This window comes from Eptesicus fuscus, chromosome 1 (genome assembly GCF_027574615.1).
Source record: "Eptesicus fuscus isolate TK198812 chromosome 1, DD_ASM_mEF_20220401, whole genome shotgun sequence".
Lineage (NCBI taxonomy): Eukaryota > Metazoa > Chordata > Mammalia > Chiroptera > Vespertilionidae > Eptesicus > Eptesicus fuscus.
This window is the reverse complement of record NC_072473.1, coordinates 84,654,512-84,726,600: the sequence shown is the minus strand read 5'-3', so window position 1 is coordinate 84,726,600 and position 72,089 is coordinate 84,654,512.

Genomic DNA, 72,089 nt, shown 5'->3' with positions numbered 1-72,089 from the left:
CATTGATGTTTCTATCTTTCACTACCTCTCCCTTCCTCTCTCTGAAGTCAATTGGAAAAAAAAAAAAAGAATGAATAAACTCACCATAACCTTTTATGTTTCTAAGAGTTAAGAAATCTCATTAAAGAACTTCAGATAGGAAAAAAAAACAAACTCATGAAAATGTGTTTAATATCATTAGTCAAAGGACAATGCAAATAAAAATCATAATGAGATATGACTATACATCTACTAGAATGACTAAAATTAAAAATGTGACTATGCCAAGGGCTGGTGAAGATACAAAGCAGTTGAAACTTCATAAATTACTGGTGGGAATACAAAATAATACAGCCACTTCAGAAACTATTTGACAGTTTCTTATAAATTTACAATACAAAACAGCAATCCCATTCCTAAAAATACAAAAAAAAAAAATCAAACATATGTCCACAAAAGACTAATGCATGAATGTTTATAGAAACTTTAACAATATCTAAAAACTTGAAGAAAATGTCCATCAAGTGGTGATTGAATGGACAAATTGTGATACATCTATTCAATGTGATATGTATTTCAATAAAAAGAGATTGAATATATACAGCAACACAGATTCTAAGTGAAATAAACTGGGCATAAAAGCTATACCATATGATACCAATTGTATGAAATTCTAGAAAAGGAAAACTATAGTGACAGGAAGCAGGTCATTGGTTTCTAGGAGCCAGGCGTGGAAGGAAGGGATTTATTGAAAGAGCACTGAAGGAACATTTCATGGTGACAAAATGTTCTGTATCTTGATTGTGGTGATGGCTAAATGACTGTATATACATATCAATGCTCACAGAATTAGATGCTTAAAATTGGTGAATTTTATTATATGTAAACTAGTAGCCCGTTTGCACGAAGATTCGTGCAATAGACCTTCATTCACCTGGCTGCCTGCACCAGTTTTCTGCCAGCACCTGGGACCCAGGCCTTGGCTGTGGCCACCACCTTCTGCCTTCTTTCAGGGTAGGGGCTTGGCCCCGGGCGGTGGCCTTGGGCTTGGCCGCACCCAACATCCCTGCTACCGATCGCAGGAGCCGACCCCCAGTGGTTTCCTGCGATCGGCGCAGGCTTGCCGCTGGTGCCCAAGGCCGGGAAAGCCTCGGGCGGCTTTCCCGGCCTTGGGCTCGGCGGCACCCCAACGTCCCTGCAATGGTTTCCTGGTGGGCGTGGCTTGGTTGGTGGGCGTGGCTTGGGCATAGCGAAGGTGCAGTCAATTTGCATATTTGTCTATTATAAGGTAAGATTATACCTTATTAAATCTGGTCTAAAAGATACTTTGCCTTGGAGAGTATTTGAGATCTTGTTCCCCAGCATATGTTGTCACTTTGGCTCAAATAAACTCATATAAATTCATTAAAAAATTAAATTAAATTAAATTAAATTTTATAAAAGTAAAAGATGCTTTGCCTTAAAATCGTTCCCTCAGCAGCCAGCCATAATGCTTGAAAAGACTTAGCATTAGTCAATGATAAATTCCTAAAGGCCTCTGCTAAAATGTAAATCATATATCTGGATGATGACATACATTGAGCAGTTAATTTTTTGTCGATTGATATTTAAAATAATTATTAAAGTATAGGTGACTTATAATATTATATCAATTTTAGCTGTGCAACATAGTGAGTCGACATTTATATACTTTACAATGTGATCAGCACACTAAGTCTAGTAACCATGTCACTGTGAAAATTTAGTACGATATTATTGACTATATTCTCTGTCTGTACACTATATCCCCCTGGTTTATTTATTTTATAACTAGAAGTTTGTATCTCTTATTCCCCTTCACCTTTTTTTTCCACCCATGCCTCCACCCTTCCTCTCTGGAAACCATCAGTTTATTCTCTGTATCTATGAGTCTATTTCTATTTTGGTATTCTTATCAGAACTAGAACAAATAATCATAAAATTTATATGGAATTCCAAAAGATACCAAATAATTGAGTTGCTATTTTCATAAACAATATGTGAATTTGTTTTTCCACCTAGCTTTCAGCAGTGATATATGGGAATGGGACATAAGAGATGCAATCGGTTGAGAAGGAATACACATGAGAAGCCAAGAGCAAAGGTAACGTGTTGGGGTGGGGATATAACGAAGTATTAGGGTCAGTATAGAACATGAGGTAATAGAGGTAGAAAAAAACTAAAGGAGAATGAAAATAGGAAGGAAGATAATTTTGTTGTGTATCTAATTACAAAAGCTTTCCAAATTTAATACTAAAATAACCCCTGAGCAAATATAATTATGACCAGTCACAAGTTTATAGATGATAGAACTGACATACAGAGAGGTGAGATAACTTGTCCAAGATTAAGTGGCCGAGTTGGGATTTGAAAAGACATATATCTCCCAAAATGTGTTCAAAGAACATATGTGTTAAAGTTCTTACCTTATCAATAAGGAGGATCAACAGTTACTATCAAAGATTCACTTTTTGTACTCCAGCACATGCAATTACTTGTTATTTACCTAAGTGACTCATAAGGTTCAAACTGGAAGTGGCAAATCCAATTTACTCTAGTAATTATCTAGATTTGAGATATATAATATTAAGGAGCTGGCTTCTAATGGTTAATTAAACTTAGACAGTTACTGATATGAAGAAAAAGATTGAAAAATACATGGCATAGAAAGACTGAAAATTATACTGTTAGCTCTGGAATTTAATCCAGATCAAAGAAACTTTCCACCACAAACATAAAAAGCCAAAAAAAAAGCACTTTCCTTACAATACGTGGCCTGCCTCAAAGTAATCATTTATTTTTTATCCTTACTGAGTTATAGGAAAAGGTTGTACTTTTCATGAATATCATAAATGGTCTTTAGTATCTTTGATACTCAGAGTTCACTGTCACCATTTCTAGGTAAAAATATGTGATGTTTAATTAACTTTGTTTCCTTTACCTGATTTTTTTTTTTTTTTACTCTTTCAAATTTTACATCTGATTAGACACATGCAATTTTCTTTTTAAAAAAATATATTTTATTGATTCTCACAGAGAGGAAGGGAGAGGGATAGAGAGTTAGAAACATCAATGAGAGGGAATCATTGATCAGCTGCCTCTTGCACACTCCCTACTGGAGATGTGCCCACAACCAAGGTACATGCCCTTGACCGAAATCAAACCTGGGACCCTTCAGTCCGCAGGCTGATACTCTATCCACTGAGCCAAACTGGTTAGGGCAATTTTCTTAAAAAATTCACAGGCCAACAAAAAAATTAAATCAGATGAGCAGTTATATATCTTAAAAATGAGATTATTGCCTTGTAAAAATTTAACACTTTTAAATTATATTGTGAAGCTATGACACAATGAAATTAAGAGAGTTCCCATGACCCTAACCGGTTTGGCTCAGTGGATAGAGCATCAGCCTGCAGACTGAAAGGCCCCAGGTTCAATTCTGGTCAAGGGCATGTACCTTGGTTGTGGACACATCCCCAATAGGAGGTGTGCAGGAGGCAGCTGATCGATGTTTCTAAATCTCTATCCCTCTCTCTTCCTCTCTATAAAAAATCAATAAGATACATCTTTTTTTAAAAAGAGAGTTCCCATAGTACCTTTGATTAAAGATATTAACTACCTCAATATTGACATTGTCATCTTTTAATATTTAAAAATACAGTGCAGTTCATTTCCTGAAAGCCAGACAAATTTCCAGAGAAAACCCCACCTTTGGCTACCTTTAGAAATGTTTAAATTATTTCTCATAATTCCCAGCTGTATTGACATCTATCATTATTTGTTGCCTGGCTACCATCTCAGCATTATCTAGAAAGAAAATTAACTCAATAAGCATATACTATAGGGAAGCTGATTAGTGTACTTCATCAGGAAAAACATGTGGAAGAAACAGACTAGACACTAGCCAAAATCCTAATACACAAACGTCCTAATACACAGAGGCACATACCAGGTATATATTGCTAGGCAAATTATTAATTTCTCTGAGCTTAGTTTTCCAATCAGTGAAATGGCAATGATCAGGTATAGGATTCTTAGAGGAAAATGTATTTTATTTCTAACTCTATCTCCAATCCATGTCCTTGAAACAAGACAAAGAAAAAATAAGGATGGGAAAAATACCTAGAAACTATATTTTCAGTGACTCTAGGAGAAAGAAGAAAACTACAAGGTTCAAAAATATGTACATTCTGCAAAAAGCAGCTGAAACCAGCAAAGCCATATAGAAAGCCCATGAGAAGTCAAAACAGTGGTTGCAGAGAAGAATGAAAATGTAAAGGGTCCTCAAGATGGCAGATTTCAAAAATCATCAGTAAATATACATTTTAAAGGAAAGAGGGACTATAAGTATGATAGAAATACTCCTAATATTAGAAGACTATAATTCATCAGATTAAGTCCAACACACCAAGTAGACATAAAATAAGTGAGGATAGGAGACACCTGAATAACATAATAAATGAGGTAAATCTGCTGATTTACTGAACTCAGCAGTTCAATAATATAATAAAGAGTGTACCATCTTTTCATTTGCCCACAGATGCTTCAGGAAAATTGATCCTATATTTTTTCATAAAAACAACATGCATAAATTCTTAAAGGATATAAATTGGTACAGATATTTTATCATGATATCATAAAATTAAAAAGACTCAGAAAACACAAGATGCCTGTTTCACCTATAAACGGATATGCACACCTCTCTTTTATACAATCCTTAGGTCAAAGGAGATACACAAACAGAATTATAAAATTTTTAGAAAATGTTGAAAACAAAAATACTATATTTAATAATTATGTAATACAGCTAAAATAGATATTAGAGAAAATTCAGAGCTTTAAATATTGTATAAGAAGAATGAAAAGATAGTTCCAAACATTAAAAATAGAAACAAGATAAATAAGGAAAATCTCTTAATGCAATTCATCATAAAAATAAGTTTAGAGAAAAGAATACATGATCATTTGCATAGAAGGTACAAAGGCACTTGACAAAATTCAATACCATTCCTGATTATTTAAAAAAAAAAGAACACTGAATAAAATGGAAATTGATGGTTACTTTCTTACTGTAATTTTGTATGCCACAGTCCAGAAGGCAAGCTTCATCTTTAATGAAGACAGAGTGAAGGCATTCCAACTGAAAACTAAGGCCAGGATGTTCACTGTCACCATGCTTACTGAACACTGTACTAACATCATTATCCAACATAACTAAATCTAACTAGTAAAGAAAATTCGAGATATTAAGTTCAGAATCACGAAGATGAAATTATCATCATTAATGTTTTTGTTTGTATAACAGGAAAAACAAAGAAAATGTATTGCTCACTACCATGAACAATATAAATGAAAGTGAATTAATAAAATCTTCAGACACCTAAAGACTAGTTTGAATGTATAAAATGAAAGAATAATCTAATTTACAATTACAAAAATGATAAATTACCTAAGAAAATAAAATGTATTAAAAGTTGTTAAAGAAAATTCATTTTTAAACACTCCTATAGGACACAAAAGTAGCCATCCATGTGGCTGACATCTGCATGTGCTTGCCATCCTGAGGAGCTGCCACCGGTCCAACAGGCAGCGCACACCAGCCATCCCAGCTGGCAGTGCCACCACTCATCCCAGCGGGCAGCGTGCCAGTGCACCACCACGCCACTCATCACAGGAGCACCAGCCATCCCAGCGGACAGCATGCCACCCCGTTCCAGGGACACCAGCCACCCCAGGGAATAGCGCCTCCACCTCTCCCAGCAGCTAGCACGTGCCAGCCACCCCAGCAGGCAGTACCACCACCCATCCCAGCAGGCAGTGCGCCCCCACACCACTGGTCCTTGAGCCCGCAAGCTGTGCGTCTGCCATCCGTGTGTGTGGCCTGGCTATGTGCTTCATATACACCTAATGCCAGTGGTCTTGACCCAGCATTAGAAGGGTTCAGGAATCTAGAGAAGGCAATGTGTATAAATTAAATAAGAGTCCAGAGACAAAACATAATTTTGGAAGGCATTATAGGGAGTCAGAGAAGACTTAGCTAAAGGAACTAAGTTCTCTTTGTCTCAGGACCCCTTGCTTTTTATTAACACAATTTGTCCTAAGGCAAGGTGGAGATATACACATCAAAGAGTAGGGATAGGTACAGAATCCATTGTCAGATTGACAGAATTTGCCTACGGCTGTTCAGGTGTTTGGCCAGGAGGAGGCAATAACATGTAGATTAAGATGCCCTGAGCTGTCTTGCAGCAAGCAATCATCCTTTTCAGGTTTGGGGAAATGCCTTTAGCCATTCCCAATAGGCGATAACATATGTGATTCAGCTCTTGTTGAGTCCCCAAGTTCCATCAACCTTTCGATGAAACTCTTGCAATTATGACATGCTGGAATTGGCTTCCAGCATACACCCATTTACAGCGGCTGGACCAGTCTTCTTGTCCTAGTACTGAGGAAGGCTACTCCATAATCGCATCAAGCCTGTGGCCTCCTAAACTTTCTATGAAAGCTTGCATAAAAAATAAAAAAAGGAACAAAAATGAAACTAGACCATGAACTTTATACTATGCACAAGAATAAACTCAACATGGATAAAAGACTTAAATGTAAGTCATAAAACCATAAAAATTCTAGAAGAAACCATAGGCAACAAAAACTCAGACTTCTTTCTAGTAGCAATGTTGCTGATACATTTCTTAAGACAAAAACAAATGAAAAAATAAAGAAATGGGACTACATAAAAAAAAAAAAAGCTTCTATACAGCACATCTGATAAGGGTTTAATTTCCAAAATATATAAGGAACTCAAATAGGTTTGAGAGCTAGGGCAGGGTTAAACTATAAGTGTCATCTCCTACATAAGGCCACTCCTTTAAGAAAGGAATATCTGAATGCATAATGCAATACATAGAAATCAACACAATCAAGCAGAATGAAGATAGAAAGGAATATATTCCAAACTAAAGAATGAGATAAAACTTTACAAAAAGACATTAATGAAACAAAGATAATGACTGACTGACTGCACATACAATGGAGGTTCCCATCCTATCTAATAAAAGATTAATATGCAAAAAACCATCACTCCACTACACCCACAAGCCATGCCCACCAGCCAATCAGGAGCGAGTATGCAAATTAACCCAACCAAGATGACTGCAGCCACGGAGTGAGCAGGAGGCTTGGGTTTCTCCAGCAATGGAGTAAGCCAAGCTTTCCGGACACCCTGGTCGGCCCAGGCCCCACTCAAGGCTACAAAGTTTCAATTATAGAAGATAAATAAATCCCAAATACCTGGGCCTCCACTTGGGTTTCTGGGGGGCATGACCGACCTGCAAACCACCACAGGCCCCTCGCCCAGGCCGCCCCACGCCCCAAGGGAACCCCCACCCTGCTCCGTGACATCTTCAGGGCAAACCTGCTGGCCCCCACTTGTGCACCAGGCCTCTATTCTATCTAATAGAAGAGTAATATGGAAATTGACCATCACTCCAACATACAAGATGGCTGCCCTCATTGGTCAAAGATGGCTGCCCCCATGTGGACACAAGATGGCCGCCACAAGATGGCCAGCAGGGGAGGGAAGTTGGGAGGGACCAGGCCTGCAAGGGAGGACAGTTGGGGGCTATCAGGCCAGCAGGGAAGGGCAGTTGCAACGGAGGGCAGTTGTGGGCAATCAAACCTGCAGGGGAGGGCAGTTAGGGGTGACCAGGCCAGCAGAGGAGGGAAGTTGGGGGCAACCAGGCCTGCAGGGAAAGGCAGTTGGGGGGGACCCAGGCTGCACAGGAGGGGAGTTAGGGGTGACCAAGCCTGCAGGGGAAGGCAGTTAGGGGTGACCAGACCTACAGGGGAGGGCAATTAGGGGCAAACAGGCTGGCAGGGGAGCAGTTAGGCATCAATCAGGCTGGCAGGGTCATGGTTAGGGGTGATCAGGCTGGCAGGCAGAAGCAGTTAGGGGCAATTAGGAAGGCAGGCAGGTGAGCAGTTGGGAGCCAGCAGTCCTGGATTTTGAGATGGGTCCCAGATTGGAGAGGGTGCAGGCTGGGCTGAGGGACACCCCCTCCCCCGTGTGCACGAATTTTGTGCACTGGGCCTCTAGTAACAATATAATAGAGCTGGAAAGTTCCTATTGTTTAGTGATGTCATAGCTGTCAAGATGCTGTAGGCAGTTAGACATGAACAGAGCAAGGAAGATAGGCAGATACAAAAGTTCGCCAGGATGGAAAGCCACAGGTGCCTAGCAATGGACAATCAATTGTAGGGTGGGACCTTGCCTCCAGGGAGACTTTTCCTCCCCTAGCATATCCCTGGTCATTTGGCTTGGACCCCTGATCTTTCCTCCCTAGGGATAACATCTAGGCCTCAAGTTGTATTTCAGCTCCATGCCTAGATAAGCAATAAAATCAGACACAGTAACTTCAGGACTAGCTGCATTGAATAATGAACCCCTGCCCTGGTGGCACCAATCAATCAGTGGACAGCACAACCCTGAAAGGACATGCCTGGAAAACTGATGAATATTCTATTAAGATCTTCCCCTGTGACCTCCCCTAAAACCTCCACCCTTAAAACCCTTAGGATAGAGGACCCAGATGCTCTCCCTCCTGAGACCATGCCCATGCCTTTTCCTTCCCAGGCATGTTACCATTAGCTTCCTCACTCCCAAGCTCCAAGGGCTCTTCCTTTACCTCAATAACTTGTTTCCTAAGCCTATTATCTGGAAAGCAAGAAGAAAATCCTCGTCCTTTTTAACAAAGTGGAAAAGAACCAAATTCTAACCCTGTATTAGCTTATTTTTGATTTTTAAATTTATTTACCTAATTAATTTCATTATTCAGGAGAGCACACACTGGACCTTCCTTTTAAGGAGTTTTAAGGACTGCATTTTCTGGAAGATCTCAATAGAATTCATCAGCTCTATGGTGCTACACCAAAATGAGGTTTATTCTCTTCACTTCATTTGTCTTTGGGTGTGGTTGGCAAAGGGAACTCTTTGGATTTCTGAGTAAGTTGATAAGCTATTTACCCTCTGGCTGGAGAGGAACAGTAAAAACCATTTACTCTTAAGTGTCCTTGGTTTATAGAAGATAGGATTTACCAGATAGATACAAACTGGTGTTTTAATATTTTTCTCAGTTTCCTTCCACCGCTTATCCTGGCTTACTGGCCTTGTGTCAGTTACATAACTTCCTTTTAACATTTTTCTTTACAAACCTACAACTTTCACAAAACTTCTATCCATTCAGAAATAACCAACTTTAGAAAAACTCATTTTCCTTTTTCCCCCCTTCAAAATGCCTTAGACTGACTTTTATAAAACACATTTTAAACACACTCTTGCCTAGCTAGTGTTGCTCAGTGGTTGAGCATTGATCTATAAACCAGGAGGTTGTAGACAAAAGGGGCCACATGCTAACGTGACAAGCTCAGGGAAGTCCTGCATGGCAGTCTTGCAAACTCAAAGACCTAAAGTAACCACAAAGAATGGTCTGAAGTTAAACTTTAACTAAAAGCAGTTATGATGGGTAGTCACCTCCTAGGCCATTATCTTCCCTGACAAGGTCAATCCTTACCCTAACTGAGCTTATTATCTTTTTGCATCTACTATAACATATCATTGAAGTGTCAGGGTAACTTATAACTTCCCTTTTTTCTGAACCCCTCAGGACACAACCAAATGTGCCTAAGAGCCAGGACAGAGACCATAAATTCCTTCATTGTTATTGTTATCATGTTAATTGTTTACTGTTAACTATCCTGTATCCACCTAAGTCAGTGGTCTGCAAACAGCAGCTCTAGAGCCACATGCGGCTCTTTGGCCCCTCGCCACTTCTTCAAAATAGACTCGCCCAGGCCGAAAACCGACTTCGGCGCATGGGCCATGAAGTTTCAATTGCACTGTATGTGAGCACCCACACGTGGTATTTTGTGGAAGAGCCACACTCAAGGGGCCAAAGAGCCGCATGTGGCTCCAGAGCCGCGTTTTGCTGACCACTGACCTAAGTAAAAGAAGTATGTGTCTTTAATTTTACCCAATCCCAGAGGTCCCCCCCTCTTGCTTTTTCCCACCTCCCTAGTCTATCACCAATGGATTTCATGTAATCCTCTTACATCTTCTCCTTTGATTGTAATGTATAAAAATATGTGAAAAACCGCCATTCTCCAGAGCATTATCCCAATCCTTTGAGATTCTGCTTCCTGGCAATTGTCGAGAGTTTGGCTCAAATAAAGTCACAAAAATTCTTTATAGGTTTGAATGTTTTTGCCTTAACAAGGTCATGGTTCAATTCTGGGTCTGGGCACATGCCTAGTTTGCAGGCTCAATTCCCAGTGGAGTGCTTGCAAGAGGCAGCCAATCAATGATTCTCTTTAATCATTGATGTTTCTATCTCTCCTTCTCCATTTCTCTCTGAAAACAATAAATATATATTTTAAAAAACACACTCTGTTTCAAGAAACACACCTTCAACAAAGCACATGACATTAAAATCAATCAACAGTTCCAAATCTTTTTCTAGCTTTTTTGTATTAAGAGGCCCAAAGTAGGTAAATTTAAGACTCATTTAGCAATCAATGTTTTTTTTTTAATTTAATAAATATTTATTGTTCAGATTATTACAATTGTTCCTCTTTTCCCCCCATAGCTTCCCTCCACCAGGTTCCTACCCTACACTCTGTCCTTACCTCCCCGCCACTGACCTCATCCATAGATGTACACTTTTTGTCTAGTCTCTTCCCACACCCCCCACTCCCTTTTCCCCCCCCCGAGAATTGTCAGTCCACTCCCTTTCTATGCCCCTGATTCTATTATATTCACCAGTTAATACTGTTCATCAAATTTTTTATTCCCTTGGTTTTTAGATTCACTTGTTGATAGATAAGTATTTCTTCATAATTTTTATCTTTTTCTTCTTCCTCTTCTTAAAGAATACCTTTCAGCATTTCATGTAATTTTGGTTTGGTGGTGATGAACTCCTTTAGCTTTTTCTTATCTGTGAAGCTATTTATCTAACCTTCAATTCTGAATGATAGCTTTGCTGGGTAGAGTAATCTTGGTTGTAGGTTCTTGCTATTCATCACTTTGAATATTTCTTGCCAATCCCTTCTGGCCTGCATAGTTTCTATTGAGAAATCAGCTGACAATTGTATGGGTGCTCCCTTGTAGGTAACTAACTGTTTTTCTCTTGCTGCTTTTAATATTCTCTCTTTGTCTTTTGCTCTTGGCATTTTATTTTTTATTTTATTTTATTTTTTTCCTTCCTTGCTTCCTTTCTTTATTTTTTCCTTTTTTTAAAATTACTTTATTGATTAAGTTATCACATATTTGTCATCAACTCCCTCCCCCTGTTCCCTTCCCAAACCCCCCCACACGCATGCCCCCCTCCCCCTGTTGTCCGTGATCACTGGTTAGGCTCATATGCAAGCACACAAGTCCTTTGGTTGATCTATCTCCCTTGTCACCACCCTCCCCTACCTTCCCTCTGAGGTCTGACAGTCTGATCAATGCTGTTCTTGTTCTTCAGTCTATGTTGTTCATCTTTTCCCCTAGATGAGTGAGCTCATGTGATACTAGGAATACACTTATAGGAACCGAAAATGAGACAAGCAATAATAGTTATGCTGAGAGGCAAATGAATCAGTCTATAGTGAGTTTCTTTCTGGGCCAACAGTTCTTTTGAGTCCCGGTTTCTATGTCCAACAGTTGTTTATGTGTTCATAACAGCAATGATATTTCCATTCTGGATGGTGGACAAATGGTGGTATTGCAGGTCTGACCCTCTCTGGTTTGGTCCTGGGCAACCTGCAGTGACACATATCTGCTGACTGCTAGTATGGCAAGGCATCGTCAGCGTCTTCCATCTCTGGACTGTTTCTCTTCTGACTTCATGGCTGGAGCACTCCTGTCAATTCCTCTCTGTTGCAGGAATCCACATGTCTCTGAGTTGTTTTCTGAAAATATACAAACATATTCTCGACCACAAGTTAATAAAGGAATATTTTCTATAAATTTGACTTGTAATCCTTTTTCATTTTTTTGCCCAAATGATTTTCTTTTGGCTTGTTTTGACACCATGTATGTTTTACCTGGGTGACTTGCTGTTAGCATTACAAATGAAAGTTAATTTCCTAAAGTAAAAATTTTCTAGATGTAATTTATTTGCAGGATATTTTTCCATACATGATGTTCTTCTACTATCCCCCCTTTTTTGATTTAAATATTGGGAGGTTTTTGGAAATTTTATAATGTAGTCTTGATAGCTTTTAAATTTTACTTTTTTGCACTAAAATGTGACTGCTTTAGGTTCATTATATGTTACACAATTTTACCATGAGATGAACTACCAATAAAAATTTTAGTTAAAACTTTAGTAACAGCTTTTTTGTCCAGTACAATTGATTTTTCTAGAGTATTTGCTTATTTTGATTGGCCAATTTAAATTAGTCTGAAAACTTGACTACTATTTTACTGTCAAATTTAATACTCTAACAACCATCTTGTTTTACCCTGTAATTATTAGTGGAGAGGATTATTTGCCTTCTTGAGTAGACCCTGAGTATTCCTGGTGTTAGCCTGGATGTAGATATCCTAGACCCCAGTTCCCCAGATCATGGGTGCAAGACATCTCCATCAAGTCTTGTTGCAGTGAGAGGGCATCTGATGTTGGCCAAGTTTCTGTTACCTGGGTCCTGATTTGAGCTGGGCATGTGAAGCTGAGCAGCCATGGGGGCAGAAGATCTCCTTCAGCAGGGGTGAGGGTTCAGGCCTCTGCAAACATGGGGAGGTGAAGATCTGTGCCCCACCTCTGTTGACCCCCAAGTTCTCTCCTGATGGCCCCTATGTGACTGTGCCTGTCTTAGGTTGTTCCTTCCCTGAGGAATCTTACCCGTCTCTGGCTAACCAGCCATCCTCTGGGGCCAAGCAGGGTGATGTGAGGTTTAGTTCTGTCTCCTTGGTCGCCTATGCCCCCATGGCCTCCACGCCCAGCACCTGCCTTGGGATCCCCTCGCCTGCTGGCAAGGTCCCAGCACTGATCACATATCTTGTGGAACCCCGGTTTCTTCTCTAAGGAGGTCCAGCTCACCCCACTGGGCGAGAGACAGATCCATGGTACCAGCCATCATGAGGTTTCAACCTTGGCATGAACAGAAGCTCAGGCAACAGCTGTGGACAATTGGATTGTGAGAAGCATGTCCCTCTTGGACAAAAGGGCAAGAGGGGCCAATTTAGAATGCTCAGGTGCCTTCCCAGGGGGCCCTCTACTGCTCTTGGCATTTTAATTATGATGTATCTTGGTGTGGTCCTCTTTGGATTGCTTTTGTTTGGGGTTCTCTGCACTTCCTGGACTTGTAAGTCTATTTCTTTCAACAGGTGGGGGAAGTTTTCGGTCAATATTTCTTCAAATAGGTTTTCAGTATCTTGCTCTCTCTCTTCTTCTGATGTTGACACGCTTGAAGTTGTCCCATAGGCTCCTTACACTATCTTCATATTTTTGGATTCTTTTTTCTTTTCTGGAGGAGTATTTTTTGCTTCTTTGTATTCCAAATCTTTGACTTGATTCTTGTGATCCTCTAGTCTGCTTTTAGGTCTCTGTATAATATTTTTTTTATTTCAGACAGTGTATGCTTAATTTCTAGTTGATCCTTTTTCATATCCTCAAGGGTCTTGTTAAATTTATCGGCCTTTTCTAGGAAATTCTTGAAAAACCTTATAACCGTGGTTTTGAACTCTATATCCAGTCTTTTGCTTTCCTCCATTCCCTTCATTTGTGACCTGCCTCTTTGTCTCCGCATTTTAGCTGCTTCCCTGAGTTGATGGAGTGGCTTTGTGTGCTAGGTGTCCTAGGAAGGCCCAGTGGCTCAGCCTCCCCAGTTACCTGAAGTGGACACTCTTGGTGTGCCCCTTTGTGAGCTGTGTGTGCAGTCTTGTTGTAGTTAAGCCTAGATTGCGGTTAGTATCACTGGGGGGAGTTGACCTCCAGGCCAATTGGCTGTGAAGATCAGCTGTGTGTCCGCTGGGAGAGCTTCTGTGCTCAGCTTGGATGGGGCGGAGTCTCACAGTGGAGCAGACAGCCTTGGTTTCCCGTCAGCCCCGCTCTAAGAGGCCCCTGTGTCTCAGTGTCCCAGGACAATGGCTGCACACACCTCTGAGAAAAGGCTGCTCTCGAGTTTGGCCTGGTGCGAGACAGTCCAGTTTCTCCCCAAATGAGTCTGGGTACCCAAAGTGTCACCCGGAACTGGAGTTCAGTGCAGTAGGGAGGTTTTGTTTCCCTCCCAAATGAGAAAGCTAGCCACATGCTTGCTGCCTGCCCTCTCTGCGCGCTGCGAGTAAGCCAGCTGCGTATTCAGCCACCCGCCCTTTCTGCGTGCGCAGGTCTCCGCACCTCTGTCCTCCACAGCTCCTCTGAGTCTCAGTGTCCTTTTCTCTTTCCTTCTAGTTGTAGAATTTCCACTCAGCCAGCTTTCTGGTGGTTCTGGATGATGTCCGCTCTGTATTCTAGTTGCAGTTTTGAAATTGTTCTGTGAGGCAGCAGTATGTGTTTACCAATGCCGCCATCTTGGTTTCTCTAGCAATCAATGTTTAACACCTGAAATAAGTTAATTGATCTTTTCAAATGGCTAAGATTTAGGTGCTTTATTTTCCTTTCAGTAAGGGTTGCCTCCCAGACACTTGCATTTTTTAAAACATGGCCCAGATAAGAGTTCTTGAAGACCAGGTATTTGCATTGCAAAGATCCTAGAACTTTGGTTTGATAAAACCATATATATATACACACACACACAAACATACACACACTCACATACACACTAGTAGCCCAGTGCATGAAATTCGTGCATGGGGTGGGTCCCTCAGCACAGCCTGCATCCTATCCAATTGTAGACCCCTTGGGGGATGTCCGGTTGCAATCAGAAACCACTGGCTCCTAACCGCTCACCTGCCTGCCTGCCTGATTACCTCTAATTGCCCTCTCCTGCTGGCCTGATCTCACCCCCAACTGCCCTCTCCTGCCGGCCTGATCTTGCCCCCAACTGCCTTAAAACCCTCCTCAGCCCCCACCTTAGGTTCTGCCTTCTCAGTTCAACCAGATTAGGTTCTGATTGGTCGGTTTCTATGCCAATCAGTGTCAAAAGCTCTGCCTCCTAGACAGCCATTGGCTCCTCACAGTTCACCCAGATTTGGTTCTGATTGGTAAGTTTCTATGCCAGTTAGTGTCTCTGGGCCTATCTCTGGGCCTGATCAGAGAGCCAGGAATGATCAGAAGCCCCCATGGAGGCCTGGAGAGAAAGAGAGGTGCACTGTTGGCCAGGCCCAGAGAGAAAGAGAGAGGCAAGGGCTGATCAACAGCTGCTACAGAGACTATGGATCAGACCCTGCTTCTCTTTGGATCAGACCCTGCTTCTCTCTCCAGGCCTCTCTCTGGGCCTGATCTATAGCCCCCTCAGCAGTCAGTGCTGGGTTGCCGCACCCGCAATGGCAGCAGCACTGACTGCAGGACTGACTTCTGGTGTTTGCTTAGCCTTCGGTCGTTACGGTCACTGCCTTTTTATATATATAGATAAAACCCTAATATGCAAATAGACTGAATGGCAGAACAAACGAACAACTGAACAACTGGTCACTATGACGTGTGCTGACTACCAGGGGGCACACAGAGAACATGGCAGGCATCTGCTGCAGTGGTATGATGGAGCAGGTGAGTGGGAACACCGGCCCAAGGCAGGTTGCTGGTCGCTGTCATCAGGGTGAGCCTCTGGTGGTTACTGAAAATTCTTTGCTCCTGTACGCCATGGTCCCACTGGGCCCTCGCACCTGCTGCTGGTGCCGGTCCTGCTTGTACCCACTGCTGGTGCCTGGCGCCAGCCCTGATTGTTCAGCACCTTCAATTGGTGCAAGCGGTAGCTTCCAGCCCCACTTGCCTCTCAGGGCTTCTCCACCTCCCCTGCTCCTATGGGATGATTGGGGCCGGCAGCCACTGCTCACACCCACTGTCAGTGATGGCCCCGCTTGCACCTGCTGCTGGCACCAGAGCCGCAGTTCACACCCACTGATGGTGCTAGCCCCACTCACACCTGCTGTTGGCGCCGGCCCCAATCCCTCCACGCCGTCAGCAGGTGTGAGCGGGCCTGGCACCGTCAGCGGGGCTGCCAGCAGACAGGGGACTAGGGGCGGTGGTGGGAGGGGCCGGACAGAGGCACAGAGGATGGGCCAAGACCCGCTCCTTTGCCCACTGCAGCCTCAAAGCCCACAGTTCCTTTCAAGGTGCACAAATTCATGCACTTGGCCCCTAGTATATCTATAAGCATTTTGAGTTGTTTTTTGGGGGAAGATAAAAGGATTTAATGGGTTTTGATATTCTAGAGCCACACTTCTGGCTCTGTAAAACAAGAACAGGTCATTTTTAATATCTTAAGGATTGGCAAATGTTGGCAAAGGACTAACAAATTCATTCATTCATTTTGAAATGTTTGGGTATATTTTTCTTTCAAACTCTATAGCAATTATAGAGAGCTCTGGTTTACAGGTAACATATACCTTAGAGTCATTTCTGAGAGTCATAACAGCTTGCAATTACCCTGGGAGAAAGGTCCCACCCTACAATTGATTGTCTCTTAATTTTGAAGCAGGAAAAGACACATTTTTGAGAATCCTAACAGCTGACTGAAAAGACACACTTCTGATAGTCATCTTGCATGTATGGAAAAGACACATTGGTCTAAGGAGGCTTCATCCTCCATCCACTGGGAATGGGAAAATAGGTCTAGCTGCAGGATAAACTTTATGGTGCCATTAACTGGCCAAACCTCTTCCTTGCCTACATTATAGTGGGGCCAGGCTATATTACAAAGGAAGCTTGAGGTCACTTTTCTCCCAGTTGGCGGGTATGCATCCCAAAGGAGCATCTCGAGGCACTGTGCACTGGTTCCCCATCTGTGGAGACAGATAAATTCCCAACCAAAAGTTAGAGGTGTCCCAGCGAGCCTCTGCGTTATCTTGGGCTGTTATCCTGTGGTCTGAATACCACAGTAGCCCAGGTCCCTTTTCACCCAGGAAAAACCTAGGGCATGGAATTTTACCCTGTGTCCTGAGGGCAGACTTACCAATGATCCTGTGATAGCTATTACGGGGAGGATGGGCTCACTCCACGTAGTCAGGTGGACTCGACTCCATGGAGATATCCTACCATCTAGGTGCCAGCTTGGTGTAGAGTTTTACCCCGTGTCCTGAAGGCAGACTTACCAATGGTTGCAGTGCTGGCTAGGCACTGGAATGATGGATTCATTTTGCTGAGACACACAGACTCCACTCTACATGAAACTAACCTCAAGCGAGGCGTCCCTGCTTGTCTACCTCCAGACTTAGCCAGCCTGGAGGCCCCCTATCATATCTGTGTATACAAGGGGTACCTAATATCTCCATGGCCTTGGACTGAAAACTTGTCCTACAACTCTTGTTTCAAATTGTTCCCCAAAGCACTGGCCCTTTAAGAGGCCTAGGAGAGCAGCCATCCCTCAAAGGGAAGGGAGATTCCCTTTTAAGTTATCCCTGAGGCTCTCATAGAAATTGATTTCAGGAACCAGAGAATATTCCTGGTGACCTATACACCAGAATATTCCTGGTGTATATTAGCTGAGCTGGCCAGACAGAGACAGCACCTCAGGCCCTGAGGGCAAATACTCTTGGCTTTCTCTAAGAAGATTAGAACTGCCTGGTATCCCTTAATTTTGAAGCAAAATGAGTTTAGGCTCTCACTTATCCAGCAAATGGTTTTGTTTAAAACTTCAGAAAGCAATTCCAATTGAAAAGCCAAGGTGAAAAAACAGCCATCTTTTTTTTTCTTCTTCTTCTTTCCTGTCCTTAGTTATCTTGCCAAGTATGTCAAACTCAAAGGCTAACAGGGGCCAAATAAACAAGGTTTCAGTTTATGTGAGCCGAAAAAAAACAAAAGCTTCCCTTTTCATAGAAATGTAGGTTTATTTTGATAGAGACATGCTAAATACAAAGGGCTGAAATAAATGAGTCATCGTTAATGAGTACTTGTTGTGGGTTGCATGCGGCCACAGGCCGCAAGTTTGACATACTTGATCTTGACCCTTATCTATAGCCAAGTGTCTCTCAACCCTTAACCCTTAGCTCCACCTTGAGGATTTTAAAAAGCTCAAAGAAAGTCAGCCTGAACTTAACTCCAGACACAAAGGAAGAAAAAGGGAAGAAAAGAACATCCTCCCTTGGAGCTAGTAACCTGACAGGGAACAGCCGCAGGGAAGGGCCTTGTGCGATTTTACAGTGCTCCTGGGTGCTTGGACATTGTCTTGCAGTGAGACAGGTGCCTAGTGCAAACTTCCCAGGTGCATGACTGACTCATCTTGTCATGGGAGTCTTTTAGCAGTGAGCACTATAATGGCTTTTAAATGCTCAACTCATGCCTGCACAGTGCAGCAATTCACGGAAAGAGAAAGAGATGTAGAGAGGAAAGAGAACATTGTTAGTCATGCCCTTCAAGCCAAAGTTGCCAGGACTGGCTTACCAGTGATGAAATAATCAGAGTCCTGGTACCAAATATGTTGTAGGTGGTGGGAACGGCACCAGGTGTCTGACCCGTGGGGTCAGACTAAACCTGGGTTCAGCCACCTTGGTACTTGGGTTCTGGTTAGGAAAGAATTCAGAGCAAATCCCAAACTGTAAGAGAACATTTATTGGGTAAATTACATACATAGAAAAAGTAATCCCTAGAAGAAATGGGCTTAGCAAACAAGTTCTAGATGTAAAAGGAAGGGCCCTTGGAGCTTGGGAATGAGGAAGCTAATTTTAATGTGCTTGCAGATGGGGAGAGGGAAGGGAAGGAAAGGCATGGGCATGCTCCTGGGAGGAAGAATGCACTGGGTCCTCCATCCTAAGGGTCTTTAGGGCAGATATTTTAGGGAAGGTCCCAGTGAAAGATCTTAATAGAATATTCAGTAGCTTTCCTGGTGTGTAGCTTTCCATTCAGAATTTTGGTCTCCACTGATTGATTAGCTGGCACCAGGTCAAGGGGGTCATTATTCTATGCAGCTGGTCCTGACATCAGCTATGGCTGGTTTTGTTGCTTATCTGGGCCTAGAGCTGAAATAACACTTGAGGACTAGATGTTATCTCTAGGGAGGAAAGGTCAGGGGGTCCAAACCACATAACCGGAATATGCTAGGGGAGGAAAAGTCTCCCTGGGGGCAAGGTCCCATCCTACAATTGATTGTCCATTGCTAGGCACCTGTGGCTTTCCATCCTGGTGACATTTTGTACCTGGCTATCTTCCTTGCTCTGATCATGTCTGTCTAACTACCTACAATAACAGTAAATGACTATGTTACAAGTTTATTATATTACACATTTTGTTGTTATTTTATACTGTACTCTTTCTACTTACTAAAAACAAGTTTGCTATAGGACAGCATGCCACGTTATGAGGCAGCAGCCTCATACATTTTGCGTTTACCACATCTCTTAATTGCATCATTTTCTTTTGTGCTTGATATAATCTTGTGTTCTTTTGTTCATCATGGCCCCTAAGCATACAAAACATGCTGTTAAGAGGCCATGTCAAGCAATTGACCTGGAAATAAAATTAAAAGTGATTAAGGACTACGAAAGTGGAAAAATCAGTGATGGTTATGGCTCACCAGTCAGGCATATCCCATTGCACCATAGCTACAATCGTGAAGAATATGAACGAAGTAACAGAAGCTGTTAAAGGATCTGCTTCCTTGAAAGCAATGAGACTAAATTTCGAGAAGGGCCTATATCAGACATGGAGAAACTTCTAATAAGTTAGATTGAAGCTCACCTTGAAATTAATAAAATAAGACCAACAACCTCCCAAAAAGAACAAAGGATATGATAGTTAATTTTTTAGTGTCAACTTGTCTAGGTCACAGTACCCAGATGTTTGGTCAAACACCATTCTAGATGTCTCTGTGAAGCTATTTTTTACATGATATTGACTTTTAAACCAGCAAACTTTGAGTAAGCCTCATCTAATTCAGGACTTCAAGAGAAAAAGAAAAAGGTTGAAGTCCTCTGAGGAAAAGGAAATTGTGCCTCCTTACTGTCTTTTGTACTTGAGCCACAATATCAACTCCTCTAGAGCTCTAATCAGCTGGCCTAATCTGCAAATTCAGACTTTCCAGCCCCCACAATTTCATGAGCCAATACCTTAAAATCTCTATATAGATATAGATATAGACACACACAAACTTCTTATCATTTATATGGGAAACTCAGACAAATACAAAGGCCATGGGGATATACACTGAGTGGCCAGATTATTATGATCTCTGAACGCATAATAATCTGGCCACTCAATGTATATCCTATATAATAAAAGGCTAATTTGAAAATTCAACCAGAAGTTTGACCAGCAGGCAGGCTGGCCAACCGCCCATGTCCCTTCTCCCTGGCCAGGCTGGCTGGACCCCACCCATGCATGAATTCATGTACCAAGCCTCTAATATGTATGTATGTATATATATACTAGAGGCCCAGTGCATGATTGAATCATGTACGTGTAGGGTCCCCTACACGCTTTCGCTTTCGATCATGGGGAGCTGGGTGCCTGTCCGCTGGTGCACCAGGCGCCGGAGGCTTCTGAAAGGCCTGGTGCCTGAGTGGACAGGCACCCAGCTCCCACGCTTTCCTTTCAATCGCTGGTGCACCAGGCTTGGTGTGGTGGAGGCTTCTGAAAGGCCTGCTGCCTGAGTGGACAGGCACCCAGCTCCCCCGCTTTTGATGGTCCACACGGCAGGACGTCAGCTCGCTGCCCCAGAGGCCCCTTCTGTGCTGCAGCACAGCCATGGCGCAGACGCTGAGCTCGTGCCACTGCTGGCGAAGCAGCTCAGCGTCCCGCCCGCCCAATCAGCTACCCCGGCCACCCCGAGTCCCGCCCCCCCACGCCTCCTGGCCAATCATGGGCATAGCGAAGGTACGGTCAATTTGCATATTTGTCTATTATTAGGTAGGGTACACATACACACACACACACACACACACACACACACACACACACACACATGAGTGGCCAGATTATTATGCGTTCAGAGATCATAATAATCTGGCCACTCAGTAATTCACATACAGAAATGGCTCTTAAATATATAAGAACATGTACCATCACACTCATAAGAGAAATAAAACTATCCAAGATATCATTTTTAACCTCTCAGTTTACAAAACCATCCAAAAGTTTTACAACAGGCACTCTCATAAATTGTTAACAGGATCAGAAAATTTGGTAATATCAAAGTTGCAAATATATTTGATTTTAAGCAATAATCTCACTTCTAGGAATTTTTCATACTACTTTAATTATACCCTACAAAATTAGGTATATTCTAGGTTATTCCTTGCAACATTGTTTACAACATAAGTGACCATCGTTAAATATTATTAAGCTTCTGTAGACACAAAAGACGGACCTTCTCCACATTTTCATAAAAAAAAAAAAATTTTCCCTAAGTGGCAGCCCTGACCAACTTTAAAATCATTTTCCATAAGAATTTTCAGCTGAAAATATTCAAGAACATCTGAATTGTGAGTAATATATTTATTTTTATGATATTCATTGCAAATTGATTTTTTAAATTAAATTCAAAATATCGTGGCATGTGGTAATGGTTTCCATTTTGGACATGTGGCAGTTGACTGGTTAAAAATGAGGAAGTTATCTTTTTACTCAAAAGATCTCGTAAAATAAAGCAAACAAGGACAAAATAATGCAGATAGTGTTCTATATTTTGTGTAAGAAAGAAGGAAATATAAGAATATAGTGTACATATACATTATAAGAATATAGGTGCGTGTGCTTCCTGACCATGTGTGTGCACCCTCCTGCAGGAGTAAAGATGTTTGCCTTGCAAAAAAAAAAAAAAAAGAATATAATATATTACTTTGCATTTATATAAATAAGCATTGGAAGGATTCAAATGAAAGATCTAGATGTGGTTCTTTCCAGAGCATGGGAGTGGTCAGAGATTGTGTGTGTGTGTGTGTGTGTGTGTGTGTGTGTGTGTGTGTGTGTAGAATATAGATTGTCCAAGCAGGACATACATGCATACATTAGTCAGGCAATGCAGGTAAACAGGGCCCCACTGTGGCCTCCTACTATGGGGCCTTCTGCCATAGGTAATCTTAGTTTAGTCATTGGTTTCACAGGGATTTCCTACAAGGACATCAGTTCCCAACAGTTTTGCCTGTCCATGACAATAATTTATCCGCCTCATGGAACAGACTGAGGAATTTCAGAGGAAGGTGGGGGTGGGGAGAGATTAACAGGGGAATTTATTTGCATATATGCATAGCCCATGGACACAGATAATAGTGTGGTCAAGGCCTAGGAGGGGCTGGTGCTGAGTGGAGGGGGTCAATGGGGAAAACAACGAAGGGGACATCTGTAATACTTTCAACAATAAAGATAATAAAACAAGCCAGAGGAAAATCATTTGGGCAAAAATTGAAAAAGGATCCCCAGTCAAATTTATAGAAAATATTCCTTTATTAACTTTTGGTCGAGAATATGTTTGTATATTTTCAGAAAACAACTCCGAGACCATGTGGATTCTAGCAAGAGAAGAATCAACAGGACTACTCCAGCCATGAAGACAGAAGTGAAGCAGTCCAGAGACAGAAGACGCTGATGTGGCCTTCCCATACTAGCAGTTAGCAGCTGTGCATCACTGCAGATTGCCCAGGACCAAACCAGACAGAGTCGGACCTGCATTACCACCAGTTGTCCACCATCCAGAACTAAAATGTCAGTGCTGACATGTACACATAAGGAACTGTTGGACATTGAAATTGGGTCTCAAAAGAACTGTTGGCCCAGAAAGAAACTCACTACAGACCGATTCATTTGCCTGTCACCATAACCATTATTGCTTGTCTCATTTTCGGTTCTTATAAGTGTATTTCTAATAGCACATGATCTCACTCATCTAGGGGAAATAATGAACAACATAGACTGATGAACAAGAACAGACCCAGAAACAAGGAGGCATGGATCAGACTGTCAGGCCTCGGGGGGAGGGTAGGGAAGGGTGGGGATAAAGGGAGAGATCAACCAAAGGACTTGTGTGCAGACATATGAGCGCAACCAGCGGTTAAGGAAAACAGGGGGGTGGGGGCATGTGTGGGGAGGGGGGTGGGATGGAAATGGGGGGACGAGGACAAATATGTGATACCTTAATCAATAAAGAAATTTAAAAAAAAGAGATAAATTTAAAAAAAAACAACAAGAACACAAGTCTGCAGCATGAAGCTTGCGCATGAGGTCACGGCCTTTGTATTTGTAAGACTTCCCTAGAGAAATAATTGGAAATGTGTATGTGTTTATATCTATACTAGAGGCCCAGTGCACGAATTTGTGCACAGGTGGGGTCCAGCCAGCCCAGCCCTGATAAGGGTGGATCGGGGCGGATTGGGGCCAGGCCTGTCAGGAGCAGGAGACAGCGGGAGGTTGGCTGTCTGGCCTGCCCCAATTAGGACCCAATCAGGGCCGGGCTGGCTCGGGGAGGGGCCGAGGGTGGTAGCCACTGGCCTTGTCCCTGATTGGAGTGGGGAGGGGGCCAATCAGGGGTGGAGCTGGCTGGGGGGAGGGGCTGTGGGCAGTGGGCCAGCCAGCCCTCCCCCAAAAAGGGTGGGGGTGCTGATAGGGGGCCAGCAGTTGGGAGGAGGGGCTGTGGGTGGTTGGCTGGCTTCCTCACCCCTGATTGGTGTGGGGGGGGCCAATCAGAGGTGGGGCTGGGTGGGGGGGGTGCAGGAGGTTGGCTGGCCACCCTGCCCTTGATTGGGGTGGGGGGGGCCAAATGGGGGTGGGCCCTGCTGGCCAACCTCTCACAACCCCTCCCCACAGCCAGACCCATCCCCAATTGGGCCAGTTCACTGGCCGGAGTGGGCATCATAGCAACCGGTCATTCCGGTCATTACAGCTTTCTGGTCATTGGCTTTTTATATATATAGATAGAGATTTTTAAGGTATTGGCTCATTCAATTGAGGGGCCTGGAAAGTCTGAATTTGCAGAGTAGGCCAGCAGACTGGAGCTCCAGTAAAAAGGCAATATAGTATGAAGGCACAATTCCCTTTTCCTTAGAGACTTCAGCCTTTTTTGCTCTTGAGCTAGGGATGAGAGTCCAATCTGTCAGGAATGTGTGCAAGGGTCATTATGCTGGTTGTGGCCTTCCCTGACTTGCAGCCTTCTTAGGAACCACAGTGTAGAAGTGCAGTTAGTCTGTGTCAGAAATATAGAGTTTATGAGGTCGGTTTTAGATGGCCTCATCAGAGAATAAGCTCTTTCCCGTGGGCATCTGCAAGTGACCCAGACAGCCCAGCCAGTATCCATAATATCACCTTTTCTGAGATAATAGAGGGGTATCCTAAATCTGTAAAGGCCTAAGAGTCTGGGTTCTGTTCATTGAACCTCTGCCTGTTTTCAGTTCAGCACAGATCTTGAAATAAAAACAGCCCATAGAAAACAGTAAAATGTTGCAGTTTGGAGTCATGTCAGGGAAATTAAGATCTGAGAATTCAGGATTCCAAAAAGCCATTGGCTCTTCTTCAGGAGCAGCAAGGCCCAGATACAATAGGCCCAGATTCTGTGTTCCAAGTCTAAAAGTCAAAGCAAAGCTTCCCTAGGCCAATTTTATCTTATCAGTCTTAGGATTCAAATTGACCCACTTTAAACTATCTTCATCAGGCAAGAAAACCATGTCTATAGGGGTCAGTGATCTAATTTTATAAAAGCTCCATATGAAGATTGCCTCTCTTTTTATCTTGTCTCCTTTTTTCCAGAAACTCCAGAAGGCAAAGAATCATAGGGAAAATCATTACTTACAGAGAATCGTTTTGTTTCCAAAACTCAGTTTAAATTCAAATGCACCCAGAAGCAGGAAAAAGCAAGGAAGTTGTAGCCTACTAAATTGTATATATATGTGTACAGCTTTCCCGTTAACATTAATAAAATTATAAGCATATAACATTTTACATGAACTTTTATCATGTGCCCAGATGCCACAAAATACAAAGCTATTTGTTAAAATCACCCTCTTCCTTTTATCTCCTTGCACGTCTGCTCTGACCTAGCAGCAAATTAGCAATTAAAGGATTAAGGCAGGAGTGTGGTGGCTGCTGCTGCAGCAGTGACAGCAGCCTGGGCTGAAGTGTCATTTTTTCCTCCTCCCATTTATCTAAAGCTTTGTTCCAGCCCTGTGAACTGATTCAACTTTTTTTTTTTTTTTCATCCTACTTGGAGGAGAGAACAAGGCAGCTCTTTAATATTTTTGGTCCACTCACACGTCAACGTTGGGATTTTTGGGTTATATCCCCTACCACTTGAAGAAGAGAAAAATTACAAAATACTTATTGAATTTCCACCATCCAAAGCCCATTTGGGGGAATGTTTGGTTTCCTTTCCTCCCATCTGTAAGAAAAGAAAAACCAAAGGCCTCACACAGGTTAAGGCTTTGCCCAACACTTCAGCTAGCAATGCCAAGGCATTTGGGGGATCCAGGGAAACAACTCTCCTGGGGTTGATACTATCATTTTGAAATTCATAGGTAACTTTTACCTCTCACCAAAGACAGCAGTTCAGCAACTGCTTCATACCACCAAAGGCAAGAAGATTTTGTCATTCCCTTCCCCTCTAACTTTTATTTCCCTGTTAACAATTTAGTCATATTTCAATCAGTCAGTATCATTCTAGTGAATTCCACCCCAGGCACTGTCCCCAAGACAACTACCACATTAATAGATTCAATACAATGACTATGGGACTCAGCATATCGTTTTCGTCATGGCTCAAATGCATTAAAGTGAGGTAGTAAGGTTCCCACAGCCAGATAATAAGGAAAGAAGGCAGAAGATGAGTTGGAGGAAGCCAACTATAAATTTCCTTATTTGCTCTCCTGTGAGTGATCACACAGACCCCTTCACCCAACAATGAAAATGCAGCAATATGTGTGTTTTTTCTACCCAGGTAAACAAACCCAGGGACCAGATTTTTATTGAATGTGGATCACTTTGGTAGTTTCTGCATAGCACATATTAAAATTCTGGATTCCCAAAAGGAAAGCATTTGCACAGTCTAGGTATAATGAACCATACTTATTTAGGGAATTATTTTTATCAGTATAAGGAACTGTTTACCAGTCAAGTCTCAGACACCATACAAGGATGAATATTGAGTTTAACTCCTTTCTTTCCTTCCTTTTTATTTCCCTTTCTCCCCTCCTTCTCTTCCTTCTATTACTCCCTCCCCACCCCTTCTGTTGCCCTGCCCTCACTTCTACTTCCTTCCTTCCTTCCCATATAATTCACATACCATATAATTCAACCATTTAAAGTGTACGATGCAATGATACAGTGATTTTAGTATATTCACAATGCACTACAATCATCACCAACATCAATTTTAGAATATTCTCATAGCCCCCAAAAGAAACCATGCACCCATTAACCAGTCACTACCCATTTCCCACTCCATCAAGCCCTGGCAACCACCTGCTTTCCATTTATATAGATTTTCTTGTTCTTAACATTTCATATAAATTCAATAATACAGTATGTAGCATTTTGTGTTTGGCTTCTTTAAATTAGCATAATGTTCTCAAGTGTGACCATCTATACTAATAAAAGCCTAGGTGGCATCTTGCCCTCACATCATCACAAGATGGCCACTACAAGATGGCCACCTCCATGTCATCACAAGATGGCCACCACAAGATGGCTGGCAGGGGAGGGCAGTTGGGAGTGACCAGGCCAGCAGGGGAGGGCAGTTGGGGGCAATCAGGCCTGCAGGGGAGCAGTTAAGCATCAATCAGGCAGGCAGGTGAGCGGTTAGGAGCCAGTAATCCTGGATTGTGAGAGGGATGTTCAATACCGGTTTAGGCAGAGATCAGGCCTAAACCAGCAGTCGGACATCCCCTGAGGGGTCCCAGATTGGAGAGGGTGCAGGCTGGGCTGAGGGACACTCCCCCAGTGCACGAATTTCATGCACTGAGCCACTAGTTATATAATATGTATCTAAACTTCACTTTTTTAATGGCTGAATAACATCCCATTGTATAGATATACCACACTTTTAAAAATAGTTTTTTATTTTTTTTAATGTATTTTATTGATTTTTTACAGAGAGGAAGGGAGAAGGATACAGAGTTAGAAACATTGATGAGAGAGAAACACCAATCAGCTGCCTCTTGCACACCTCCTACTAGGGATGTGCCCGTAACCAAGGTACATGCCCTTGACTGGAATTGAACCTGGGACCTTTCAGTCCACAGGCCAATGCTCTATCCACTGAGCCAAACCGGTTAGGGCTAAAATAGTTTTTTAAAAATATATTTTTACTGATTTCAGAGAGGAAGAAAGGAGAGAGAGAAGAGAGAGAGAGAGAGAGAGAGAGAGAGAGAGAGAGAGAGAGAGAGAGAGAGAGATCAGTGATGACAGAGAATCATTGATCGGCTGCCTCCTGCATGCCCCCTACTGGGGATCAAGCCTACAATCCAAGTATGTGCCCTGACTGGGAATCAAACCATGACCTCCTGGTTCATAGGTTTATGCTCAACCACTGATCCACATCAGCTGTGCATACCATACCACACTTTTTATCCATCCATTAGTTGATAGACATTTGGGTTGTTTCCAGCTTTTGACTATTGTGCATAGTGCTACTATGAACAATCAATAAACACATGTTTGAACAACTGTTTTCACTTTTTCTGGGGTATACTATATCTAGAATTGCAATTTCTGAGTCATATGGCAATCCTATGTCTAAGCTTTTGAGGAACCACCAAGCTGCAGCAGCAACGTATAAAGATTCCAGTTTCTCCACATCTTTATCAACATTTGCTTTTTCTTTCTTTTTTTATAGCCATCTTAGTAGATGTTAAGTGGTATCTCATCATGGTTTTGATATGCATTGCACAAATTAGTGATGTTGAACATCTTTCCATGTCCTTAACAGCCATTTGTGTATCTTTTTTGAAGAACTGTCCATTCTGATCTCTTATCCTTTTAAAAAATTGGGTTATTTTGTTGTTGAACACCAGAGGAAATAAAGCATGTGAAAATGCTTTATAAACTATAAATGTTATCCAGACAAATATAAGTATTTATCCAATTATTACTTATAAATTTGAGTCACTGCTATGTATTTGGATGGAAAATAGAGATTATGGCAAATCCAGATCAATTGTAACTGCCAGTAACCATCTTGACAAATGACCTCTCTTTGTGTAGAAAAACATACGTTTTCCCACTTTTACAGTGTTTGCTTTCTCCACTATGTATCAGGGAAGCAACCCTGGCTTCTATTTAAATCATTTAAATCTGTGAAATCTTGGCAGGCTTGGTAGAGTGATTGAGTGCAGGCCAAATTCAGGAATGGAGAGTTCCTGGAATATATGATCCATTTCTCCATTACTTCCTAGAGTTTGGCACAGCTCTAGGAAATAAGAGTTAAGACTCTAATCTGCCATAGTGAGAGATGCCAGAGGTCCTACAGTGGGTCTAGGAAATGCCCACATTAAGGAAACAACATATATTGACCACACCTACATAAATGTACAACTGTGAAATACTGGCTTTCACATCTTCTTTTCCTATTTTCTAACTGAAACCTAAATCTCAGCAAATAAGATATTGAAAACACAAGTAGAAAATGGATTTTTTCCCTGCAGAATAAGTACATCTTTAATATTTATAAATTAATTATACAGAATAGAAGCTTTTACTATTATGCCAGCCTACCCTACTCATATATGCACTATGACTCAGAAATGTGCTTACAAGGGCAATTGGAATGAAATTGAAGTCAAATACAACTTTTACTTGATTGATATATCAAGTGGATTGGCAGAAGACAGCCAACTCTGCCCATCAACCTTTACTTAATCTTTGGTAACATGAAGTTTGATAGATCTCATTTAGTCAGCACTTCTTTTTATTTTACCATCATGGCCTATACTAGAAATATATGTTGAATTTTGGGGTGCATAAGTGAAAAATAATGGGTAATATATTACAGGACCTCAAGGTCATAGGATTGAAAATAAAATTACAAGTAAAAGGTGAGAATTAAAATGGAGTATGAAAACTTGGCTCAGTGAAGTGAATAGTTTTTCACAGTAAGTGCCAAAGTTAAGGGTTAAAAAGTAAGTAAAAATCAAAACTAATGGGTGGGACTATAAGCTATAGTAAAGTTGCCCAACAAAACTAGTAATCTCAGCCGCCATATACTTATTACAGATTTTAAGAGACAGATATAAAATGTTACCAAAGTGCTGTAAGGTTATAATAATAGTTATCATCTTTATATTACTACCAGCCAAAATATCTGTAGCTGGTCCCAAGAGGAAAAGGTAGTCTCTATCAATTAGAAGCAATCAGGGTTTCAAAAAATCATGAAAAAGCCACTTTGAAACATTTCAAAATGGGTATTTACAAGCAGTTTTAATAGGAAAAGTTTAGCCTCACAGGCCGTCTCGACACTTTATGGAAAGGAATAAAAATAGCTGAGTTCAAAATAAGAGTTCTTCCCCTCAAGAACAAACAAACAAAAACCCACAGACTATTGCTTATTAAAAAGCCATGAAAACAAAACAATATACCTCATTTGCCTTGGAGGAAATATGCCATAAACAGATGGAATGCAAAGATCAACAACATGGGTGCTATTAGTTTTCTTAAATAGCATTTATTGAGCACTTATTATATATAGACAAATTGCAATTTAGCTTGCACATAATACTCTTTATTTTTAAATTCACTACTTATAACAATCCTGTGGGGTAAGTACTGTTAGTATAATCAATTCTTCAGATATGACAATTGAAGTTCAGAATGATTAAGTAACTGCCTAATACATTATAGCCAGTGATGGCAAACATAGGAATCAAACCTAGATCCCCATGACACCAGAGAACAAGTTCTTAAAGGCATTATATTCTAATATTTATATTACAGTATTACATGCTTAATTCTAGTGAGATACAACATTGGCCACAGAGGAATTCAGAAATTTAAAATGAAAGTAATCCTTTGGACCAGGCAGGTTTTGCAGAAACCTCATTTTATGATTAAGAATTACATATAAAGATTTTTTTCTTTTTGGAACTGCCACTATTTTTTTAAATGTTTATATAGGTATATGTATGTTTTGTTTACAATTTTGAGATAAATTTTGCATCAATTAATGGCATATATTTAAATTTGGTTATTATGGGTCTTTCGCATTTCTATAAAATTTTGGAATCAGCTTGCCAATGTTTAAAAATAAGACTGCTGGAATTTTTTCTTTGCATTTGTTTTTAGGGAGAATGAAAGGGAGGAAGGGAAGGGGAAAGAGGGAGAGAAACATTGATGTGAAAGAGATACATCAATTGGTTGCTTAATGCACGAGCCCCGACCAAGGCCAGGAATTGAACCTGCAACCCAGAAATGTGCTCTTGACTGGGAATGGACCCCTTAACCATTTGGTCTGCAGGATGATGCTCTAACCACTGAGAACACCGGCCAGGTCCCTACTGGAATTTGTCATTGGATTTAATCTATAGATCATTTCAAGGGGGAAAATGCCATCTTAAAATGTTTTCCTATTCATGAGCATATTATATCTCTTCATTTATTGAGGCCTTTGAATTTTTTAAAAATTTTTTATTGAATTCACTAGTAGCCCGTTTGCACGAAGATTCGTGCAATAGACCTTCATTCACCTGGCTGCCTGCACCAGTTTTCTGCCGGCACCGGAGACCCGGGCCTTGGCTGTGGCCACTGCCCTCTACCTTCTTTCAGGGTCCCGGCTTGGCCCTGGGCGGTGGCCTTGGGCTCAGCTGCACCCAGCGTCCCTGCGACCCAATTGCAGGAGCAGACCCCCAGGTCGGCTCGCTCCTGCCATCGGAGCAGGCACCCGGCTGGCGCCCAAGGCCCGGAAAGCCCGGGCGGCTTTCTGGTCCATGGGCTCCGCCGCACCCCAGCCGGGTCCCTACTCCGATCGCAGGCACCCGGCTGGCGCCCAAGGCCCGGAAAGCCCCGGGCGGCTTTCCGGTCCAAGGGCTCCGCCGCACCCCAGCCGGGTCCCTGCGATCGGAGCAGGCACCCGGCTGGCACCCAAGGCCCGGAAAGCCCCGGGCGGCTTTCTGGTCCATGGGCTCCGCCGCACCGCACCCCAGCCGGGTCCCTGCGATCGGAGCAGGCACCCGGCTGGCACCCAAGGCCTGGAAAGCCCCGGGCGGCTTTCCGGTCCATGGGCTCCACTGATCGGAGCAGGCACCCGGGTGGCGCCCAAGGCCCGGAAAGCCCCGGGCGGCTTTCCGGTCCAAGGGCTCCGCCGCACCCCAGCCGGGTCCCTGCGATCGGAGCAGGCACCCGGCTGGCACCCAAGGCCCGGAAAGCCCAGGCGGCTTTCCGGTCCATGGGCTCCGCCACACCGCACCCCAGCCGGGTCCCTGCGATCGGAGCAGGCACCCGGCTGGCGCCCAAGGCCCGGAAAGCCACCGGCCCCAGCGTCCCTGCAACGGTTTCCTGGTGGGTGTGGTTGATGGGCGTGGCTTGGTTGGTGGGCGTGGCTTGGGCGTAGCGAAGGTGCGGTCAATTTGCATATTTGTCTATTATAAGGTAAGATTAGGAGTGACATTGGTTGATAAAATTATATAGGCCTCAGGTGTACAATTCTATGATACATTATCTGTATATTGTATTGTGTGTTCACCACACAAAGTCAAGTCTCCTTCCATCTCCATTTATCCCCCCTTTACCCTCTTCTATCTGCCACCAACCAACTTTCCCCCTATTAATCACCATAATACTGTCTGTGCCTATGATGAGGTTGCTTTCTTTTTGTATATTTTTTTGCTTAGTCCTTTCATCTTTTTCACCTAGCCCTTCCAAGCCCCTCTTGTCTAACACTTATCAGACTGTTCTCTGCATCTATGAGTCTGTTTCTATTTTGTTTGTTAGCTTATTTTGTTCATTAGATTCCACATATAAGTGAAATTATGGTATTTGTCTTTCTCTGACTGGTTATTTCACTTACCATAATAATCTCCAGGTTCATCCATTCTGTCATCAAAGGTGAGATTTATTTCCTTTTTATTGCCAACCAGTATTCCATTGTGTAAATGTACCACAGCTTTTTTATCCAATTATCTACTGATGGGCACTTGGGCTGCTTCTAGATCTTGACTATTGTAAAAAACCACTGCAATGAACATAGGGGTGTATATACACTTTTAAAACATATATATCTTTATTTATTTCAGAAAGAGGAAGGGGAAGGGAGAGAAACAACAATGATGAGAGAGAATCACCGATTGGCTGCCTCCTGCACACCCCCCTACTGGGGATTGAGCCCACAAACTGGGCATGTGCCCCTACTGGGAATCAAACCCTGACCTTCTGGTTCATGGGTCGATGCTCAACCACTGAGCAACACCAGCTGGGGCATGCATGTACTCTTTTGAATTAGTGTTTTTGGTTTCTTCAAATAAATTCCCAGAAGTTGGGTCACTGGGTCAAAGGGCAGTTCCATTTTTAATTTTTTTAGGAAATTCCATACAGTTTTCCACAGTGGCTACACCAGTCTGCAATAATTATAAGTGGTAATAATCAGGTAGTTCGTATAAGTAGTGGGGTGGATAGAGAATCAGAAAATAATATTATTGATAGGTTTAGGCTGTTATCATTAGGCTGATTTATTAAGGGTAAGCATGTTATACTAATTACTAGAGGCCCAGTGCATGATTGAATCATGCACGTGTAGGGTCCCCTACACACTTTCGCTTTCGATCATGGGGGAGCTGGGTGCCTGTCCGCTGGTGCACCAGGCCTTTCAGAAGCCTCCGGCGCGGCGGAGGCTTCTGAAAGGCCTGGTGCCTGAGCGGACAGGCACCCAGCTCCCACACTTTTGCTTTCGATAGCGGGGGAGCTGGGTGCCTTTCCACTGGTGCACCAGGCCTTTCAGAAGCCTCCGCCCCACTGGAGGCTTCTGAAAGGCCTGGTGCTTGAGCGGACAGGCACCCAGCTCCCCCGCTTTTGATGGTCCACGGTGGGACGTGAGCTCGCTGCCCCAGAGGCCCCTTCTGTGCCGCAGCACAGCCATGGCGCAGACACTGAGCTCAGCGTCCCGCCGGCCCAATCAGCCACCCCGGCCACCCCGAGTCCCGCCCCCCGCGCCTCCTGGCCAATCGCGGGCATAGCGAAGGTACGGTCAATTTGCATATTTGTCTATTATTAGGTAGGATTAGACTATATGTTCTAGAATTAATTCAGAATATATTATTCCCCCCAACAGTGCACTAGGGTTCCCTTTTTGCCTCAACCTCACCAGCACTTTTTGTTTGTTGATTTATTGAGAATAGCCATTCTGAAAGGCAGCAGGTGATGTCTCATATGGTTTTAATTTGCATCTCTTTGATGATTAGTGCAAAAGAGTACGTTTTAAAATGTCTATGGGCTATCTGTATGTCCTCTTTGGAGAAGTGTCTATTCAGATCTTTTGCCCAATTTTAAATTGCATTGTTTGTCTTCTTAGTATTGAGTTGTATAAGTTCTTTATATATTTAGAATTCAATTCCTTACGAGATGTATCATTGGCAAATATGTTCTCTCATTCAGTGGGTTGCCTTTTCATTTTGTTGATGGTTTCTTTTGCTGTGAAAAAGATGTTTAGTTTGATGTAGTCTCATTTGTTTATTTTTCCTTTGCTTCCCTTGCCTGAAGAGAAAAATCAGCAAAAATATTGCTATGAGAAATGTCTGTGGTTTTACTGCCTTTGTTTTCTTCTCTTATTTTTATGGTTTCATGACTTGCATTTAAGTTTTTAATCCATTTTGAGTTTATTCTTGTGCATGGTGTAAGTTGGTGGTCTAATTTCATTTTCTCACATGTATCTGTCCAATTTTCCAACATCATTTATTAAAGAGGCTGCCTTTTCCTCATTGTATATTCTTACCCCCTTTAAAGGAGTAATTGACCATAAAGGTGTGGGTTTATTTCTGGGTTTTCTATTCTGTTCCATTGATGTATATGCTTGTTCTTGTGCCAATATCATGCTTTTTTTATTACTATGGCCTTGTAGTAGCATAGTTTGATACCAGGTTCTATAATATCTCCAACTTTGTTCCTTTTTCTCAATATTGCTGAGGTTAGTTGGGGTCTCTTTTGGTTCCATAAACATTTTTGGAATATTTGTTCTAGATGTGTGAGATATGCCTTTGATATTTTAATAGGAATTGTATTGAATCTGTAAATTGCTTTGGATTATATGGACATTTTAATGCTATTAATTATTATAATCCATAAACATGATATATGCATTCACTTATTTGCATATTCCTAAATTTCTTTCTTCAGTATCTTATAATTTTCTGAGTACAGGTCTTTTACCTCCTTGGTAAATTTATTCATAGGTAGCTTATTGTTTTTATTACAATAGCAAATGCGGTTTTCTTAATTTTTCTTTCTAATAGTTAATTATGGGTGTATAAAAATGCCATTCATTTCTTAATATTAATTTTACATCCTATTTTGCCAAATTTATACGTTAGATCTAGTAGTATTTTCATGGAGTTCTTAGGGCTTTCTATATACAATATCATGTCAACTGCGAATAATGACAGTTTTACTTCTTCTTTTCCAATTTGGCTGCCTTTTATTTATTCTTGTTGTTGGATTGCTCTCTCTGTTGCTCCTGTTGGAGATCCCTATGGGGGGCTGAGAACTCACACTACCTGGGGGAGGGAATTTTGCAGCCAAGATATACCACTAGCTTCTCAGCCACCGCACCTGGGTAGAGGGGGCAGCCCTAGTCACATCTCCACCCTTCTTACCATTCTCAATGTAGCTACTTCTATAAATCCTTGGTTATAATACTTCAGTTCAGCTAGCCTTCAGTTGGGTATTCACGTTTATTGCTCTATAATTTAGCTGTAAATCTGGTTTGGCACCAGAAGGAGGTGACTGTAGCCATCTTAGAATCTATCAACTTATTGTATGCTATATTTCCTGTTTTATGAATACAAATCTCTTTTAACCTCAGTTGCCTTCACCAACCTGTTTTCTCCCCTTCATTAACTTTTAGAAATTTAAAGATTCTTGTTTCTGTATCACCTCACATTCATGTCTCAACAAATTTTAACTTACTTTATTCCTACAATAATATTTTGAGATTCCCACATCTCTGCACTACAATTTCTAATACCAGGGCTATCAAGATCCTTATATTCCTGCATTATATAATAACACCTTTTATTCATTATCAGGTTTGACCTCACTTCCCTTTTTAACACTGATGACAATGTTTAATGCACCATTTTCCTAATTTAATTCTTCTCTAGCAACTTCTTTTTAATCTTCTCTGTGTGACCTTCCTCCTTTGCTCAGTTTTTTAAGTTAAGAATCCTCTGTTTGGCCCTGTTCCCACATCACACAATTCTCTTGGGTAATTTTAAACAATTTACTGGCTTCATTATTGATGAATTTGGCATCTCTACCACAGGCCAGACCTCTCTACTGAAATTTAGATAAAAATCAAACATCATTTCTTAGCCTGACAAACTGCTTCTTAGAGAACAAGGACTAACACAGAAAAAGAAACTTGATTTTATCCTTAATTACCAACATCATTTGGTAATCAATTGTGTCATTTTACCTCCTTAACATTTCAAATACTGTCTACTTTTCCTCACTCCTACTGAAACTAGTTTAGCTTAGACCAACATTATCTTTCCCTAAACCCCAGTCCTGACCATTGCCCTGGCCTCCATTCTTGCAATACTCAATGCAGTATTCACACTACATCCAGAATGATTTTTAAACATAAATATGATAATAAATAATCCAATTACTCAATTATAATACAAGTAAGGTTGTTGTTCAAACTGAATAAAATTATCCAATCTAAAGAATAGAGAGAAAAATAAAAGATTTTTTTTTTTGTTAATCCTCACCTGAGGATATTTTTTCCCCACTGCTTTTTCAAAGAGGAGAAGGGGGAGAGAGAGAGAGAGAGAGAGAGAGAGAGAGAGAGAGAGAGAGAGAGAGAAACATGATTGTGAGAGAGCCACATTGATTGGTTGCCTCCCGCAAGCACCCCAACCAGGGGCAGGGAGAGAACCACAACCCAGGCACACATGCCTTTGACTGAGAATTGAACCCTCAACCCTTCACTGCACAAGCCAATTCTCTAACCACTGAGAAACACTGACCAGGGTAAGAAAAGAAAGATTTTTAAAAAGTATGAATAGAGCTTCAATGACCTGTTTTTTAAGAAAAAAAATTAATTTGTTGATAAATTCTAACAGCATTATTTTGAGAGAAAAAAGCGATACACAAAAGAGTGAATGCTGTATGATTCCATTTATCTGAAGTTTCAGAATAAATAAAACACACCTATTACGGAAAAAATAAAAACTTTCTAAGAGTTAATTTTATGCTGAAAACATTGAAGCCTAGAAAAGTATATTTATTTAAAAATACCGAACCATACTAAATAGTAACCAAATTTACCTATACCTACACACATAAGAAACATAATATTGAGTTAAAGAGGTGACACACAATATCATAGATCCTGAATGATTCAATTTATATAAATTTTAAAAGTAGGTAAAACCAAACTATAATGTTTAGCAATACAAGAGTTGGTGATCAAAGTATAAAGAAAGTCAAGATGATGATTTCTATTAAAGTCAAATCCATGGTTACTTTTTGTGGTAGAAATAGAAGAGGTTATATTGAGAAGGAGTTGAGAGTTCTGGTGATACTTTGATTTGGATGGTGGCTACATGGATGTTCAGTTTATAACAATTAAGGTGAAAAATACCCGTTCAATCAGTAAGTGTGTACTTGCTCAATATAAGTTCCATGATAATATAGACTGAACAAAAGTTTTCTTATATCAGTGCGTTGTCTCTAACATTTAGTGCTCAATCAATATTTTTTTAAAAAAAATGAGTTAATAAGTGAATTAATGAATGAATGTACAGAGCACCCATTCTATGTTCAGCAATCAGCTAGTAGATGTTGCTATGGGTATGCTCAAGTCACTGATAATCTTGTTTTTGAGAAACAGAAATGCATGCAACATGAACAGAACAACTCATAAATTCACAAATTAACTTCTGGTTTATTTTTCATTATTTAGGCCATTATTCAGTCATACCTTATTAATATCCATCATAAAAACATAATAAGGAAATTTCCATTTTGTAATGGATAAAGGTTTGGTACTCCACTTTTGTAAACAGGAGTTTCCTATAAAGTAAGCTCTTTTCTTATGAAATAAAAGATGTGAAATTCTACCCCATTTGTGAAAGCACTGTTTTTTAAATCAGTATTTGTCAATGACTCTTCTTAATAATGCTAATAAAGGCATAACCTGATAGCTAAAGAATCAACTTGTTTATTTGAATTATAAATAGATGCTATTTCATTATTCCATTAGTTATTATCTTTTGCTTAGCCACAATTCTATCTTTAGCTTTCCTTTTTATTTTTCCTTAAAATGTTTGCAAAGCTTTTTATTTTTTATAATGGACTTTCAAAGTAAAAAAACAAAATCCAATACCATCAAGCTCAACAATGCTAAATGTCAATGCAGGGAACAGAAAATAAATGTCATTTTAGTTCATAAACTTAAAAATGTTCACCTAATCACATTTTAATGGATTTTTTAAATAGCTCTTATACATATAGGAAGGTATAAGCTAAAAAGAGCTATTTTAATTTATTCCAAACTTTGAAATTGCAAATCAGAAAGAGGAGAAACAAACATTCAAAAAAGGTATATTCTTAATGCACACTACCTCCCACATTAATAGGTATTAAAAATAAAGCAAACATTACCAACAGCAAATCCTCTCTAATAAAAGAGTAATATGCAAATTAACCATCACTCCACTATGCAAACCACACCCACCACCCAAGCAACGCCCACAAGCCAATCAGGGTGAGTATGCAAATTAACCCCAACCAAGATGGCTACCAGAAGGGAGGCTTGTACACTGATCAACAGCTTCCACTGAGGCTGCAGATCAGACCCTGACTCACTTTCTGGGTCTCAGCCACCTGAGCAGTCAGTTCTGGGTCGCCAGGCTGCAGCTGATGGCCAATTTGGTTCTGATTAGTCAGTTCCTTTCCCCGGCAACAGAGGAAGCCAAGCTTTCTACACACTATGGCAGGCCCAGGCCTCCACTCAAGGATACAAAGTTTCAATTATAGAACGTAAACAAATCCAAACAGAAATGGTGGCAGCCACAGATCAAGCAGGAGGCTTGGCTCTGCTCCAGGCTACAAAGTTTCAATTTTAGAAGGTAAATAAATTCCAGATACCAGGGCCTCTGCTTGGGTCGCCAGGAGCGTGGCTGGCCTGCAAACCACCACAGGCCCCTCGCCCAGGCCTCTCCATGCCCCAAGGGAACCCCACCCTGATCCAGGACACCCTTCAGGGCAAACCATCTGGTCCCCACCCATGCACCAGGCCTCTATCCTATCTAATAAAAGAGTAATATGCAGATTGACCATCACTCCAACACACAAGATCAAGATAGCTGCCCCTATGTGGTCAAAGATCCTGCCCCCATGTGGACACAAGATGGCCACCACAAGATGGCCAGCAGGGGAGGGCAGTTGGGAGGGACCAGGACTGCAAGGGAAAGCAGTTGAGAGGGACCAGGCCTGCAAGGGAGGGCAGTTGGAGGCAATCAACCCTGCAGAGGAGGGCAGTTAGGGGTGACCAGGCCGGCAGAGGAGGGAAGTTGGAGGCAAACAGGCTGGCAGGGGAGCAGTTAGGCATCAATCAGGCTGGCAGGGGAGTAGTTAGGGGGTGATCAGGCAGAAGCGGTTAGGGGAAATCAGGAAGGCAGGCAGGCGAGCAGTTGGGAGCCAGCAGTCCTGGATTATCAGAGGGATGTCTGGTGGGATCGGGCCTAAACGGGCAAACATCCCTTGAGGGGTCCCAGATTGGAGAGGGTGCAAGCTGGGCTGAGGGACACCACACACTGCCCCTGTTCACGAATTTTGTGCACCGGGCCTCTAGTGTATTAGTAGTGCTTGATTATAGCACTTAGAGAAATGTTGTTTGTATTGGATTACACAGACCATATAAAAGATTTAATTATTCTTCATTAAAGGTAAATATGATATTATTAGACATATTTGAACAACAACAAAAAAATCCCACTTCAATCACCCTAATCTTATTAGATAAACTAGAGGCCCTGTGCACAAAATTCGTGCTCGGAGGGGGGGTTCCCTCATCTCAGCCTGCACCCTCTCCAATTGGGGACCCCATGCGGGATGTCCAACTACCATTTTTGGCAGTTGTGCTTAAATCGGCAGTCAGACATCCCTCTCACAATCTGGGACCACTGGCTCCTAACTGCTCACCTGTCTGCCTGCCTGCCTGATTGCCCCTAACTGCCTCTGCCTGCCAGCCTGATCACCCCTAACTCCCTAACTGCCCTCTCCTGCAGGCCTGATGTCGCCCCCAACTGCCCTCCTCTGATGGCCAATTTGGTTCTGATTAGTCAGTTCCTATGCCAGCATCAAAAGGTTCACCTCCCAGGCAGCCATTGGCTCCCCATAGCACCCACCTTTGGTTCTGATTGGTTGGTTCCTATGCCAGTCAGCATCTCCAGGCCTATCTTTGGGCCTGATCAAAGAGGTGGGGCTTAACAACAGCCCCTGCAGAGGCGGGAGAGAAAGAAAAGCCTGGATGCTGGCGAAGATCAGAAAGAAAGAGGGAGAGAAAGAGAGAGGTAAGTACACTGATCAACAGCTTCCACTGAGGCTGCAGATCAGACCCTGACTCACTTTCTGGGTCTCAGCCACCTGAGCAGTCAGTTCTGGGTCACCAGGCTGCAGCTGGGCAACTCAATGCTGACTTCTGGATGGTCTGTGTTTGGTCGCAGGCTCGGCCCCTTCCCAAGCTTAAAACCTCCACCCCAGGCTTGAGGCTTGGGAAGCCGGCACTCCCCTGCCCCTCTGATCACAGGCTGGGCCCTTCCCAAGCCTAAAGCCTGGGCAGAGGCTTTAGGCTTGGGAAAGGCCCCCCCCCCCCCCGCTCTGATGGCTGGCTGGGAGTGACCTGGGTCCCGAGGAGGTTCCTGGGACCCAGGTATGTATGCAAATTAACCACTATCTTTGTTGGGTTAATTTTCATACTCACTCTGATTGGCTGTGGGCATAGCGGAGGTACGGTCAATTTTACATGTTTCTTTATTATTAGGTAAGATGAAGTACAGGAAATAAACACACCCTTTATTCATTATCTCTCTAACTCTCATGTTTATTCTGTCTCTTTGCTATAACCTTAAAGTAGGATACTTTCTACATCCTGTTTGTAGGAGAAAATATGTATAAAGAAAGAGTGGGTTGCTGACAGAAGGGTGAGTATATACAAGGTAATTATTAGACAAGACAGAAAAGAGAAACACTAGAGGCTTTGTCCAAGTTCAGTTTAGTGAACAATTGAGTATTCATGATATTTATAGATATTTATAGTATGTGTTTATTGAATGAACAAAGATATGGTTTGTACTGGAGGTCCTAAGGTTGAGTATTGAGTGGGTGTCTATATCTTTAAGGAAAGCCGAGAGATCACAGCTGAAACTTTGAAGCCTGATTTCAACCTCTTTGCGTAATAGTATTAGATACACTGACATTCTATTAAAGCTGCACAAATACTAACCACTGTATTTCTGCTTTACTTCTGCCTTCCTTGTCAAGAAGAAAATGTTTGCTTAAATCAGTTTCATCAAGACATAATTGACATAGTGTAAAATTTAACCTTTTTAGGCGTACAGTTTTGTGAATTGTGAAAAAGGACAATGTCAAATAACCATAACCACAGTCAAGATATAGGATATACCCACCACTTTAAAAGACTCTCTTGTATGTTTGTCATCAGTCCCCTACAACTCCACCCCAATCTCCTAGCAACCACTGCTCTATTCTCCATCCCTATAGTTTTGCTTTTATTTAGAACATCATAAAAATGGAATCATATATAATATATAGCCTTTCTGAGTCTGGCTTCTTTCACTTATCATAATGCTTTTGAGATTGACTGATGTAATTGCTTATTTCACTAGGTTCTTCCTTTTTAATGCTGAATATTGTTTCTTTTTATAGATGTACCATGCATTGCTTATCCAGTCATTAGTTAATGCATATTTTGGGTTATGTGTAGCTTTTAGTATTTACAAATGAAGTGTATGTGTGTGTGTGTGTGTGTGTGTGTGTGTGTGTGTGTGTGTGTGTACAAGTTCTTGTGAGGATGTATGTCTTCATTTCTACTGGAAAGTGGGATTGCTGAGTCATATGACACACATATATTTACCAGAAACTATCAAAATACTTTTCCAAAGTGATTTTATTATTTTGCATTCAGTTCTAGTTGCTTGACATCCTTGCCACCATTTTTTCCCTCCATTCTAACAGGTGTGTGTTTGTGGGCTTAATTTGCATTCCTCTAATCACTGCTGCTATTTATCATCTTTTCTTGTGCTTATTTCCTATTTATATCTCTGCTATGATGAAGTATCTGATCAAGGAAAATGCTCTTTAACTGAAAAGGGTAATGTTTATTTGGTGTACATTGGGACTCCTGTGCAGCCTGTCCTTTTCCTCTTGTTTGGGAAATATTCTCCTTGCAGCCATGTTTGTATTATGTGACCTCACTCTTCTCTTATCACAGATGATTGAACTTAAATGAGAGAAACCACTCCAATGGCTGGGCTGGAAAAATCAGAGCAATCTGTAGTAGCTGGATCATTTAGCTACAGATGCTGAATTTGGAAGTGTGCTAAATACATTACTTTGAGACTGTTATTAGGGTCTAGGTATAAATGGAGCCAGTCTGGAGACAGGAGCAATGAGAAAGATGAGAGAGAGAGAAAAAATACTACACAAAGAAAATAATATCTGAGACTATGTGGCCCCAGAAAGAGAGTGAGAAAGATGGTTGTTCTGGTAGTTTTCCAATTTGGGAAACTCTCTCATGAGGCCAACATTCACTTTCTATCATTGATTTTTTTTGTGAGATAACCCTATATGATTCCCTTACATTTCTTTTTATGATTGAACTAGCTTAGATTAGCTTATTTGTTTCTTTTCCTTGCCAACAAATAATACTTCAGTAAAATAACAAAAAGTTCTGAATGAATGAAAAGAACAACAGAGCACAATTAAAATTCAAAAAAATTTCAAGTTTTACATGTGAGGTGTTGTTTATCAGACAAAAATGTGTCAGAGTATTAGAGGTTTCCAGGCGCACAGTTCCTTTCTAAGCATTTCCCTGTACAATATGCTGTCCCATGGTCTTGCAACACTAAGCCACAGGTGGTTTGACTTGATACTGATGTCTGAAACAATAGCAATGATTTATAAACTGGACAACAATCTATGGGGCACCTTGGATCATAATATGAACAAATGAAGATTCTGTATATTGCATGATGGTTAGCTAAACCAGAAAGACTATCTAATATCTAAATGTTGGAACTGCAGGACCAGTGGGAGCAGAGGTAAAGACCAGTTGAGTCCTGTTACATAGAAACACAATTGTAAAGAGCAGTAGTCACTCACTTCTGAGGAGATGCCAACTGGACTTCAGCACTAATGCCACCACAGAAGCTAGACAGTTTTCTTTCTCCTTTACTAACTATTGGAACCTTACAAAATGTTACCAGTAATGAAGGTAAAACTATATGTGTATCTATTAGTTCAGTTTGACTATATCCTTGCATCCATAGTGAAACTAATACTTTGTGAAATCAAGAAGATTAAATACAAAAGATAGATGTGAAGTCCTGCATTTGGGTTTAAATATTGAAGAGTATAAGGCATGTTCATTTACCAATCTATGTGGGGGAAAAGATTGGATATTGAAATGACTATGAGCTCAAATAAAATAGCAGTGGGAAGTGACATGCAAAAAACAAAAACCAACAACAACACTATCCTATATAATAAAGAGGTAATATGAAAATTGACCCTCATACCCTCACAAGATGGCTGCCTACAACCAGGCCAACAGGGGGGTTAGTGAGGGACGACCAAACGACTATACAAGCAGGCTGTGTGGGGCAACCAGGCCGGCAGGGGGGTTAGTGAGGGATGACCAAACAACTGAACAAGCAGGCTGCATGGGGTGAATTTCATGCAGCAGGCCTCTAGTTGCTATATAAGGCTGCATCAATAGAAAGGTAGTGTCTAGCACCTTGGAGGCAATGAGCCCACTTTACCTGGTCAGAATTGGTCAGAACTATCTGTGTTAAGTTCTGAGTTATATATTTTAAGAAAACTTTTAACATATTAGAGGTGTATTCAAAGAAGGATGAACAGAATGGCAAATGATAAAGAAATCATGCCACTTGAGGAAGAACTGAGGAACGAAGGGAATTACCCTGGGAAAGAGAAATTTAGAAAAGTATAGGGCTGCTATCTTCACATGTATCAATTCATATAAATAGAAGATAAGATGTATTTTGTGTATATCCAGAGGAAAGTGGTCATGTAGCGGTTAAAATTATAAATACATTTCACATCAACATTATATGTGCTTAATAACTAGAACTGCTCAGAAATGCAACTGGGGTGACTTGTGATGTAATAACATTTCAAACCACAAGTCCTAAGAAAGGCAAGATAGAAATCAATTAGAGATATCTGGAAAATAAATTCCTTTCCAGCCCTGAAATACTCATTTATATAATTACTACTGTTGGAAACAATTTTCTTTCTTCATAGATACCTAGATCCTAGAGAGCAACAACTTGGCCTTTTATGTGTCTTAAAAAGTATCCACTTCTGGATATCAAAATTACAACTAAACTACAGAATAACCATTCTTCAGAACAGCCTGAAATCTGGCTGAATGGAAGTCCTGTAACTAGGGATTTTAAAAAGCCATCTACACATTACTCCTTAACTCATGCAACGTGGCCCCAGGCAAGGCACAGGCAGTGGCTGACCTTGTACCTCCTGGGAGGCCCCAGAGCCAGTGCACCCAGCAGACAGCTTCAGAACATGCTGGATTATAACCATACCACCTCCTCGAGTGACACACCCAAGGGGTGGACTTGATGAGCACCAGAGTCCCATTGAAGCAAGTTCTGCTTCATAAGGTTGGCTCCTGCACAGCAGCTCATCCAATGTAGTCGCAGTTGGTCCTCACAGCCAATTGGCCTGGGGGTCAATCCCTCCCAATAATGCTAACAGCAATCAAGGCTCAACTACAACAGAACAGTGTACACAGCCCACACGGGGGTGCACCTGGAGTGCCCAGTTTGGGTAATTGGGGAAGCTATGCCACTGGGCCATATAGGACACCTATTTTTCAAGGCTCCTCTACCAAGTCCAGAAGATGTAGTTGCTCTACCTACTACATAGAAACAAACATAGGGAAGTAACCAAAATGCAAAGACAAAGAAACAGGTCTTGGCATGCTCTCCTTCCTGGGAGCACACACGCACCTTTCCCTTCCCTCTCTTCTTCCCCCACAGGTAAATATCTCCTAAGTTATAAGATTCCCCATGAGTTTTGTGACCAGGGGAACAATGGGCAGCAGCAGCTAAATCCCTGAACCTGTCTCCAAGGCCTCTTTTTCTCTGACTCTCCAGTGAACTGACAGCAGCCCTGCCTTGGCTCACTTCTTTCCCATAACATTTCTAGTGAGCCAGAGCAGCCCTGCCTAGTTTCTCTACTGTTGCTTCTTCTATCCTAGGCCCTTCCTTGTTTCACTGTCCCTAGCTTTAATAAGTGTATTCTCAAAATAAAAATAAAAAGAAATAGGTCCCAAATGAAAGAATAGGAGAAATCTCCAGTAAAAGAACAAAATGACATGGAGACAAGCAAACTACCAGATACAGAGTCCAAAACTATGGTTATAAGGATGCTCAGGGAACTTAGGGAGAACTTCAACAGCATGAATAATGACATAGAACCCATAAAAAAGAACTAGTCAGAAATGAAGGATATGCTAACTTAAATGAAGTATACTTTATAGGGAATCAACAGTAGAGTAGATGAAGCCAAGAATCAAATCAGCAAATTGGAATATAAGGAAGCAAAAAACACCAAATCAGAACAGCAAAAAGAAAAAAGAATCCAAGAAAATGAAGATAGTATAAGGAGCTTCTGAGAAAACTTCAAGTGTACCAATATTCGAAAAAATAATGACAGAAAACTTCCCTAACCTGGTGAAGGAAATAGACATACAAGTTCAAGAAACACAGAGTTCCAAACAAGATGAAACCAAAGTAGCCCACACCAAGACACATAATTAAAATGCTGAAGGTTAAAAACAAAGTTAGGATCTTAAAAGCAGCAAGAGAAAGCAGTTAGTTACAGCATAGGAAATATAGTCAATAATATTCTAATAACTATGTATGGTGTTAGATGAGTCTGATATTTATAGTGATGATCACTTAGTAAGCTATGTCTAATCACTGGAGTGTACACCTAAAACTAATATAATATAGTATGTGAACTATAATTGAAAAATAAAAAATGATTTTAAAAAGTATTCAATTCTGGCCCTGGCCAGTATAGCTCAGTTTGCAGGTTTGATTCCTGGTTAGGGCACATGCCCAGATTGCAGGCTCTATCCCCTGTTGTGGGGGTGTAGGGGGGCATTCAGGAGACAGCTAATCAATGTTCTGCTCTCACATCAATGTTTCTTTCTCTGTATCCCTCTCCCTTCCTCTCTCTCTAAACATTTATAAAAATATTTTTAAAAGTATTCAATTCTGAATATAATCCTTATTAAAAATATTAACATTTTAAAATGACCTTTCATATTTTTCTTTTTCCTCTCTCCTTTACCAAATGAACATATCATATAGAAATGCCAATGAACAGAAAATACTGATAATGTTATTTTGGAAAAAAAATATTTCTGTCATAGTTTTCTTGAGGGCTTCTTAACATTCCTGCTTCTTCTCCAAAGAGGTCCAGTGAAAGCCTGCTGCTCATTCAAGAGAACGTCATTCCCATAATACATCATAAGACATTCTTATGGCAGGAGCAGAAGGTCAGCAAATGCCCTTTTCAAAAACTTTAATGAAAAATAATATACCGATCAACTTTATGTTAAACAGGCTCAGATGCAAAGCTAGGTCCCTGCCTGTGAATGAAAGATAGATTTTTTAAAATACCTCTATAAATCAGTGGAAGGGAGGGAAGACACCATGTCCTGAAATCAGCACAGGATTGAGAGTCAAGAGACTCTGGATTTAACCTTAGCAATGACTCTAAACTACAGGTGTCATCTCAGGCAAATTGCTTCCTTTCTCTGTGCCCAGTTTCTTCATCTTCACATAATGGCCTCTTAATGATCTTATGCATTGGTAGTTTCATTAGTACCACAAATTTCTAGGTGTAAAAAGAGAAACTTGGTTCCACTTATAGGCACCCACAAGCTCTTTCATCTGCTTTAGCAGTATTACATTTTTCTCTTCTTGTGTATTATAATGCATTATGCTTAGCTATGCTACGCTACACTGCACTACACAATACAACGCAATACAACACAATACAATACAATACAATACAATAAAATACAATACAATACAATACAATACAATACAATACACAGATTGGGCAAAAAATAAGGCTTAATTAAAAGGTAAAAGGACACCATCAATCAAACTATATATCAAGAAGGGAAGCCTTATTCAAACCATGTGCTCCTTCAGCAATCTTATATTGAGTAATATATTCAGCACTAAAAGTAATCATTATAAAACACTTTTGCCCAGAATTAATTGCTGTCACTTCCCTGGATTCCCAGGATTTTTATTGACTTATTATAAGACCCTCTTAGTTTCATACAGATATGAGATTGAGATTTTTAAACATTTATTCTTTTAATATTGTTGACATTTTCAGCATCAACAGCAACATTTAAAAATAAAAATAAAAATAAAATTGTTTCTCATAGTCTATGTATTCTACTAGAAATGTATAATTATTTAAAAAAAAATTTTTTTTTCAATTACAGTTTACATTCAATATTATTTTGTATCAGTTTCAGGTATATACATAGTGGTTAGACAATCATATACTTTATAAATTGTACTCTCTAATATTTCCACTATCCACCTGTCACCATACATAGTTATTACTAGTACAATATTATTGTCTATATTCCCTATGCTGTACTTTACATCCCCATGACTATTTTTTTTTTGTTTAATGTCTTTTTATTGATTTCAGAGAGAGAGGAAGAAAGAAGGGAGAGAGAGATAGAAACATCAATGATGAGAGAAAATCACCAATCGGCTGTCTCCTGCATGCTCCCCCCACCCCCTGCCCCATTGGGAGCCAGCAACCTGGGCATGTGCCCTGACCAGAAATTGAACCATGACCTCCTGGATCATGGGTTGACTCTCAACCACTGGGCCACACAGGCAGGGCCCCATGACTATTTTGTAACTACCAATCTGTACGTCTCAATCCTTTCATTTTTTTCACCAAGTCCCCCACCCCTTCTTCATGTTCTGGTAAGCTATTTCACCTCTCTGGCTCTCAGTTTCTTCTCAGAAAAATGAGCATACTAAGGCCCAATTCGCAGGTATGTAAAATACATAGCATTGGCCTTGGTATTTCATAGGTCCTCCGCAAGTGCTACTTCAATATCTCCTGTCTTTCCTTCAGGCCCTTGGTGCCTCCAGTTAGAGCTATTCCTATTTGACTTTTCTCCAAGACCTTCTCTTCTTCTCAGGATTCTATTAAATGTATTTATTCCTGGCTTTACCATGACTCCCACTTGAACCTGCATCTGGACAACACAGCACTTTAATACACAATGGCATTTTTAAAAGCTTTCCTGGGGATTTCTATTTCCTTTTTAAAATCCTTGAGGACCATTTTAAATTTTGAAATAGGAGAAACATTCCAGAAACTCTCTACAAAGATTCAACATTAGTCCCTTGGGGAAGAGAAATGTATTCTTGCAAGAAATAATGCTACCTACTTTTCCTACCTTACAAGGTAGCTGTGAAGATAAAAAAGGTAATAGAAGTGACATTTTAAATAACTTCCAGGAGCATAGGAAAATAATTATTTAAATGGAAGGATCTGCCCTTCAATCAAATGGGAAACTTTATTTTCTGACAATAAGTATGAAACCTCATAGCGATTAAAATTATCTTTCTAGCTCGCCACATCAGTGTCCTTTCCATTGTGCCTCTGTCTAGTGTATTCTGTTTGTATTCACTATCAACAGCTAGTGCTTACTGAAGCAGTCATTGCAGTAAGAACTCCTTCCTCAGCTTTGCAGGAAATTAATAGCATGTTCCCTGTTACCCAGAGCAAATCCTGATTCTGGATAAGATGAAGCCACAGTGAAAATCTATTTAATGGGAAAGAAAACAACAGTGTTTGCTTTATTCTGTTTCTCTGCATATATTGTTTTGACAGGGCAAGAAGACAGTGGATGTTTGGCTTCCATTTCAATGAGATATTCAAATAGGAATAATTCTCATATCATTGATAAGCAGCTTTATTGCTAAGAACTGCCATGGAAAGTGCCAAGGGATCTATCTCTTCACCCCACTTTTAATATTATATGAGGTCCATTTACAGAGTGCTCTCACTAACTCAGTGACAGTAGAATATGCAGTTTGACTCTATCTTCAGTTGTGGCATTGAGCCTTCCACCTATTCTGTGCCCAATTTCATTTCTTATTTTAATGAATTTGTAAGATCCCAGAATTATGGGTGAAGGCAATAGCAGAGAACAAAGTGACAACCTGTGAAATATAAAGTGACTTTCATTTTATTTATTCATTCACTCATCAAACTTATATTTAACACATTATGTGCTAAGCATTATGCTAAGTATTAGGATACAAAGATGGCATGGTACTCCAAGAAATGACATCTCAAGGAGGGTATACAGCCATTTAATCAGTTTATTATGCAGTCTACCAAGGCTATACACAGCATCAATATACCTGAATATATAGAAAGTGCAATGAAAATTCAGAAAGAATAGCGTCTGAGTTTGCCTGAGAGAATCAGATGGGGTTTAAAGGAATAGAGAATTGTAAAGTGAATAGCTGGGACAGGGTGGAGGAACAGATGATTTAAAGAGATAAAAAAGAATTCGCAGAGTCAAGTAGGCCCAAGAAAATAGTGTATTTCTGAAATTTCATCTAGTTTGCTATCCCTACAACATCATACCAGGTAAGACAAATGAATATACACTGAGTGGCCAGATTATTATGATCTCTGAACGCATAATAATCTGGCCACTCAGTGTATTTGTATCTCAAATGGGTACCAAAAATATTCTCAACTTTTGCTGGAGATCAACCACCGATTTGCCCTGAGCTTTCTATCAGCCAGTGCAAAGGGGAAAACTGATCAGGTGCATGATTTATAGTATCTTTGATATAAAATAAATGAGGTACTCAAGAGAAGTACACTGAGTGGCCAGATTATTATGGGTTCAGAGATCATAATAATCTGGCTACTCAGTGTATATATGTCAGTCATGTGGAGTGACTTTGGAATAGTTCTTACTTTTATAAAATTAGATTCAGTTCAAATGAAATTCTACTATAGGTGAAGTGTCATTTTAATGACTTTCAGAACTAAGAAAACTCGGGCTACTGATGTTTACTTTCCATAGGCACTTCTATATGTCAAATGAAAAAGAATGGTAAAACCATTCAAACAAAGATGGTTAGTATATAAGTAACACTTATATTATTTTTTGTCCCTGAGATTTTTAGTTATAACATGAAATTTGATTAACTTAAACCAAAAAAATCATAGTCAAAATATATGAGAGAGTTAAATTGCTAAAAATTAAATTGCAATTGAAAGAGACATTTTTCCTTCTCCAGTGGTAGAAGGCTGCCTTCTGGAAGCAAAGATAATGACTACTGTGCTTCACTGTTAGGGGAATTAGGTATTTTGGGTTGTTTTTCTTATGGTGAGGTATGTTTGACAAATCTCATTATCTCTACCAATTGTGACCAATGGCAAATATTTACAGAGAAAGATGAATTGAATTAAATTCATTATGTGCTAGGGTATGTATGATATGTATGTATGTATGATGTAATCCTCAAGATAGCCCTAGAAGAGATAGGTAATATTTGTTGTTGGCAATTACTAGTAAGTGTGTGTGTGTGTGTGTGTGTGTGTGTGTGTGTGTGTTTTGTTTTAGGGAAGGGAGGCAGAGAGAGGTTGGGTGACTCATCTAGTAGCTGAAAAACCAGAACTTAACTTTAAGGCTCGTGCTCTTACCTGGCATATCACGCTATCAAGCTCTAATGAGACAGCGAGTTGGCCAGGATCTCAGGAGCATTTGACAATAGTCTGTGACTATAGAAGGTAACATTCTTAACTCTTCCCCCACAACTTTTTTATGTTAATACTTCTCTTGAGTCATACTGGTTCAAAACATGCCTTGCATAGTCTGTATTCTCTCTACTGCCCTGGTCTTTTATACCTCCTAACTATAACCAACTTATCTACATGACATATGTTATTTTTTTACATTGTTTTGCACACAGCAGCAGTTTTTTTTAATTATTTATTGTTTCACCCTAGCTGGTTTGGCTCAGTGGATAGAGTGTCGGCCTGCGGACTGAAAGGTTCCAGGTTCGATTCCAGTCAAGGGCACATGCCCAGGTTGCGGGCTCGATCCCCAGTGGGGGGCATGCAGGAGGCAGCCGATCAATGATTCTTTCATCGTTGATGTTTCTCTCTCTCTTCTCTCTCTCTCTCTCTCTCTCTCTCTCCCTCTCCTTTCCTCTCTGAAATCAATAAAAATATATTAATAAAATAAATTATTTATTGTTTAAAGTATTACATACGTCTCCTTTCCCCACCACTGACCTCTCCCTGGCCTCTCCCACCCCCCAGTACATGCCCTCACCCCCCTATTGTCTGTGTCCATGGGTTATGCTTATATGCATGCATACAAGTCCTTTGGTTGATCTCTTACCCCCTCCTTCTCCCCTACCTGCCCTCTGAGGTTTAACGATCTGTCTGATGCTTCTGTGTCTGGATCTATTTTTGTTCATCAGTTTATGTTGTTCATTATATTCCACAAATGAGTGAGATCATTTGATATTTATCTTTCTGATATTTTGCAGATAATATGTTATGACGTATATTATTTAAATATGCTCTATCTCCACCCAGAAATATTGAGCCAACCCCAAAATTTCCCTAACTTCATAATTCTGGTTGCACTCGTTGTCTGTACTGCTAACTTGGCACTCATTATATGCAGATAATTATCATTATGTGTACTGATCATATGTACATGTTTTATAATACACTGTATTCCCTATGTTTAGCTCGATGACTTACAGAGGTAAATATTCAGTATGTTTGCTCATGATTATGGTGATCAAAGATTATTTCATTGGATCTTCACCTCCTTACCTCCAGGTATTAATCTTCTAGGAATACACTTCTTTTATGCCAGTATTTATCCTATATAATAAAATGTTAATATGCAAATCAACTGAACAGCGGAACAACCAGTCGCTATGATGCACACTGACCCACCAGGGGGCAGACACTCAATGCAGGAGCTGCCCCCTAGTGGTCAGTGCGCTCCCACAGGGGGAGCGCCACTCAGCCAGAAGCCCTGAGCTGGGCTCATGGCTGGCGAGCGCAGCAGCGGTGGCGGGAGCCTCTCCTGTCTCTGTGGCAGCGCTAAGTATGTTTGACTGCTGGCTTAGGCCCCCTCCCAAGGGCTCCTGGACTGCGAGAGGGCGCAGGCTAGGCTGAGGGCCCCCTCCCAAGTGCATGAATTTCATGCACTGTGACTCTAGTTTCTTTATAAATATAGATCTTGAAAATGATATGTCATACCTGTTTAATGTATAACATAATTAAGAACAAGAAAACAGCGTGAGGTATAAATGCTAAAATGTAAGTAAATTTGGTCCAAAGAAAATAGTCTTAATTATTACAGAATTGCATTGAAATTTTAGCAGAGGATTTACTTGTCTTTTCCATTTTCTTTTTAGGTTTCCTTTATTATCTTTTTTGACAATGTCACAAAGGGGCTGAAGTTCAAATGTGTGCAATAGCTGTGTGTCTGATTAGTTCATTAGATGAGAAAAAGTATTCAGACTGTGTCTATAGGTAGTACATGAACCAGACTACAACACTGCTGGTATGTTCATTTAGACTGCCAACATTATGGATGCTGATGACTATAGCTAAATCCACTGGGGAAACTGCTAAACTGAAGCATTAGGATTTGGGCCATTTAGAGGTCATACATATTTACTTTTTTTCAGTAATTCTAGAGAATTTATCTCTTCTTTTGCTTCTAGCATTCTAATTTTTCCAATTTGCGACCTCTCTAGATTACAAAACTCCATGCAAACATCAATAGAATAATTGATGTAAAGGATACAAATACATATATTTTATATGTAGGAATTGTTTTTTCTGAAAGCTTTTATCAAAAGTGATTAAATGTAAGTCATGAAACCATGAAATTCCTAGAAGAAAATGTAGCCAGCAAAATATTAAACATCTCACATAGCAGAATTTTCACTGATACAATGCCTAGGGGAAGCTAAACAAAGGAAAAAAAATAAACAAATGGGACCAGATCAAAATAAAAAGCTTCTGCCCTAGCTGGTTTGGCTCAGGGGATAGAGAGTCACCCTGTGGACTGAAGGGACCCAGGTTCGATTCCAGTAATGGGCACATGCCTGGGTTGTGGGCTCGATCCCCGGTGGAGGGCGTGCAGGAGGCAGCCAATCAATTATTCTCGCTCATCATTGATGTTTCTATCATTGATGTTTCTATCTCTCTCTCCCTCTCCCTTCCTCTCTGAAATCAATAAAAAAAAACATATTTAAGAATAAATAAATAAATAAATAAATAAATAAATAAATAAATAAAATGCTTCTGTACAGCAAAAGAAACCATTAACAAAGTGAAAAGGGAATCCACTGTATGGGAGAACATATTTGTCAATGATACATCTTATAAGGGTTTAATTTCCAAAATATATAAAGTACTCATGCAACTCAACAAAAGGAAGATAAACAATCCAATTAAAAAACAGGCAGTAGACCTAAATAAACACTTTTCCAAAGAGGACATACAAATGGCCAAGAGACATATGAAAAAATGCTCAATGTTACTATCATCAGAGAGATGCAAAATAAAATGACAATGAGGTACCCATTCACACTTGCCAGAATGGCTACCATTAATAAATCAACAAACAACAAGTGCTGGCAAGGATGTGGATAAAAGGGAACCCCAGTACATTGCTGGTGGAAATGCAGACTAGTATAGCCGCTGTGAAAAACAGTATGGAGTTTCCTCAAAAAAATTAAAGATGGAACTGCCATTTGACCCAGTAATCCCACTTATAGGAATATATCCTAAGAGTCCTGGAACACCACTCAGAAAGAAATATGCACCCCTATATTCAAAACAGCACAATTTACAATAGCTAAGATCTGGAAACAGCCGGAGTGCCCATCAGCAGATGAGTACATAAAAAAATTGTGGTACATTTACACTACGGAAAACTATGCAGCTGTCAAAAGAAGGATCTCTTACCCTTTGAGACAGCATGGAGGGACATAGAGAGTATTATGCTAAGTGAAATAAGCCAGTCAGAGAAAGACATGATCTCACTTATATGTGGAATCTAATGAACAAAATAAACTGACAAACAAAATAAACCATAGGCATGGAAACATGGAACAGACTGACAATTGTTGGAGGGATAGAGATGGAGGAGAGATTAACCAAATAACTTATATGCACTTTTGCAAAATCTATGGACACAGACAATAGTGTGGTGAAGGCCTGGGAAAGGGGAGGGAGGGGGAGGAAGGGGTCAATGGGGACATCTGTAATACTGTCAACAATAAAGATGTATCTTTTAAAGTGAATATTAGAAACCAGTTAATTAAGTTTAGGTCTATAGGAAAAGTTTCTCATACATATGGTTTGATAAAAACTATTTTTCTCATATTACCTCTATTCTTGTTTTATGTTGCAAAATTCTTAAAGAAAAGACCAGTTAAGAACTTGGTTTGCTGATAGCCAACCAATAGATTGCTTTCCTCCTGGAAAACTGCCTTTATACAATAGGAGGGGAAAAAAGCATCCCAAGTATAACACTATTTTCTTTCAGTTCTATGATGGAATTAAGTCCTTATTGTTAAGGAGAAACAACAGCAAGTCTTCATATGAAATAGAAGATTACAACATCCAAAGATATCTCTGTCAGCTGGAGAATGACAAGGTTAATCAAACTTTGTGTTTGACATAACTTTAGTCTGTTTCAGTAAGGACATCTAGGCCCAAAACTTAGGTGAACTTCCCCAAGCTTTAACCTTTTTGCTCCATTTCAGATCCACACCTCCTCCCCATATGTAAACATTACCTGCCTTGATTTACTATTTTGGAAATATTTGATGTAATTTGTGAAGCTTCAAAATTCCTCTAGCAGTTTTTAGCAATGCCCCTTATATGCTTTTCTTGGCTTGGACTTTGAGTGTCTTCCTACTGCAATATCCCCACTTAATAAAGTTTTTACTTATAAAAGTTTAGGGATGTGTGCCAAAACCAGTTTGGCTCAGTGGATAGAGCGTCGGTCTGAGGACTGAAGGGTCCCAGGTTCGATTCTGGTCAAGGCATGTACATTGGTTGTGGGCACATCCCCGGTGGGGGGTGTGCAGGAGGCAGCTGGTCGATGTATCTCTCTCATCGATGTTTCTGGCTCTCTGTCCCTCTCCCTTTCTCTCTGTGAAAAATCAATAAAATATATTTTTTAAAAAGTTTAGGGATGTGTGTGTGTGTGAGAGAGAGAGAGAGAGAGACAGAGAGAGAGAGAGAGAGAGAGAGAGAGAGAGAGAGAGAGAGAGAGAGAAGGAGGCAGTTTGGGGGAGGGGATATACAAGAGAAACTATTATATTCTAGAATTTCCCCACAAATAAGTACATAAACCAGGCCTCAGTTTCTCATCTCTAAAATGAAGATAATTTATTCCTGTTCCTGCTAGATGGACATATTCAGGGCAACATAGGAGAAGACATAGTTTTCTATGAGCTATTTGAAAGTATGGTGCTGTGTTAGATGATTACAAGTTGTTCGCATATCCCCATTAATATCAATAGTGTTTTCTTTTAACCCAGTGATTTTCCAAGCGTGTTTCTTGGAGGCCCTCAGTCCAGCAGCTGCAATATAAATTGGGAATTTATTAGAAATGCAAATATTGGTTCCAGCTTCAGACCCATCAAATCAAACACTCTGAAGCTGAGACCCAGTAATCTGTGTTTTAATAAGCCATCCAAGTAACTATGATGCATGCTCAAGTTTGAGAACTTAATAATCAATTAAGTACATATCAGTGAGTTTGCAAGAGATTACATTTTTACCAAGAGCTTTGAAAATATTTGTGTGAGACAACAGTTGCATTTACCCACCCATAAAAATAATGCTTAAACACCTGAAAAGCAATTTATTTTAAGACATTAAATTATACTTTCTTTCTGGTGGATGATGTAGATGCTGATGCATTTCCTATTCTTTACTTGTTTACTTGTTCCTTGAAGAGATGTGAATGAACACAAGAGGCACATTTTCTAAAACGGAGCCCTGGAATTCCTCTCACATCCTACTCTCTTCATGATAAAAAAGTCACTATTGATGGATGACTCCTGTACTCTGGGAGACATCAAGCCCTATTAGTCACTCATTTATGCAATTTAAATGCTGGATTTTGTTTTTCACTTCTGCAGACCCATTACTGAAAAGGGCCCAGCTGTTATTTTTTTGCTTCAGGGACATTCTCTGCAAATTCAATGGGTTTTGCTTCAATTCAGAAAATGGAAAGCATTAGGTTTGTAACAATAATTATACATCTCTCCAGGGCTCTTAGACTATCAAGCCAGAGAAGAGAGTAGTAGTAATTGGTTAGATTCATCAAAAGGGAAAATTTATTCTTACAGAATCTTTTTTTTGCAGTGGGCAAAGGTCCATTGAACAGATGGGCCAATGAGCTCAATGTTAGAATTGTATGAATACCTAACATTTGGATGGCACTGTTGAATATAATACATTCAATAAATGTCTTTTCCATATTTATGTTCACTAAAACTCTTGGATTAAATAAGACTAGTGACCTTCAGATTGGGCAAATAATATCTCTTTCTTTTGACTCAATAATTTTCTCGTAAAGTGGAGGCAGTGGGAAGACATGTAATTGATGGCAGAGAACAAAAATCCTGAAGTCTTTTCTTCTCATAAAGAAGGAAGATACTTCTTTGGCACACTTAACTCCTTCTAACACACCCTAAGCATTCTAAATTTTAGTTTTAGCAAATGTGATTTTTCACTTGTCTTCAACTACTCCAAGTCTACAAGATGGCTACACCCCACTTCTATTACCAAGCAAAATAGCCTGGCTTGAAGTTAAAATGAAAAAGAATGTGGAGTAAACACTCTCATATTAGAAGTAGATGGGGGATACTAGGAGACAAAAATACACAAGTCAAAATACTGAAAGGAAAGGAAAGTCTTCAAGGCTCCTAATTTTGTTTTTTTGTGCTAAGATTTTTCAGTTTTGAAACACGAAACCCTTTTACTTTTTAGAAGTCACACCTAACATTAAAGAGTAGTGTTCTCTTACTTTTGGGGATTATTGCAGGAGGTTCTTTTCCTAAAAGCTTTAAGATCACCAAAGAATCTGGTGTGTGTGTATGGCCAAAAGAGGGTAGGGCAGGGGGTAGTGGGCACCCAACAACAACACCTGTGGATAAGAATACAATCACTGTCATCATGGGATATTCCTTTTGGAAGCTGGCAAATTTGAGTTAAGGGTTGGAAGCAACTTAAAGATATAGAAAAGATCTATTGCATTTTTTTAGATAGATTTATTAGCAATTTCATCAAGAAGGTAGAACCTATTGTTAAGAGGCAGTAGACTTCTTTAAAGAATTTAAACCATTCAATAACGGGGGCCACTAAAATAAGGAATCAATAACTCAATTGCTTGGATAAATCCACTGGGCATGCCCCAGGAGACACATGATGTTTGAGCAATTCTGAAACCAAACAGCCACCTACCTGCCTTTCTATATGTAGTTATAGGGATTTTCTTTTCAACCTGCAATAGTTTCTGACATGTCCAACTGTTAAATAGTAGCTTAAAAGAGAAAAAGCATTAATTTCATTTCAATGAATGAAGTTCGACGCCAATTTCTCAAAGTAATAACAAGCATTTAATGATGAATAATGTGTGCCTAAAGACAAAACTCCATCAAAAAACTTATTCTCACCTATCAATTTTTTATAAAAAATAATAGAACACAATTTTTACAAATGGCTGTACCATTTAATTTCTTCCTTGATGCTCTTTTGAAAATACTCACCTAAGTATATGTTAAGAGGGAAAAGAGAGAGGAAGGGGGACGGGAGAGAAACATTTATCTGTTGCCTCCTGAATCTGCAACCTAGATATGTGCCCTGTGCCCTGACCCGGAATCAAACCTGCAAACATTTGGTACATAGGATGACGCTCCAACCAACTGAGTCAGCTGGCCAGGGCCCCTCCTTTGTTCTTTAGCTCACACTAGTTTCTCTCTCTGAACTTGTATAACACACATCTCTGTGACACTTTGATCATCATGTTATCCTAGTAGTAAAAAGAGTTGAAAGACTGTTGGTTATCAGTCAGGCAAGTTACTTAAACACTCTGAGCCTTAGTTTCTTTGTTTGTAAAAAGTGAGTAATAAAGAAGAGATGAATTCAAATTTTTCCTGTGCCTTTTTAGGCACATCACATAACTTCTATGAACATCATTTCATAATAGTACCTACTATATGTGGAGGTCTTTTAAGATAAAATGAGATAATGTATGTGACACACTTAGCCCTTGGCATATAATAAATGCTCATTTAATGTTAGCTGCTTTTATAATAATTGATGATGAAGATGATGATGATAAAAGAGAATGAAGAGATGTTATGAGGATTTTGATAATACCTTTCCTACTTACCCCACTAGAAAGTAAAAAGAACTAAGCAAAAACAAAGGAGGGACAGTAATGATTTGTTAAGCAGTATATAAGCTCCTCCAAGGAAAGGGGACCATAATTAACTTTGTTTAAATATATTTTTACAGCTTCTATCACTAGACTAAATACAGGGATATGCTCAATGTGTAGCCAACTATATAACAATTATATACCATGTTTGTATGCTGATGGAGATAACCCATTAGAGAAGGAAACATTGATGCTGAAGGTGAGAAGTGCTGGATTCATGTCCTTAAATAGGGAACAGTGAATGAGATTTAGGGTACAAATGAGGAGCTGAGCTTATTAGGAATATTGACAGTTTGTGCTTAAAGGAGGGAAGATGGCATATATGTGCACAAATGCAAGTAGGTATGTGGATATGACAGAGGGAGCATATAGAGATAATCTTCTGGTGGCTTCATAGGAATATTTGAAGATGCTGGAGGAGGTGTTAGAGGGTCAAATAAATAGATAAAAATCTACACTAATAAAAGAGAAACATGCAAAGTGACCATACCTCTGTGACACCCACCAGCCAATCAGGAGTGGGTATGCAAATTAACCCAACAAAGATGGCAGTTTAATTTGCATATGCAGGCGCAGAGCGGTCGGAGCTGGATACCTGCTTTGAGGGAGAGGGCAATGGGCAGAGGGAGCTATAGGAGAGGCGCTCCAGCAGGAGCAGAGAAGACTGAAGGCTCTGGCCAGAGCTAACACTAAAGGCTCTGGCCTGAGCGAAGACTCTGGCCGGAGTGAAGACAGAAGGCGGTGGCCAGAGCGAAGGCCTGGGTCCTGGGTGACGGAGGAAAACTGGTGCTGGCAGCCAGGGGAAGGAAGGCCTATTGCACGAATCTTCGTGCAACGGGCCTCTAGTATGTAATAACCACTAATTCACCTGACAAATAAAACTAAATATTAATTTTTGGGAAAATCCTGTTTTAGGATTATCAAGAAGCCTATTTCCATTTGTTGATCCTCCAATTAGAACTAAAGAATGAATATTTGTTGAGGACCAAGTAAATGGTCTGTGCATTGTACTTAATTGTATACTGAGTGAGAATTCCATGTTATGTTCCTCAGTAAATAACTGAGAAAAGGTAAGACCAAAATGAGGCATTTTTAAAAGTATTAATTTTATGTAGTCTTTTTTTATGTTAATTTTCTGACTGACAAATGACTTTTGAAATGGTCTTGGAGGTTCCAGCTAATTCATTTCATCTATTTTTCTTTTCTTAGCAGAGGTGAGAAGGAAGGATGAAGTATGCCAAAGTTTAACAGCAGCTAAAACAAACTTATTCCATAGAACTTAAGCTACTGGAGTGATAGACAGGCTGTTGGCTCTTTGCAGTGCCTCTATGTTGGTAATTGGATTTTTGTTTCTGAAATGAAAATTATGTTCTAGTTTCACACTACCTATAGAGGAAAGGGGCACCTGGGGTCAGGGTATCAGATGGACTTGTGATAGAAATGAAAGAAATTATGTTTTAAGTGAAACAGTAAATGTACTCTGATATAAACTATTTATAAAAACCATCATCTTCAAAATATTTTATAAATTTTGGTTATACTGAAGTGAAAAGCAGTTTTTTAAGAGACTATTGCCTTAGGCCACCATATGCAATCTTTAGATAGGCATAGTTTGGCATTATTTATCCATGTCTGTTACCATATAATTTTGTTTTATATTTGCTTTATATCTTTATTAATATCTTCAGCCTACTTTCTTTTGGTTCATTTTATTATTCTTTTACTACTTTTGGAAGTTCAATATTTAGTTCATTATATTCAATCTTAGTTTTAAATAATTAAAATTATAAGACATTTCTCTGACTTCAGCTGACTATGCCTTAAGTCCGAGCTTATTTGACTAAATGTTTCTTAAGGTGGCAGGGGACAGGGAAGGAGAAGGAGAGAGAGAAACATTGATGTGAGAAATATTGATAAGTTGCTTCCCTGGGTATATTCCCTGACCAGGAATTGACCCCGCCACCTTCTGATGCATGGGAGGACACTTCAACAAACTGAGTCACACCACTGAGGGCTTAACTAAATGTTTTTAAGTGTTTAGGTTTGGGGGTGTGGCTTCTTATTGTTGACTTCTTAATTTACTGAAATGTGCTCAAGAGAAGGACCCAGCCCTAACTGTTTTGGCCCAGTGGATAGAGCGTCGGCCTGCGGACTGAAGGGTCCCAGGTTTGATTCCAGTCAAGGAACACATCCCCAGTAGGGGGTGTGCAGGAGGCAGCTGATCGATGTTTCTCATCGATGTTTCTAACTCTCTATCCCTCTCTCTTCCTCTCTGTAAATATATAAATATATATAATATATATTATTTTAAAAGGACCTAATACAATATCATTCTATGGAATAGTTGTTTAAAATAATTTATTATTATTATTTTATTCATATTATTAAAAATTCTATGGCCAAATGCATGATCAATTTCTTTCTCTATTTCTACCCTTTATCTGTAGGTTTCAGTTTTAAATCCAGTTTATTGAGGTTATTGTGCAAATTATGTTATTTTCCTTATTTTTAATTTACTTAGTATATCAAATATTGAAAGATACATATTAATATATCTTACTCTATTTGTGGATTTGCCAGTTTCTCATAACATAATATTATTTTCTGCTATTTTGTATTTTATTGCTATTTTTCATGTTAGAATATACACTGAGTGGCCAGATTATTATGACCACCTCATGTTTGTAGGCAAATTAGCCGTACACTCCATTGTATGGGATATGGAAGCTGAAGGCCTGTTCGAAAACCTTTGCTGTCTGCAGTTACCAAGATAAAACGTCTCCAATTCGCACAGGAACACAAGGATTGGACAGTCAAGCATTGGAAAAAAAGTTATGTGGTCCGATGAATCACATTTCCAGTTGCATCATGCAGCTGGCAGAGTGAGAATTTTGCGGAAACAGCATGAAAGCATGCACCCCACATGCATGAGTACAACCCTTCAAGCTGGTGGGGGCAGTGTTATGGTTTGGGGCATGTTTTCCTGGCATAATTTGTGCCCTTTAATTCATGTGGAACAACGTCTGAATAGCACAACATACCTAAGTATCATTGCTGATCAAGTTCATCCTATCATGTTGATGGCGTATCCCAATGGAGATGGCTTCTTCCAACAAAACGATGCGCTCTGCCATGGTGCTCGTATTGTGCAGGAGTGGTTTCAAGAACATGAGGGAGACTTTACCTTGCTTAGGTGGCCCCCACAATCACCAGATCTCAATCCAATTGAGCATTTGTGGGACGAAGTTAAAAGAGCCATCAGGCAGCTGGTTCCACAACCATCAAATCTCACAGAACTAGACAGTGCTATTCATCAGGCATGGTGTCAGATTCCTCACATCACCTTTCAACATCTCGTGGAGTCAATGCCAAGAAGAATCGCTGCAGTATTGAAGGCAAAAGGTGGCCCAATGAAGTACTGATGGGGTGGTCATAATAATCTGGCCACTCAGTGTATATGACTGTTACATATTCTTTATTACTCTTGTCCAAGCATTATTAATAATGCCTCCCCAAAGCGTTCAATTGAAATGAAAATTATATAGTCATCTTAATTATACTATAATTATTCTACTCTTCATCTTATTTGCTGAATTTGATCTTAAATTCCATTCTGATATAAATTCTGCCAATCCTATTATTTTACTGATGATCTTTGGATAGTATCTCTTTCCCTGATTCTTTTTTGTTATTGTTGTTAATCCTCACCTGAGGATATTTTTCTGTTGATTTTTAGAGAGAGTGGGAGGGAGAGGGGGAGACAGAAAGAGAGAGAGAGAGAGAGAGAGAGAGAGAGAGAGAGAGAGAGAGAGAAACAGATATGAGAGAGACACGTTGATCGGTTGCCTCCCGCACATGCCCCTGAACAGGGCCAGGGATGGAGCCTGCTACTGAGGTACATGCCCTTGACCGTAATCGAACCCAGGACTCTTCAGTCCATGGGTTGACACTCCACTGAGCCAAACTGGCTAAGGCCCTATTTCTTTATTTTCAAGCCTTTTTGTCACTTTATGAGAGTTTCTGGCAGAAAATACCTTTTACACAATCTGAGGGGGTTTTTGTTGTTGTTATGGCAGTTTTGCACATCAATATCCAAGTTAACAGGTGAGATATTTCTTATACATTATTTTTTAGTATTTATTATATTTTTTAGTTTCTTCTCCTTTCTTTTTCAGATACTTTACTTTGGTTGTATTGATACAATTTCCTTGAAATCCACCACCTGCCCCCTACACACACACACACACACACACATACACACACACACACACACACACACACACACACACACACAACAGCTGCCACAATGATTTAGAAGTGCTTCTATTTTTATTTATTTTTAATTTATCTTTATTGTTAAAAGTATTAGAGTTGTCTCCTTATTTTCCCCATTGACCCCTTCTACCCTGCCCTGGCCCCTGCCCCAGGCATCCACTACACTATTGTCTGTGTCCATGAGCTATGCATATATGCATATAAGTTCTTTGGTTAATCTCTCCCCCTTCCCCACTCCCGCCTTCCCTCTAAGATTCATTAATCTGTTCCATGTTTCTATGTCTCTGGATGTATTTTGTTCATCAGTTTATTTTGTTCTTTAGATTCCACATATGAATGAGATCATGTGATATTTGTCTTTCTCTAACTGTCTTATTTTACTCAGCATAATACTTTCTAGGTCCCTCCATGCTGTCTCAAAGGGTAAGAGATCCTTCCTTTTTACTGCTGCATAGTATTCCATGGTGTAAATGTACCACAGTTTATTTTATCCACTCATCTACTGATAGGCATTGGGATGTTTCCAGATCTTAGCTATTGTAAATTGTGCTGCTATGAACATAGGGGTGCATACATTCTTTCTTATTTATGTTCCTAAAAAACTGTGAAACTAGACCACCAACTTACACCATACACAACAATAAAGTCCAAATGGATAAAAGACTTAAATATAAGTCATGAAACCGTAAAAATCCTATAAGAAAACATAGGCAACAAAATCTCAGACATCTCTCGTAGAAATATGTTTGCTGATATATCTCCTAGGGCAAGGGAAACAAAGGAGAAAATAAACAAATGGGACTACATCAAAATAAAAAGCTTCTGTACAGCAAAAGAAACCATCAACAAAATGAAAAGGGAGCCCACTGTATGGAGCAATATTTGCCAATGATACATTGATAAGGGGTTAATGTCCAAAATATATAAGGAATTCATATAACTTAACAAAAGGAAGACAAACAATCTAATTAAAAAATGGGCAAAAGACCTATATAGACACTTCTCCAAGTGGACATTCAGATGACCAATAGACATATGAAAAAATGCTCAAAGTCACTAATCATCAGAGAGATATACATTAAAACGAAAATGAGGTATTACCTCACATCTGCCATTATGGCTACCATCAATAAATCGACAAACAACAGGCACTGGTGAGGATGTGGAGAAAAAGGAACCCTAGTACATTGCTGGTGAGAATGCAGACTGGTGCAGCCACTATGGAAAACAATGTGGCGTTTCCTCAAAAAATGAAATATGGAACTGCCATTTGACCCAATGATCCCACTTCTAGGAATATATCCTATGGCAGTGGTCGGCAAACCGCCACTCTCGAGCCACATGTGGCTCTTTGGCCCCTTGAGTGTGGTTCTTCCACAAAATACCACGTGCGGGTGCGCACTTACAGTGCGATTGAAACTTCATGGCCCTTGCGCAGAAGTCGGTTTTTGGCCTGGGCGAGTCTATTTTGAAGAAGTGGTCTAACACTGAGCCACACTCAAGGGGCCAAAGAGCCACATGTGGTTCACGAGCTGCAGTTTGCCGACCACTGTCCTATGGATTTTAAATGTTAAACTTCCAGCTCAGAGGAAAACCACTATCTGCAAATCCTTACAGGGTAAGAGTAATTAGCTAATGTCCAAATGTCTGGGACTTTAATTGGCCCTGACGTAAAAAATAACAACACCCCCAAACCTGCATATTCTTCTGGGTAAGTCACAATCACAGTTGTATCTGAACTCATCTGCTGGTCCCAACAACCAAACAGGGTTATTTTATGCGTTAGCTGTCTACAGAGTGAAATAGGGACAGAATGTTAATTAAATTCTTTTATGTCTTTGCCTTTTCAGAATTGGACAAAAACAATATAATCACTCCTATTGAGAAAACATTTTTATTCATAATATAAAAATGTTAAGTTCCTACATTTATATAATACTTTTAAAAAAGTTTATATACATTCAGTATTTTATTTATTTTTTATTTTTTATTTTTTTGAGATGTAAAGTGAAATCTCTTTTTTTAAAAAAAAAATAAATCTTTATTGTTCAGATTATTACAATTGTTTCTCCTCCCCCCCCCCCATATCTCCCCATCACCCGGTTCCCTCCACCCCCCCCCCGTTGTCCTTATCCATAGGTGTATGATTTTTGTCCAGTCTCTTCTCATACCCCACACACAGACACCCCTTTCCCCCTGAGAATTATCAATCCACTCCCATTCTATGCCTCTGATTCTATTATGTTCACCAGTTTATTCTGTTCCTCAGATTTTTAATTCACTTGATTTTTAGAATCACTTGTTTATAGATATGTATTTGTTGTTCATAATTTTTATCTTTACTTTTTTCTTCTTTTTCCTCCTTTTAAAGAATACCTTTCAGCATTTCATATAATACTGGTTTGGTGGTGATGAACTCCTTTAGCTTTTTCTTATCTGTGAAGCTCTTTATCTGCCCTTCAATTCTGAATGATAACTTTGCTGGGTAGAGTAGTCTTGGTTGTAGGTTCTTGCTATTCATCACTTTGAATATTTCTTGCCATTCCCATCTGGCCTGCATAGTTTCTGTTGAGAAATCAGCTGACAGTCATATGGGTGCTCCCTTGTAGGTAACTAACTGTTTTTCTCTTGCTGCTTGTAAGATTCTCTCTTTGTCTTTTGCCCTTGGCATTTTAATTATGATGTGTCTTGGTGTGGTCTTCTTTGGATTCCTCTTGTTTGGGGTTCTGTGCACTTTCTGAACTTGTAAGTCTATTTCTTTCACCAGGTGAGGGAAGCTTTCTGTCATTATTTCTTCAAATAGGTTTTCAGTATCTTGCTGTCTCTCTTCTGGCACCCCAAAAATTCGGATATTGGTACGCTTAAAGCTATCCTGGAGGCTCCTTACGCTATCCTCACACTTTTGGATTCTTCTTTCTTTCCAGCTCTCTGGTTGGGTGTTTTTTTCCTTCCTCATATTCCAGATCTTTGGTTTGACTCTTCGTGTGCGGTGGTCTACTCTGTATATTCTTTATTTCAGACAGTGTATGCATAATTTCTGACTTGTCCTTTTCCATTTTTTTTTGGTATTCTCATTTAGGTCCTTGAAGGTCTCTTCAAGTTTCTCAGCGGTTTTTAGAAGATTCTTGAGTAACCTTATAAATATGGTTCTGAACACTGTGTTGTCCATTAGTTTGCTTTCATCTATCTCTCCTACTCGTGACATACTTCGATGTCTCCACATTTTGGCCTCCTCCCTGTGTTGATGGAGTGGCTTTGTGTGGTTGGTGACCTATAGGGGCCGGTAGCTCAGCTTCCCCAATCACCCTAGGTGGTCGCTCTTGGTACTCCCCTTTGTGGGCTGAGTGGAAAGTCTTGGTGTAGTTAAAAGCCCTGATTGCTGTTGGTACACTGGGAGGAATTGGCCTCCAGGCCAATTGGCTGTGAGGACCTGCTGTGTCTATAACGGAAGAATTGCTGTGCTGGAGACACAGTAGGGCTTTGGTGCTCACTGAGTCTGCCTCTTGAATGTGTCCCTTATGAGAGTGGTTGAAATATGGTGTCGTCCACACCGACAGAAAAGTCACTCTCACTCTCCAACCGATGGCCGAGAGTCCCGTAGGCATCTGAGTCACCTGGGTGTCCCCAGAAACTGGAGTTCAGAGTGGTTGGGATTGTTGGTATCACTGGCAGGAGTTGATCTCCAAGCCAGTTGGCTGTGAGGATCAGCAGTGTCTCCGCTGGAAGAGCTTCTGTGCTCAGCTTTGATGGGGCAGAGTCTCAGGGTGGCACAGACAAGCTTTGGTTTCCTGTCTGCTCCGCCCTAAGAGGGCCGGTTTCTCTGTGCCCTAATCAATGGCTGCGTGCCTCTAAGAGAAGGCAGCTTTCGAGCCTCACCTGCTGCCAAACAGACCAGTTTCTCCCTGACTGCAGATGGATTTCAGTGCAGTCGGGAGGTTTTGTTTTTCTCCCAAACGAGAAAGCTAGCCACACAGCATCTGCTGCCCTCCCTCTCCACACGCTGTGAGTAAGCCTTCCATGTATTCAGCCGCCCGCCCTTTCCATGCTCACGGATCTCCGCACCTCCACAGCTCCTGAGGCTCAGCGTCCCCCTCTCTATTTTTCTCTAGTTGTAGGTTTTCCACTCTGCCAGCTTTCCGGTGGTTCTGGACGGTGTGCGCTCTGTTTTGTTGTTGTAGTAGGCAACAATTAGGTGTTTACCTTATGCCGCCATCTTAGTTTCTCTCTACATTCAGTATTTTAATTGTATTCTCATAGTAACTCTATGAGAACAGAGATGGTCAATATCTCCTCTTTACCAGTGATGAAACTAAGGCTGAGTGATGTTACAAGACCTGTCCAAGTTCATATAACTAGGAAGAGGCAGGTAATTTTCAGGTATTGCTACGCTAAACTTATTGCTCTTTTCTCCACACATATTGTGTCCTAAAGTACAAAGCCATTCACATCTGATATAAAACTTTACTGTTCATCACTCCCTCAAACCTTGCTTTTGAGGTAGAAAGAGAAATAGAGTAAAGATCAAATTTTAAAAGGTAATACCGGACTGGGAAGGTTAACGAGGAAGCAATGAGTCTTGCAATCTCCCACTAACAGGAGGTTTTAAATAAGTCTCTTGATATAACTTTATGCAACACACATTATTTTCACACTCAGAAACTAATACCCACATGTGTCTTAATTTACTTATTAGCCAGTATAGGCATAGCCTAAATGTCAACTGATTATTAAAAATGTTTCAAATTCTTACAGGCACATAGGACCCTTTGCTTTCAGTTGATCACATTGTTTCTCCACAATTCATTGCCCTCAAGTATCCTCCTATATAATAAAGAGGTAATATGCAAATTGACCATCATACCCTCACACAAGATGGCCGCCCCCATGTGGTCACAAGATGGCTGGTAGGGGAGGGCAGTTGTGGGTGATCAGGTTGGCAGGGGAGGGCAGTTAGGGGGACCAGGCCTAAAGGGGAGGGCAGTTGGGGGGGGGGACCAGGCCTGAATGAGAGAACAGTTGAGGGCAACCACGCCAGCAGGGGAGGACAGTTGGGGGAACCAGGCCTGCAGGGGAGGGCAGTTAGGGGTGACCAGGCCAGTAGGGGAGGGAAGTTAGGGGTGATTGTGCCAGCAGGGGAGCAGTTAGGCATCGATCAGGCTGGCAGGGGAGTGGTTAGGGGGTGATCAGGCTGGCAGGCAGAAGTGGTTAGGAGCAATCAGGCAGGCAGGAAGGTGAGCAGTTGGGAGCCAACAGTCCTGGATTATGAGTCATACATCCCCCGAGGGGTCCTAGATTGGAGGGGGTGCAGGCTGGGCTGAAGGACCCCCCCCCCAGTGCACGAATTTCATGCACTGGGCCTCTAGTATAATACTAATACCCACATGTGTCTTAATTTACTTATTTGCCAGTATAGGCACAGCCTAAATGTCAACAGATTATTAAAAATGTTTCAAATTCTTAAAGGCACATAGGACCCTTTGCTTTCAGTTGATCAAATTGTTTCTCCTCTGTATAATACTAGAGGCCCAGTGCATGAAATTCGTGCACTGGGGGGGGGGTGTCCCTCAGCCCAGCCTGCACCCTCTCTAATCTGGGACTCCTCAAGGGATTGGGCCTAAACGGGCAGTCGGACATCCCTCTCACAATCCAGGACTGCTGGCTCCCAACTGCTCGCCTACCTGCCTTCCTGATTGCCCCTAACCACTTCTGCCTGCCAGCCTGATCACCCCCTAACCACTCATCTGCCAGCCTGATTGATGCCTAACTGCTCCCCTGCCAGCCTGTTTGCCCCTAACTGCCCTCCCCTGCAGGACTGGTCAACCCTAACTGCCCTCCCCTGCAGACCTGGTCCCTCCCAACTGCTCTCCCCTGCAGGCCTGGTCCCTCCCAACTGCCTTCCCTTGCTGGCCTGATCACCCACAACTGCCCTCCCTTGCAGGCTTAGTCCCTCCCAACTGCTCTCCCCTGCTGGCCATCTTGTGGTGGCCATCTTGTGTCCACATGGGGGCAGGGTTTTTGACCACATGGGGGCAGCCATATTGTGTGTTGGAGTGATGTTCAATCTGCATATTACTCTTTTATTAGATAGGATAGAGGCCTTGTGCACAGGTGGGGGCCGGCTGGTTTGCCCTGAAGGATGTCCCGGATCAGGGTGGGGGTTCCCTTGGGGTGTGGGGCAGCCTGGGCAAGGGGCCTGTGGTGGTTTTCAGGCCGGCCACACCCCCTGGTGACCCAAACGGAGGCCCTGGTATCTGGGGTTTATTTATCTTCTACAATTGAAACTTTATAGCCTAGAGAAGAGCCAAGCCTTCTGCTTGCTTCCTGGCGGCAGCTATTTCTGTTTGGATTTATGTATCTTCTATCATTGAAACTTTGTAGCCTTGAGTGGAGGCCTAGGCCAGCAAGGGCAGGAAGAAAGCTTGGCTTCCTCCATTGCCTGGGAAAGCCAAGCCTCCCTCCTGCTCTCTGTGGCCGTAGCCATCTTGGTTGGGTTTATTTGCATATTCGCTCCTGATTGGCGTGTGGGTGTGGCTTATAGGTATAGTGGAGTGATGGTTAATTTGGATATTACTCTTTTATTAGATAGGATAAAGAACAAAGAAAGACAGGTTCACTGAAGGAAAAACCTAATAGAGAACTTCAGAGCAAAAGAAATATTCCAGAGAAGGTGTTGTAGTCAAAAGTGAGTGCAGTTAGGTTTGGGAAAATTACTAATTAACATGCATTTGCTCTGGTAAGTCCTGTTCTATATTTCTAGGTCATACCCAACGTGATAGTGCCACTACCTCTTACCATAAGGTAGCACTAATGCCTCCCATTTATATTGTAATGGACCTCTTCATGGCACATCACCATATGTTAACTTATTTGAGATTCAACTCCTTGTGGTAGACCAAGTAATAATGCTAATTTTACAGAGGCACAAAAAAGATAAAGTGATTTTTCCAAAATACATTGTCACTTTAATGCCAAGATTAAATATCTAATGATTTTTCCTTTATGCTGTTTTCTGTGATTAAAAGACTATATTCAGCCAAAACCGGTTTGGCTCAGTGGATGGAGCGTCAGCCTGCAGACTGAAAGGTCCCAGGTTCGATTCCATTCAAGGGCATGTACCTTGGTTGTGGGCACATCCCCAGTGGGGGATGTGCAGGGGGCAGCTGATCAATGTTTCTCTCTCATCGATGTTTCTAACTCTCTATCTCTCTCCCTTCCTCTCTGTAAAAAATTAATACAATATATAAAAAAAGACTATATTCAGTAAGTGTAATATTTTAATATATAGTAAGTTTTCATTATATATGAAAATAGCTAAAATGAAAATTTATATTGGTTTGTGGCCATCATTTAAAAAGAAAACAATTTGTTGAGGTATAAGTGATGTGCACAAAGCTTGAATATTAAATGTATATGACAATGAGTTTGGAGGTAAGTGTATACTCTTAATCATTCCCATGATCAATGCCATAAACACAACCATATACACCAAAAGGGTTGTGGCCATTGTTGTTGTCAGAGGAGGTACTTTCAGAAATATTCTCTTAGAATTCTACAGCTCAAATCCAGGCCTATCTCAATATCTGACTTTAATTTTATTGAAATATTTTGGAATGTAAGTTTACTAACATTAAAAGTCTGTATTTCTTATTTTAAATAGGAAAGTTAATAATGCATCCCCAGCTCTTCTTCAAAATTCTAGTTTCCCCAAATAGAACCAAAACATTTTTAAATGTCTAAATTGCCATCCACCAATGATGTCTACATAACATGCAGCAGTTAAATTGTCATAACCATTTAATAATGGGTAAATTTATTAGTGGACCTGTTTTGGCAATATCCCATGATACTGAACAGCATTGAACACTAACCCCATAGCCCTCTAAATTGCAAAGAACATGTGTCATGAACAATGGACAGGCAAACACTGAGACAGGCAGAGGGTTAAATCCTCTAAGAAAGGATGAGGGAGTGATAATGATAATGCAAAATTCATTAAAAAATTAGAACACAAGACAAAATGCTATCAGAATAGTTAAGATACTTTTGTAGTATATTAAACATTCTCTGGATAGGAATCCTGTGCAAGGTAGTCATTTATGTTGGAGTGCCTGTGAGGTCCTTATAGTAAGTTTACAATTTAGATAGTACATTTTGAGGAAACATTTATTTTTTTTGCAAATGGCTTATAACAATTATTTTGGGACTTCAAATACTGTTATCTATATTGTAAATATTGTTTAACTGATCTGCTTACCCCACCTGACAGTGAACTTCCAGAAACTAACACAGTTCCCAACACAATTTGTAAATAGTGCATGACAAATGGATTGAGGAAGGAAGAATGCAGTGATTTGACCAAGGTTTTACAGTTGATTCTACATATGGTATGGCTTCTAAGTATTTTGTCAAACTATTACGTTTACTTATTTAAATGTGTCTTCAAACACTTTCCAGTATCAGAAGAGATAGGCTATAAAACATCATTCTCTTTCACTAAAAATATACAATATGACAATGTATAGTATAATAATTTATTGTCTGGTGTGCAAAGCTAGTCTTATTATTTATAATCTCTATATTCCCATAGAATTAATCTAACTCATGATTTGTAGCTTGTTTTATCTAGTATTGTTAGAATGATTCCGTTTACTACAGGGCATGAAGATCTTAGCAACAGTTGACTATGTGGTACTTTAGAGACATAGCTATTTTACAGAATGATTAAGATTGGTTTAAAGGAGAAAATATTAATATTACAAATCAAAAAACTAATTGGCTATATGATTCACAGATGTTGCCTTATAAAGAAATATTTTTGTCAGAAATACATAAACATTTTTATTAAATGATTTTAAATGGCTTATGATGTATTTATAAATAACATCAGCTATATGATCAAGTACCGTAGTTTTTTCTTTTTTGAAAAGTAAAAATAATTTTTAATTCCTCATTTTGAAAGAAGTCACATTTGAGTAATAAACAATATTATATCTCTATTTTGGTTGAATTAAACAGTGAAGAATATTTTCTTTTCTTTATTTCTTAAATTCTTTATTCTTTAAAGCATTACATATGTCTCCTTTTTCTCTGATTGACATCTCTCCAGCCACTCCCACCCACCAACACATGCCCTCAGCCCCCTAGTGTCCGTGTCCATTGGTTATGCTTAAATGCATGTATACAAGTCCTATGGTTGATCTCTTACCCCCACCCCCACCCCCACCTTCCCTTTGAGGTTTGAAGGTCTGTTCAATGCTTTTCTGTCTCTGGATCAATTTTTGTTCATCTGTTTATGTTGTCCATTACATTCCACAAATGAGTGAGATCATGCAATATTTATCTTTCTCTGACTGGCTTATTTCGCTTAGAATAATGCTCTCCATGTCCATCTATGCTGTTGGAATGGTAAGAGTTCTTTCTTTTTTACAGCAGTGTAGTATTCCATTGTGTAGATGTACCCAGAAATTTTTAATCCATTCATCTACTGATGGGCACTTAGGCTGTTTCCAAATCATAGCTATTATAAGTTGTACTGCTATGAAGACAGGGCTGCATATATCCTTTCTGACTGGTATTTCTGATTCTTAGAATATATTCCTAGAAGTGGGATTACTGGGTCAAATGGGAGTTCCAGTTTTAAGTTTTTGAGGAAATTCCATACTGTTTTCCACAGTGGCTGCACCAGTCTGCATTCCCACCAGCAGTGCACAACAGTTCCTTTTTCTCCACATCCTCGC